The 72089-nt window shown below is 45.0% G+C and overlaps 2 protein-coding genes across 2 annotated transcripts; one reads left to right on the plus strand and one right to left on the minus strand.

Annotated features, from left to right (window-relative positions):
• Positions 1-987: 987 nt before the first annotated feature.
• FUOM (fucose mutarotase) lies at positions 988-13696 on the minus strand. The gene is made up of 6 exons (XM_053450691.1): positions 13464-13696; positions 7557-7625; positions 6550-6620; positions 4244-4342; positions 2343-2416; positions 988-1711 (listed from the first exon to the last, which is right to left on the minus strand). Exons 1-6 carry the CDS (start codon positions 13546-13548, stop codon positions 1660-1662), a joined length of 450 nt encoding a protein of 149 aa, XP_053306666.1. The 5' UTR covers positions 13549-13696; the 3' UTR covers positions 988-1659.
• Positions 13697-29992: 16296 nt separating this feature from the next.
• On the plus strand, positions 29993-33992 carry LOC128468213 (zinc finger protein 883-like). The gene is made up of 6 exons (XM_053449906.1): positions 29993-30137; positions 30504-30665; positions 30982-31143; positions 31225-31348; positions 31625-32221; positions 32306-33992. The coding sequence occupies exons 2-6, from the start codon at positions 30522-30524 to the stop codon at positions 33331-33333; spliced, it is 2055 nt and encodes a 684-aa protein (XP_053305881.1). The 5' UTR covers positions 29993-30137; positions 30504-30521; the 3' UTR covers positions 33334-33992.
• The last annotated feature ends 38097 nt before the right edge of the window (positions 33993-72089 follow it).

Genomic DNA, 72089 nt, shown 5'->3' on the forward strand with positions numbered 1-72089 from the left:
TGTGAACAGTCCTGCTTTTTTCCAGTCCTGTCCAGTAAAAGTTGGGTTGTTGCAAAGTATGCCAATATAAATAGGTAGCAAATGTTAGGCATGTATTAGAAGTGGTCCAAAATCAATTTAAAAATGTAAAATAATCCCTATTCTTTTATTAAACATCTATGGATGTGTGACTGTGTATGATAAAAAGGAGGCCAGGTTCCTTGGAGCATTTGTCTAGGTCATTTGTGTACAGTACACCTCGGTACGTGTGTGCAACTCTATTGGTCGTTTCGGCAGGGGGCTCACCTGCCATCAACGAATGAAGTGCGTTCTGCAGTTCTGCAATTCATTTGTTGATGCCAGACCAGCCCCCTTCTGGCGACCAATAGAGTCGCACACACGTACCTTCATGGCACGAACGCATCTGCTGCTGCTGCTGCTGCTCCGATGTGTTCTTAACCCCATATTAACCCCTGCTACACAGCCGGGAGAAAACGAAGATGAAACGAGCACGAAGAATGTCCACGAATATTCGCCCGAAAAGAAGACGGGAACAGGCGAATATTCGCGGAATACAAAGGTTTTTTTCCCCCCGAAGACGAGTATGAAGACAAACACGAAGAGCCCCCTGGTGCCCAAGTCTAGTTATTTGCATGTCAGTTGGTTCTGAGACATTAAAAGCACACTTAAAAAGGTAGTCCCAAACCCAGGGTGACACCTATTTTTTTTAAATGCCCCCAAACCCAAGAAAGGAGTGACAAAAAAAAAAAATGCCCCCAAAAGCAGGGAAGGAAAGACACTGGGCGGTCTTCCCTCAAGGGGTTTTTAGGAATTATATAGTTTTATGTAGGTGAAATATGAGACATGGGGCCAGTAAAGCGGTCTGTCAAAATTCCAAATTAAACTAAAACGCGCATTTTCAGGTTTGACCCCACAACGTAACAGAAACATGACTTACCCATGCATGTGGGGTATTGTTTAATACAAATAATAATTTAGTTTTGGTAATTTTGTATAACAGAAGAAGAAAAAAATGTACTGAAAAACTGTTTGTATCTAATGTGTTTGCAGTAAAATATAGCCCCCCCCACCACATTTTTAAGGGCACAGATTGGTGCTAAAATGATTACAAAGGTTAAAAGTGTTAAAATGCATTTAGTAAAATACTTCAGGTTGACAATTTTCAAAAAATATAATTTGTTCAGCAGTTTTGCCTTTTTATAGCTGCTATTAGGATCCAAATTCCAGGCAGTTTGGCAGATCATTCATATTGCTAAACAATTTGACATTTTTTTCCTTTTTTTTTTGTCCCCATATATTTTTTTAGATTTATATATAAACCGCCATTTAGTAAGAAAATAAAAGTATTATTTCAAAAGAAAGCCCTACTTGGGGGTCCCACCAAATGAATCACAGTCTAATAAAGACATAAAAATTGCTCCCAACAGGAATAGAGGTTGATACAGTGAGGGAATTTAAAGATGCAAAGGATAAGCAAACAAGGACTGATTTAAGGTTTAAGTCTTTAACTTAAGAAAAACCATCAAGACGACCAGAGGCAATGGACACCTTGTGCAGATTTAAGAATATTTACAGCCATTACCACCGCAATCTGGACCAAATCCCAGGGCAATAATGCTTAGACATTAGTCATTGGCAAACAGATCCCAACACAATGTTTTAACCTATCACTCCTTTCTTCAAAATGAGATTGCCATACAGAGCAGTTTCCCTAGAAATAAAAACACAAAATCTGATGTTATTTAGATGAACTTCAGGTTCGCCAAAACTTAGTTTGGGTTTATATACATTATTGGCATATAGCACCAGGGTTTGTGAATCATACGCTGGGACCGTGGAGTGCAGAAGTTGGAATATATCATAAGAATGATCTGCAAAAACATCGTTAGATGAAGATGTACTATGGAAAAAAACATTTTTCTACTTGAGAATTAGATGCAGTGCTATATAATGGAGGTTGGCATCCTTTATCTGCTGACTTTAAGGCTGTCATTGCAATATTTTGTGTCAACTGGATTCTTTATGGGCTATAATAACAAAAACTAGAAAACATACCAAAGTTTAATGTTGCAGATTGAAAACATATTATGTAAATGATTGCAATACTGGCAATAAACATTAGTGGACATTTCAGTTTGTGTGCGTCCATGGTGTTGGCAAAATTCCCATGACCCTAAATAAGATCCATAGGCTGGATCATGGGAACTATAGCCCAGTAGAAGGCTAACGGTTCGGTGATCTGGTCTAAATTTTACATATAACATGTATATAAACTATACATTATGAGTGCTAGAAGAAAAGCATACTTCCTTTGGGCTGGAGCAAGAAGGCCAAGAACTTACCCAGTTGCCACCACAGCAAAGGCTTTTTTGGCTCTTTCATAAAACTGGAACCTCTCTACCAACTGCAGTGGTGCCTGGAAGAAGGGTGGGATTTAATGCCTCAAAGTATTGTTAAATAAACAATAATGCTGCTCTCATTCTTAATATGAAGACTTCAACTCCACTCTAAAGGTTAAATACTAAAATGCAACACTAACTTAATTCTTAGACCTCAATCAATGAACGCTTGGTACAAGAATTAAAAAAAATACAGTAGTTCATTTTTCTCGCAGGCAGCAATAAAGTACAAAAGTCATTTGAAAATAACAGAAGAAATCCAAAATAATTTGAAGGAAGTAAGTTTAAGAAACTAGATTGAAAGAAAGAATAGAAGAATGAGGACAGACTGCAAGCAACACAGAGGGGGGCAGCAGCACCCAGAGATCTGCAGTTCAGGTAAGGGGGTAAGGGGAGGCTGTATGAACTAGTATGCGTGATTGAGGGAATGAGTGATTATCTGTGAATGAATGTTTGAGAATGAGTAAATCAATGGATATGTGTGTGATAACATGGATATGTAAGTAGAGGGGGATGCCATAGGCAGGCTGTCTGGGGGCTGGGATGCCAAGTCCGATGCTTCTAGTCTGGATGTTGGACAGGTCCTGTGGATGCAATCTGGGTGCCAGGGCTTGACATGATACTAAATTGGGAGGGCAATATGCAAGGGTGTGGGGGCATTCATTCACAAGAGGGTGCTGGGATAAATATACAATGTGGGGCTAGCTGGGGGCAATACACAAGGATGTGGGGGCATAAGCCATTGGCCATGATTTCCAGAACACATATAACTTTTACATATTGCTGACCAGCACTGCAGTATGGGGGGTGTATACACTCATGGGAGGGAACCAATTAGTCAGATATACATCCCCCATTCTGTAGAGCAGTGTTTCATCTGGGATGGCAACATCAATACATAAGGGGGGCAGCTATTACATACCTCAATACTAAAGTGAGGGGCAGGCTGGGGTGATACACAAGGGGGCAACAACAAAGCAGCGTAAAAATACTTTTTTTTTTTTTTTTTTATTGTTGTAGCTTAGCCCATCCGGATGTCAGTGTCAGTGTGGCAGAGCCTGTCCTGGTGTGTGTGGGTTTGGATGCTGGTGTGGCAGAGCCTGTCCTGGGATGTGTGTTTTTGGTCATCTATTTCCTGGCACTTTACTTACTGTAGGAATAAATTTAACGATTTAATTTTTACTTATCCAGAGATAAAACACCCTCCTGAAGGGGCCCACATTACATCAAGTGACCTCATGGTGAAACCAAGGCTGCTCGCACACAGAGGTAAGCAGGGGCAGGTGGGATGTATATGTGTAAACATGTTTGCGTGTCTATATATGTGTGTGTGTGTGTGAGCAAGGATGTGTACGTGTGTGTGTGAGAGCATGGATGTGTAATTGTTTGTGTGTGATGAGTGTGTGTTGGTGAGTATGAGTAAGTCTGTGTTTACATATGTTGTATGTTGGAAGGGGGGCAGGCGGCAAAGAAGGCATAGACGAGCTGTTGATGGGGCCCTGGGGCAATTTTTACACCAGGGTCCTGTGGTTTTTAGTTATGCGCTTGTCTGCTGGATGTCTGTTTCACTTCTCTACCATCCTCTCATGGCTGCTTCTAATATATCACCAAAATAAAGATATAACATTGATTTTGCTTATTTTTTGTGGAAACAGAGCAGAGCAGGGGTTTCAGGGGTAGGGGTTTCAAACACTTGATAAAAGGATGACCACCCACTGCATATTATCTCAGTGTAAAGTCTCCTTTACATAACAGTACTGTTTCCCGTTTTTTTTCTTCTAAGTTCCTAGCATGTTCTTATTTCATATGAACCCTTAGAAATATTGGGAGAAAAGCAAACTCACCATGGACCCCGCTTTGGCCAGCAGCATCCGATAATTTTCCCATATCGGTGTGTCCAAACTTTTTTCCTTATCACTCGCCACAAGGTCCATGACAGCCGCCTATCAAAGTAGGAACATGCAACGACTTAAAACATTTAAAATAAATATTAAATAATAGTAAAACTCAGTCACACAGAAGCTTATAGTTTGATATTAAGAGGAGGCTATTCAATGATAAACAGTCAAATCAGTATGATACCTATGAAGCAACTACAAAAGATGATTCTTCATCTTAAGAAACCTCTGAGGTTCCAACACTTTATATAACTACAACTTATTTTTCCTATCTTAGCCCATCAAAAATGTATCAGCTTGAACTTAAGACTAGGGCTGCAACTAACGATTATTTTAATAATCGATTAATCGGCCGATTATTTTTTCGATTAATCGATTAATCGGATAAAAAAAAACAATATGCAAATTTTTCGTTTATTTAAAAGAATTTAATGAACTGGATGTTAAAAAACAACTTAAAATTTACATTAACATTCTTATTTTGTTATGATGTAATAAAAAACAATATTTTCAAAGTACAAGAACCCAAACACAATATTTATGAAACAAAATAACCCCAAACATTCTGAAAAGAGGTGGACTATTACTGTTCAAGAAACTTTGCCCCAGCACTTTGCACTTTGCACCCAGCACTTTGCACCCAGCACTTTGCACCCAGCCCTGGCACTTTGCACCCAGCACTTTGCACCCAGCACTTTGCACCCAGCACTTTGCCCCAGCCCTGGCACTTTGCATCCAGCACTTTGCACCCAGTATTCAGCACTTTGCACCAGCACTTTGCACTTTGCACCCAGCCCTGGCACTTTGCACCCAGCCCTGGCACTTTGCACCCAGCACTGGCACTTTGCACCCAGCACTTTGCACTGTGCCCCTGCACCCAGTCTCTAACTCTGCCCTGCACCCAGCCCTGCCCCCACATTCTGCCCTGCCCCCACACTCACACTCTGCCCTGCACCCACTCTGCCCTGCACCCACACTCACACCCTGCCCTGCATCCCCACCCCCACTCTGCCCTGCACCCAGTCTCCCACTCTGCTCTGCACCCACACTCACACCCTGCATCCCCACCCCCACTCTGCCCTGCACCCAGTCTCCTGCCCTGCACCCCCCACCCCCACTCTGCCCTGCACCCCCACCCCCACTCTGCCCTGCACCCCCACCCCCACTCTGCCCTGCACCCACACTCACGAACCGCTCTGTGCGAATGGAGCCACTCGCACAGAGCGAACCGCTCTGTGCGAATGGAGCCACTCGCACAGAGCGAACCGCTCTGTGCGAATGGAGCCACTCGCACAGAGCGAACCGCTCTGTGCGAATGGAGCCACTCGCACAGAGCGAACCGCTCTGTGCGAATGGAGCCACTCGCACAGAGCGAACCGCTCTGTGCGAATGGAGCCACTCGCACAGAGCGAACCGCTCTGTGCGAATGGAGCCACTCGCACAGAGCGAACCGCTCTGTGCGAGTGGCTCCATTCGCACAGAGCGATTCGCTCTGTGCGAGTGGCTCTGTGCGATCCGTGCACATAGACAGAAGAATACTTACCTCCGGAACGCGTCACATCCGTCACGTAGCTTGAAGAAGGCGGAGACTGCAGAGCGTGTAGCAGAAGCGGGGAACGCTCGCGGAGGTAAGTAAAAGGAGCCGAGTGCTCCAACAACGAATTGATCACTCGATTAATCGATAACGGAAATCGTTATCGATGATTTCCGTTATCGATTATTATCGATTTTATCGATTCGTTGTTTCAGCTCTACTTAAGACTCCATTCTTCACTTGGACCATTGTGGCTACACCCATTTTATTAGAGAGAATATCATGCATTCAAACCTTTGTCGATCGCCTACTGACCAGATTAAGACTCTTGTATGTATGGGGAAACTGCGAACTAATAATTAAAACAACGCACAAGATCTTTGATATTGTCCACTAGGTTGCGAACTGATTTATGTGTAGACATACATAGTTTAGTTAACATATTTTTTTTTTATTTTTTTTTATATTGGACATTGTACCTGCCATGTTCTAACCACTTTCTACAACTTAATTAATTGGGATAGCTTTATTCACATCACAAACAAAATTAATTTACTGTGTTTGTCTAAATTACGTCTACTGGAAGTCTATTTCACATAACTACTGCCCTTATCTCTAAAGGAGAACTTTTCTCTTTAAGTTTGCCCTACCCCATACAATATATACTATACAGAGTAAATTGCTGGTTAAGTGTAATTGTAGCACATAAAAGACTTACAGGACTTGGAACATAAGCATCCAATGGAAATAGATGAAGAATGGCTTCCAACAGTGTAGGGATATTCAATCCTGATAATGACAAAAATAAAACATGTAGTGTATTATTAAATGAAGTGAAATGTTGCAGGAGAGCTGCCATTTCAACTAAACTTATTCACTAGGTCCAGGCTTAGAAAGTCTCTTCTGCAGGGGAAGGTTAGCTGTCAATATATAATATAAACACGGCTTCATGTACCCAAGATGGCCAACTCATTCCTTCATGCAAAAGCCCACCCTGGTCGGCTCTTTATAAACCCTTGTTTTCTTTAACCGGACCTAAAATGTAACACTTACTACAATAAGGATCTTGAAGGAAGAAGGAAGGAAAAATGAATGATGGAAGAAAAGAAACGGAATTACGGAAAGGAAGATGCAGTGAAAATGGTTTGTGTAAAGGAGGGAAATGGTGAGACTTATCACATTAATAATCAATTTTTAACCACCGTAGTTCTGGTGATATCAATGGCTTCCATATTTCTACTAAACTGAGCAATCAACAACTTTGCAACTCTTCACTCTAGAAGCAAACCATTCAATGCCCAATTTACCATAGGATAACATGTTATAATTATCTTTGCATTATTCCCTTAGTGTAAAACTATAAGCGCAGGGCATTAGGACCATTGGTGCCGAGTCCTGGTGGCAGGTTTATGTGCCAGCACCAGCATGAGAGAAGGGTTTAGCTAACCCTACAGAATGTTTCTTATGGTAAGGAGCAGGAAGGCTGAGTAGAATGTCAATGGTTTTAATAAAGCATTTCAAATATTTAAATTCTTTTGGAATTCACTATTACTTCAATTAAATGAAATGCACATTGTCCTAATTTAAAATGTAAATTATTGTGAGTTTTATGTCATGGTTAAACACTCATACTCACTAAAAACTAGCATCTAGAAATCAGGAACAGAAAAATTGGACTCTCCCTAATCAAGAAAGGAAGTATGCTGTTGGCCCAAGCCATCTTACCATCAGCACGGATAAGCTCAGGTCCAGCTTGGCTTATGGAAGCTGCAGGAAAGTTTGCGTCTGCGAGAACTGAAAAGGGCAAAAAGAAAAAAAATCAGATGCTGTATGTATAATTATATATATATTATATATATATATATTAGGGCTGCAACAACTAATCAATAAAATTGTTGTCAATGTCTTTCACTATCGATTAGTTGAATCGATTTTATCAAATATAAGATGACGTATTTATCAGAGGAAATTGCTCAAATATAGTCTGACTTCTAACGCTTAGATCCAGATCCCCCGCAGGGGACCCGGATCCTCCTCTTTGGCAGCCGGGAGGCATCTTTGCATTGTGCGCAGACAACCTCTGCTGCTGTGCTCCATTTCCGCCGGGGCTTCTATGACGGAGCGCTGGAGTCACATGACCTTCCAGTGCTCCCTCATAGAAGTTCCAGCAAAAGTGCTGGCCAGCAGCAGAGGTTTGTCTACATGCACTGTGTAGACGTTCACGGGCTGCCCCCACTAGACACCAGGGAGTCTGGAGCATGGTGAGCAGAGTGGCGTATCAGAGGGCAAAAGGCATTTCTGGGGGGCACAGTGACATATCAGGGGGGCAGATTGAGTGTGGATGGGGAAACCACACGAATAAGGTGCAGCTGGTGTTGGGGGAAGGCGCAGGAAAGTCACTTGTCAGGTTTTTTTTGTGACACTATTTCATTTATATCAGGGGCAGAGTGGCATATCAGGAGGTATAAGAGATATCTGGTGGCATATCAGGGGGGGTACAGTGGCATATAGGGGGTATGTGGCAAGCCTGGGGTCAGATGTGCATAACATGGGGGGCAGGTTGGCAAATAAAAACAAGAAACAGTTTACATGTGAATTATTATTTACTAGTAAAACATTTTTTAGGTTTTAAAACCTAGTTTTAGAAATAATGTTTGGGGTCTTGTTTCTTTTAAAACATAGCCTTTATTTCAGTAAAAAAAGAAGGCGATTAGAGAAATGCCATTGTGATAGATAAAAGCGTACAACACATGTTAATGTACATTTTACGGTTTTTATTCTGATGTTAGTTTTTAACACCCAGTTTGCTCATTAAACAAACATAAAATTTGCATATTGTTTTTTTTTTTTTTTTTATCAGATACAGCCTAATATATTATATATATATACACACACAAGCTTGGGAGCAGGCACCCTAACCCTTTATGTTATGTTTTATGTATACTTTGTTGGAGCTATAACATTTTCAGAGCAAATACCCCTCGTCTTATATTCAAGGTCGTTTCAAATAGAGGTCTGACTACAAGACTAAGATCCAGATCCTCCTCTAAGACTACAAGATTAAGACCCGAATCCTCCTCTCCGGCTGGTTGAGGTCTGTGAGATGCACGCAAACAACCGATGCTGCCGGCACTTCCTCTGGGGCTTCTATGACGGAGCGCCGGCATCATTCATAGAAACTCCGGCGGAAGTGCTGATAGCAGCAGCAGAGGTTGTCTGCGTGCATCGCGCAGATCTCCACCGGCTTCCCCACTAGACACCAAGAAATCTGAAGCATGGGGGACAAGTCAAGTCTAGGGAAGCACTGGTAAGTAGGGGGAGGGTAAGAGTGGCATATAGGGGGTATAAGACATATCTGGGGGGCAGAGTGGCATATAAGGGGGTATAAGGCATATCTGGGGGCAGATACGCATAACTGGGGCAGGTTGGCAAATAAAAGGAAATAAAGACAAAAAAATGCATTTTTCCCAATCATAGTTTTTATTAAATATGAAAAAAATTGTTATTAAAATAGTCTTATAGGGTAGTCTTATATTCAGGCTTTTTCTTTTTTTTCCCTAAATTAATATTCAAATATTGGGGGGTCGTCTTATAATCAGGGTCATCTTATAATCGAGCAAATATGGTATATAGCCTAGGTGAATGAGCACAAGTAAAAAGACTCTCTCAAGACCAATACAGTGCCATCAACGAACACTACATATTATACTACTTTATAAAAATTTCATTTAGCGTACGTACACAAATTATATATATGTTTTTAAAGACAAGTAGGACTTTTCTTATACGAATAGTTCATCATTTAATCTGAATATATAAATATATATAAATAAAAAAATTCACATTTTATTAGGGTTGCAACTATCGATTTGTTAGAATATAAGATGAGCCTCCCCCCGAACAAATGCTTTGAAAAATACCCATCGTCTTATATTCAAGGTCATTTTATAATCCAAACTCAAATAGAGGCATGACTATAAGACTAAGATCCAGATCCCTCGCAGCGCTGCAGGGGACCTGGATCCTCCTGTCTGGCAGCCTGTGGATGTCTGTGCGATGCGCATAGACAACCTCCGCTACTACTTGGCACTTCCACCAGGGCTTCTATGACAGAGCGCCCGCGTGACATGACCTTCCAGTGGTCCATTATAGAAGCCCCGGCTAAGGTGCCAGGCAGCAGAGGTTGTCTACACGCATCGCTCAGATGTCCACCGGCTGCCCCCACTAGACACCAGGGAGTCTGGAGAACAGGGGGACAAGTCTGGGGTCAGATGTATATAACTGGTGAGCAGGTTGGCAAATAGAAGGAAATAAAAACAAGAAATGCAATTTTCTCAATCATAGTTTTTATTTAAAATGAAAAAATATTTACAAGCAAAACTTTTTCAGGTATTAAAACCTAGTTTAAGAAATACTTATTGTTCATGTTCCTTTAAAAAATAGCGTATGTCATAGTAAAATAAAAAGGTGATTAGAGAAATTCCATTGTTATAGAGATAAAAGTGTTGTGCGCACAGAGTACAATGACATGTTCATGGCAATTTAAATGTTTTATTCTGTTTGTTTTTAGTACCCAGTTTGTTCATTCATTTTAAATAAATGAAAAATTAGCATATTGTTTTTTATCCGATTAATCGAAAAAAAATTTGGCCAACTCATTACATAGTTACATAGTTATATAGGCTGAAAAAAGAAATGCGTCCATCAAGTCCAGCCTTTCCTTTATCTGTTAATTTTTTGCTGTTAATTTTTTTTGTTAATTTATACCTGTCCTGAGTTTGGATGTACCTTATATACCTAGGATGTGCATTTATTTTGGTGGTTATAGAGTGAATGTTAAAAAGGTGCGCATATTTTTTTCTCCAGATTGTAACATTTTGAAATTTTGAGTCTCTAACCTCAATAGCACTCACTGATCTCCAAACCACTATATATGTGTACAAAAAACAAACCAGGGTATTGCACTTTGGTAATTTTGACATACCGTATTTGCTCATTTATAAGACGACCCTCCAATAGTGCAACCTGTATGCAACACAAATTAATGCAATAAAAGTAATGGGCTGGATCAGCTCTTCACCAACAGATGGGTGTGTGATCCCAAATCACATATAGCAATTTCGATTTGCTATATCAGTCACATTATAATCCGACCTCAGCGCTACAGGGGAGCTGGATCTTTCTCTCTGACAGCGGGTGGACGTCAATGCAATGCAGACATCCTAAGCTACTGTGCTCCACTTCCGCTGGGGCTTCTATGACGGACCACCAGCGTGACATGACCTTCCTGTGCTCCACCATAAAAGCCCCGGCGGAAGTACCGGCTAGCAGCGGCGACGTTTGTCTGCGCACATTGTGCAACGTTCGCCGGCTGCCAGAGAGGAGGATCTTCCGCAGCGCTACAGGGGACCTGGATCTTCCTCTCTGTGCGCAGACAACCTCCGCTACTGCCAGCACTTCCGCCGGGGCTTCTATAATAGAGCACCAGCGTCACATGACCTTCCGGTGCTCAGTCATAGAAGCTCCAGCGAAAGTGTCAGCAGCAGCAGAGGTTTGCCCCTACTAGACACCAAGGAGTCTGGAGCACGGGGTAAGTCGGGGGGGAGGAGTGGCATATCAGGGGGGCAGGGTGGCATATAAGGGGTATAAGGCATATCTGGGGCAGAGGGGCATATAGGGGGTTATAAATTGTATCAGGGGGGCAGAGTGGTATATCTGGAGTATAAGGCATATCAGAGGGCACTATGGCACATAGAGGGGTATAAGGCATATCTGGGGAGGGTGGACTGTGGCATATCTGGGGGTATAAGGCATATCTGGGAGGCAGTGTGGCAAGCCTGGGCTCAGATGTGCATAACTGGGGGGCAGGTTGGGAAGTAAAAACAAGAAATGCATTTTTCTCAAAGTTTTTTAATCTGCTGTTTGTTCATTAAATTTTTTTAATGAACAGTTTGCTCATGAAATTATTTTAAATAAACGAAAAATGTACATTTTTTATCAGATTAATAAAAAAAATAATCGGCCAACTAATTGATTATGAAAATAATCGTTAGTTGCAGCCCTATTGATAACTTCAATTAGTTTTTGTTGAAGGGATTAGCCTACATGTTTTCCAACCCGCACTGTGAATGTTTAACCCCTTAACGACAAAGCCCGTACATGTACGGGCTTGCAGTGCAACGTGATAACGGCAAAGCCCGTACATGTACGGGCTGCTGTTAAACAGCTGCATCGCCGCGATTGGCGGCTTTGCAGCATCCCCAGAAGCCTCACAAGTGAGGCTGACCGTGGATCCGGGGAGGAAAGCCCTCCCTGGAAGAAAAATGGCCACTGCACCAATCATCAAAGATTGCGGTGGTGCCCAGCTAAAACAGCTTAGGAAGCGATCGGAATCACACATACTGGGGTATTGTTTGGCAGTGACATATACCAGGAGCTGTAAATTTATACCTGGAGTACAACGTGTGTGAGAAATATATATTTTTTTTTACTACCATAAAGTTTGACAAAGGCTGATGGTAGAACTAGTGCATGGAAATGGTTAAAATACCAGCATTTGAAATACCTTGGGGTGTAAATTTTTAAAAATATATGGTTTGATGGGGTAAATTTCATTGGCCGGCATCAAAGACACCCGAAATAGCACACGGGGCAGAATGACCAGATTTGGAAAAAATGGTTTTGAAATAGCAAAACACTACTGGTACTTATTGCCCCATAACGTGCAGAAAAAAGCAAAAAAAAAAAACATAAAAACACTGGGTATTTCTAAACTCAGGACAAATAGTAGAATCTATTTAGCAGTTTTTTTCATTAGTTTTTGCAGATGAGTAAAAGTTTTTTGTTTAAAAAGTGAGAAAAAAAAATGTTAACAAAAAAAAAATCACCATATTTTATCACTTTTTTTAAATAGTAAATTAGATGATATGATAAAAGCAATGGTATCTAAAGAAAGCCGTTTGTCCTGAAAAAAAACAATATCTAATATGTGCGGGAGCACGAAATGAGAAAGAAGAAAATCACAGCTAAACAGCAACACTGAAAAATGTTAAAAGAGCCATTGTCCCGCAATATACTACGAGTACTAAACAGTATTGTCCTTAAGGGGTTAAATGGTATATTTAATATGGACAAGAACAATACATTAATTGGTGTGTTAATAGTTACAACAGATTGTGTTTCTTTAGCATTGTAACCCAGAGGGAGATATGATATTTTAAGACAAATTTATACATAAACGCTCGTAATGTGTCCTTGCCACTGTATATAAATGTATTAATGGCATCCAATGAAAATGTAAGGGAGGTGTGAGGCATGAATGTGGCATTCACTTTCAAACACTTAATTAAGGAATTTAGTTTAACAATAATGTATTTAGAAAAGTTAACAATAGAAAAGCTAAGTGCTGTTTTAGGGCTGTAGAAAACTCTTCTGAGCTTCTAAAAGAGATGGACATCAGGTTAAGCCCAGGGATTTGGTAGAGGGACTGGCCACTTAATCAGTGGGAATTGGCAAGTACATTTTTTACGTAAACACTTCCGGCTACACTGCTGCAGGAAATTGCAGCTGACTTTCTTCTTGTGGGATAAGCTCAATGGCAACACGGCTCGGTTTGCAGTTGAAACCACTCACCGATCTCATCTCCATGCCCCATGCGGGCCAAAGCATACAGGAGCTCCGGAGAAAGCACCGATGGAACCCCTTTCAGAACCACCATGCTGCACTTTGCAGTAATGACCACGACGACGCTGCACAGTCCCTATCACGCCCCTAAACCCGGAAGAGGACTACAAGCCCCATAATGCTCTGCAGCAGGCAACCTGTGTTAGCGGTTTACTTGTGGCAGTGAGTGGCAGATACAAATGGCCGCGCGTTTAGTGAGACGCCACACAAACGTTTTTCGCTTTAACCGCGTACACTGTCGGTGACTCATAAATGTCACAACATGCACTCTCACAGCATTCTTATGTGATATATTTCACATGCTATGTCTGTCTACGTATTGCACAGCGCTACTGAATATGATGGCGCTATACAAACCATTAATAATATTAATATAGCTACTAAAATGACTGTACGGCCCCCTTCGCAATGTTTGAACACTTAAGATCACAATATACACATCACCACAACTGACACAGCTCATAATGTCAATGGTTAAACTGTTTTATTTGCTAGTGTGAAACAATGGGTTATTGATATACATTTGTATTATGGGAAATAAGACTGAAACATAAGGGTGCCTTATAGAAAATGGGACATGTAGTGATATCACAGTGATGTCACAGTGGCAGGCACTGCTAACTGCTTCATCATTCCTTTTGCTTCCTTAGATATGTCTGAGGTTGTGACAGAGCTTCACCTGTACAAAGAGTCCTGATGCCTATTTCAATGGTAAAAGCGTCTCACTTGGAGGTGTCTGCATACTCCAATACCTGGAATCTCATTTTGAGTACCGGAGGTTTCTGCTAGGGAAGAAACTGAGTGCAGCTACTCGCTTACCCTTTCTTGGAGATCGGTTTCTTTTATACAAGAAAGCAGGTATTTTGTTCATTAAATTATTTTAAATAAACTAAAAATGTGCATATTGTTTTTCATCCGATTAATTGAAAAGAAAAAAATAATGAAAATAATCGCCAGTTGCAGCCCTAGTTACGTTAGATAGCACAATCCTTGTAGGTAGTTCTTACTGTAAAGAAGCCCTTTTGCTGCTTCAAGTGAAGTTTCTTTTTCTCAAGTCTGAACGGATGACCTCTTGTTAATTGTACAATACTATTATTATTATTACTATTATTATCCAGTATTTTTTTGTTTTATATATCAGATTCCGAATCGCTGTACATATGGTAGATATGACATAACAATTAGTATGTAACATAACAAGATGACATCGAGAAACAACTGGTGAGTAGTGTCCCGGTCAACCGAGTTTACAATCTATTAATGAGCAAGTAATCAGGGAGCAGTTTGTAATACAATTGGCATTGTACTGATTGCAAAATCCAGCAAAGGGTTAACCTGTTTTATTTGGTATTGGTATTGTGAAAATAAATTAGTATTTTGCCAATTTATAGACTGTGAATCATAACCTAAGACAAAATAGGACACAAGATAATGTCTTGATGTCTCAGTGACAAACACTGATAACTGCTGCAACATTCATTTTACTCCTTAGACACGTCTGAGGTTGTGATGGAGCTTCACCTGTACTAAGGGTTCTGACACCCATCTCAATGGCAGAAAGAGTCCCGCTTGGATGTGTCTGCAGACTTGGAGCTTGAATACCTGAAGTCTAGCTTTGGAGGTTTTCGCAGTTACTCCTGTACCCTTTCTTGGAGATCGGTGCTTCCACAAAAGGAAAGACTACCCGCCTCACGCATGCTGCTTTGGGAGGTAATAAGGTGAATGTTAAGGCTAAATATACTTACAAACTCTGAGAGATAATGAGGGAAAGGCAGACGACAGCAGACTGAGGGGCAGGGACAGGCAGGTGTCAGCAGACTAGAATCTGGCAGGTATAAGCAGACAAAGGAACAAACAGGGGGAAAGGCAGGCAGCAACTGACTGCAAGGAGTGGGGTCAAGCAGGTGGCAGTACGCTAAATAGACAGGCTGCCCACTACTAGAAGGTGAACAGGCAGGAATAAGCAGGCAGCAAAATAGGAGTGGACCAGGCACAAAGGGAGAGGCTGCCAACACAAGTCAGTAAACAGGCAGTCTGTTTCAGAGTGATGGGGTTAGACAGGCAGGCGACAGTAGAATGGGTAGGAGAACTGGGTGGAAAAAAGCGAGCAGCAGCAGACTGCTATGTAGGAGAGGCAGAAGGTAGCAGCAGAAGGTGGGTAGAAGGGGATCAGACTGCAATTGTGAAGGGGAACAAGCAGGCAGCATCAGACTAGAAAGGGTACAAGAAAGTGACACTTGACCGAGGGAGGTACAGCCAGGAGGCAACAGACTGGAGGGGGATTAGGCATGCTGTAGCAGGCTAGGAAGGGAACAGACAGTTGGCACCAGGCTGGGAGAGCTAGAGAAGAGTGGCATTAGACTGAGGAGGAACACAGCCAGACAGCAACATACAGGGGGGTGTAAGGCAGGCAGTAGCATACTGGGAAAGGGGAACAGACAGGTGGCATCAGACTGGGAAAGATAGAGGAAAGTGGCATTAGACTGAAGAAGGTAAAGCCAGACAGCAGATGACTGGAGAAGGTGAATAGGTAGATAACAGCCAATGGGTTAATTAGGCAGGTGGCAAAAGATTGTGGGAAGTAACAGGCAGGTGGCAGCAGAGTGTGTGTGTGGATAATTGGCAGCAGGCTGCGGTAACTGGCAGATAACAGACTAGGAGGGGAAAAAGTAAGGCAGGAACAGGTAGGCAACAAAAGGGGGAGGAAGGCGGCAGCAACAGAATAGGAGGAGAACAGGAAGGTGGAAACATGTATGCAACAAACAGGGAGGGCAGGAATCAACCGTTGGCAGCAGTCTTGGGGGGGCAGCAGCAGACAGCAGGGGAACAGGCTGGCAGGATCAGACTGATGTGACAGGCAAACTGAAAGGGGGATCAGTCAGTCAGCAGGGGAAAAGAAAGGAGGGAATATGTATGCAACAAACTGGAGGTGGCAGGCAGCAGTCTTGGGGAAAATGCATCAAAGATTAGGCAGGTAGGTGAAGAAGGGGAAGGCAGGCAGGAGCAGACTGGGAGAAGGAGGAAGAGGCAGCAGAGGGGTGCAGCCAAGTGGCGAAAGACTGGGGGAGTAGGGAGGAGCAATGGACCAAGGGAATGGTTGGCAGGAGGCACCATACTAGAGGGCAGAAGGCATGTAATAACTTACTAGGTGGGAACAGGCATGCAGCAGAAAACTGGGGTAATAGGCAGGCAAGAGACTGGGAAGTGGCAGGCATCCAGCAGATTGGGGGAATATGTAGGAAGGAATAGGCAAGCAGCAGAATAAGGGGAAACTAATAGGCAGATAGTAACTGGGGAGGCAAGAAGTCAGCAACAGACAAAAGGGGGCAAAAGCAGGCAGAAGCGGACTGGGAGGAATAGGCAGACAGCAAACTAGGGGTGGGGGAGAAAGCTCCATCAGGGGCAGGCAGGAAAGGATAGGCAAGTGGCATACTTGGAAGGGAACAAGAAGGCAGCATAATGAAACAGAGAGAAGAGGCAGGTAGCAACAGACTGGGAGGGGGAAGAGGCAGGCAGTATCGGACTGGGAAAGGTAGTGCACAGTGGTATTAGACTGAAGGAGGTAAAACCAGGCAGCAACATACTGGTGAAGTAACAGGCAGCAGACTAGGGGGGGTGAATAGATAGGTAACAGCCAACGGTTCATTTATCAAACAGGTGGCAAAAGATTGTGGCAAGTAACAGGCAGGTGGGGGGGAGGAGAATAGGCAGATGGCAAGAGGGAACAAGCAGGCAGCAGAGTGAGGGGGCAGAACAGGCAGGTGACAGGAGACTTGGAGAATGAAGAGGCAGGCAACAGATGGGGAAACGGTCAGGCGGCAACAGACTTGAGGGTAGGCCAGCAGCAACTGATAAAGGAGGTGATAGGTGGGGGCAGCATACAATGCAACAGCTATGTGGTAGCTTACTGGGGAGAGAATAGGGGGAATAGGCAGGCAGAAAACTGGGAAGGGGAAGGCAGCCAGTAGATTGGGGGCATACAGAAAGTAATAGACAGGCAGCAAACCGGGGGGGGACAGAAGAAGGCATGAGACCAATAGGCAGGAAACTAGGGGAGAAGGCCCCATCTGCGGAGGGAGGGCAGCAAAAGAATAGGCAGAAGAAAGCATGGCGTAGAAAGTTGGCGTTAGCAGAGAAGTGGGCAAGCGTCAGCAGATTGGGAAGGAGAACAGCTTTAGCAGCTCAAAGGTGGAAACAGGCAGGAGGCGGCACAGGGGGAGCCATGTGACATTAGAGAAGGATGGGCAGGCAAGGGGTAGCAGCAGGGCCGGCCCTATAATGGGGCAGACTGGGGCAATTGCCCCAGGCGGCACTTTAGAAGGGGCGGCACTTTGCCGCCCCAAGCGCTTTTTTTTTTTTTTTTTTTTTGAAGCGGAGGAGAGAGAGAAGGGCACCGAGTGGTTTTCGCTTACCGGCTCGGCGCCCCTCTCTCTCTCTCCTCTGCGGCGAGTCTCCCTGTTCGGTCCCGGTGCCGGCTTGTAATGCAGAGCGCCGGAAGTGACGTCAATTTCCGGCGCTCAGCATTACAAGCCGGCACTGTGGCAGAGCAGGGAGACTCGCCGCAGGACTGTTTAAAGGTAAGTACCGGGGGGGGGCAGGGGTAGATAATGGCGTCGGCGAAGTTTAAAATGAAGCCCCCCCCCCCGGCATCGGCGCGGGGGGGGCGTTTTAAACTTCGCCCCAGGCGGCGTTAAGTCTTCGGCCGGCCCTGGGTAGCAGCAAAAAGGCGGGAACCAGGCAGTAGACTTTGAGGGCAACGGATAGGTGTCAGCAGACTGGGAAGGAGAACCATCAGAAAGTAGTCGGGGGAGGCATAGGCATGCGGAAGCAGACTGGGGAAAACAGGTAGTTAGACGAGGAAGGAAGAGACAGGCGCAAACAGACTAGGAGGGGAAAAGGAAGGGGCAAATAGGTAGGCAGCATACTTGAAGAGGGGGTATGACATATACCCCTGCGCAGGATGACACTTACTAAACCATAGAAACACCTAATAGTGGTCCAATCTACATATTTTAAACGCAGCTCCATGTTACTTTTTATTTTTCAAGTTTCACACTGTGTGTTGATTTTTTTCTTACAATATTTCTTGGATACACTGAGGATACTTCCTTTGTTTCCAGATTTATATTTTTTGTAAGTGCGTATGTGTTAGCACTATTAGATGTTTTTATGGGTTCGTGTCATCCTGCAGGGTTACTTGTTTTTTTCATTTTTCTTCTTTATAGAGTGTATACTCTATTGTCACTCTTGCTGTAGGGTTTCATTTCTTTTTAGCAAACGAGGGGGGTGGGGCAGGCAGAAAGCAAATTAGCAGAGGAATTGGCAGGCAACAAAGTGAAGGGGAAAAACAGGCAGAGGACAGCAAACTGGTAGATATCGGAGACAGCAGCAGAAAACGGGGAACAGGGAGGTGGCAGTAGGGTAGTGGGGAAGACATATGCTGTAACAGACTGGGAGTAATAGGAAGGCGTCAGCAACAGAATTGGGCTGAACAGACCATTGTCAGCAGACTCCGGGTAATAAGAAAGGCAGCAGCAATAGGAGAACAGGCTGGTGTCATTAGACTGATGGGACAAGCAGACTTGGAGGGGAAGCAGTCAGACCGCAACAGAATAGCAGGGAAAAGGAAGGAGGGAATATGTATGCAATAAACTTGTGGGGGGGGCAGGCAGCAGACTGAGAGTAAGATGGAAGAAAGAATAAGCAGGTAGCCTAACGTCAGGCGGTAACAGACTGGGGAGTAGGCAAGCGGCAATAGACCAAGAGGGTGATTGGCAGGGGGCAGCATACTAGAGGGCAGAAGGCATGTGATAGCTAACTAGGAGGGAACAGGCATGCTGCAGAAAACTGGGGGACAGGCAGGAAGAAGGCAGACAGGAAGCCAGCAGATTGAGGGGAAACATGCAGGGATGAATATGTATATAGGAAATAGGGCAAGGCAGAAGCAGACTGGGGAGGAATAGACAGGCAGGGGTGATTGAGAAGGCTCCATCAGGGGGCAGGCCTGAAAGAATAGGCAAGCGGCATTGTGAAGGGGGAAAACAGGCAGGTAGCAGCAGACTCCGAGGGGAAGACACATTCAGTAGAATGGGTAGTAGAAAAAGCAGGCAGCATCAGCGTGCGAAGGGTAATGGCAAGTGAGATTAGACTGAGAAAGGTACAGCCAGACAGTAGCAGACTTGGTGATAAGGCAGGCACTAGCAGACTGGGAAGAGGAACAGGCAGGCTGCATCAGACTGAAAAAGGAAGAGCAAGTGGGCATTAGACTGAGGTAGGTAAAACCAGGTAGCAGACCTGAGCGGGTGAATAGGCAGGAAATAGCCAAGGGTTTATTAATCAAACAGGTGGCAAAAGATTGTGGCAACTGTCAAACAACAGACTAGGAGGGGAAATGTATGGCGGGAATAGGCAGACAGCAAACTGGAGGGGGCATCTGGGCAAAGGAAGGAATAGGCAGACCGGGAGAGGGACAACCAAGCAGCAGAGTGAAGAGGAGTGGGAAGAGGTAGACAGTAGCACTAAGTGCAAGAGTGCATTTAGACAGCAACAGACTCGGGGATAGGCAGGCAGCTGCAGACGGGGAGGGAAGTAGGCAAATAATAGTAAACTGTGGAAGGGAATAGGCAAGCGACATCAGACTGTAATAGGCAGCAGAGTGGAGTTTAAGTTGCAGCATGCTGAGGCAACTGGCATGCCGCAGATTAGGTGGGGAAAAGAAAGGCAGGAATAGGCAGGCAGGAGACTGGGAAGACCATGTAGTAATGATTAGCCATAAAGCAGACAGGGTGAAAAAGACAGGCAGAGGTAGGAGACTGGGAGGGGAACTGACAAGTGGCAGCACATGAGGAAATAGGTAGGGAAAAGGACGGTGACAACAGATAGGGGGAAAGGGCAAAAAGTAGCAGCTGAAATGTGGTGAGCAGGCAGGTGGCAGAAGTAAAGGAATGGCAAGCGACAGCAGATTTGGAAGGCGAACAGGCAGCATTAGCAGCACAAAGGTGGGAACAGGCAGCAAAGGGGAGGCATGTGGCATCAGAGTAGGAGGGACAGGCAAGGGGTAGCAGCAGAAAGGTTGACAGTAGACTTTGACGGCAACAGATAAGTGTCAGGCAGAATATGAGGGAGGAAACAAGCAGGCGGCAGAGTGAAGGGGATGGGAAAGAAACAGAAGAGACAGAATTGGAGGGGAAAAGGAAATATGTATTCTGTAAATGTGGATGATGGGGCCAGACTGGAGGGGAACATCCAGAAAAAACTAGGCAGGCAGTAGACTGCTGGGGACAGCCATGCATCAGCAAAATGAAGGGGGAGAACAGGCAGGCGACAGCAGATTTGAAGGAAGAGGAAGAAGCAGACGGCAGCTGATTGGGGGAACTGTCAGGCAGCAACAGGCTGGGGAGAATAAGTAGACAGCAATAGACCATGGGGATGATAGGTATGGGAAGCATAGTAGAGGGCAACAGGCATACAACTGGAAATGAGCAGACAGCCAGCAGATTGGATGTGGGGGTCATGCAGAAAGGAGTAGGCAGGCACCAAACAGGGTAGGTAGCATCAGACTGGATAGGGTCCATGAAAGTGCCATTAGACTGATGGAGGCACAGCCAGGCAGCTGCCGACTGGGGTATTAACAGGCAGACATGGTGCTGCAGGTGTTAATTAGGCAAGTGACAGCTGATAGGTTGATCAAGCAGATGGCAAAAGATTGTGAGAAGTAACAGGTAGGCAGCATCAAAGTGAGGAGGGTAAGTGGCAGCAGAAGAGGCGAAGAAGAAGGCGAGAATAGGCAAGCAGTAAACAGGAGGGGCAAGCGGCAGTAGACTGGGAGGGGCAACAGTCAGACAGTAACTGAATAGGAGTGGAAAATGAAGGCGGAAATATGTTTACAGCTAAATGGAGGGGGCAATCAAGCAATAGAATAGGGGGGACATTCAGCAAAGAATAAGCAGGCAGCAGATGAGATACAGACATGCAGTAACAGAATGAAGGGGGAGAACATGCAGGCGGCACCAGACTGGGAGGAGGTGAAAGAGGCAGCTGTCAGGAGACAGGGGGAAACAGACTAGGGGATATAAGCTGATGACAATAGACCAAAGGCATGATAGGCAGGAGGCAGCATACTAGAGGGTACCGGGCATGGAGTAGTTTACTAGGGGGAAAACAGGAAAAAAAGCATTAGACTTAGGTAAAGCCAGGCAGCTTCAGACTGGCGTAGTAACAGATTACTGGAGGGGTTGAATAAGCAGATGGCAGCTGAAAGGTTGATCAGACAGGTGGCTAAAGATTGCGAGAAGTAACAGGTAGGCGGTAGCTGAGTGGGGGTAAGTGGCATCAGGCTGGGGCAACTAGCAGGCAGCAGACTAGAATGGGAGAAGGAAGGCAGAAATAGGGAGAGAGCAAATTGAGGGGGGCATGAAGGCAGGAGATGTTGGGGACCATGCAAAAAGAAATAGGCAGGCAGTAGACGGGGGGGGAAACTGAAAGCCAGTGGTCTCAAACTCGGGAGGAACTGGCAGATGGAAGCAGCAAAAAGGTGGGGAACAGACAGGTGGCAGTACACTGTAGGGTAATGGGCAAGCAGCAGATTGGAAAGAAGAACAGGTAGCGTTAGAAGCACAAAGGTGAGAACGGGGAGGAAGCATGTAGTAGCAGGCTAGAGTGACAGACAGGGGGTAGCAGGTGAAAATAGGCTTAAGGGGCAAAAGGTGGGCAGCAGCAGTCTAGGAAGGAGAACAAGCAAGTGGCGGTAGATCGGGGAAGTATAGGCATGAGAAAGCAAACTGGGTGTAACACTCAGGTAGCGAATTGGGAGACAGATGACAGAAAACTAGAAGGGGAAAAGGCAGGCAATAAACTGGGGGGCATAGAGATCTGCGGTGTGTCGGCTCTCCGGCAAAGAGATTCGCAGAGTGTCGGGATCCCAGCAGAGGTCTGAAGATTTTAACCTGCAGATCGACGTTTGTGATCAGTTATTTCTATTTAATTTTTAATTATTTTTGCCCCATTCACAAGATAGAATTAACCTCTTAATGCCCAGAGGGAAGGGCAATTCTTCTAGCCATGGCTTCTCAAAAGGTTTCCTCCAAAGCAAGAGGAAAAGCTGGAGGTTTTTCCTTTCCTGTGTGCTGGAGAATGACTCTTTGTGAGTCCAGAGGTGGCCCCCTCCTCGACCTGCTTTATGGTCGATTTAAATTGAAAATAATGTGATTATATCATAAAGTTTTATTATTCTCATAATCGTTGTCTGTGAATTTTTTTTCCAAATAGTAAAACTGCTTATTTGCTTTCTACTGTCATTCTCCAATGGAGGAGAAACAAATTACCGTATTGGCTCGAATATAGGCCGCACTTTTTTCCCCCACTTTAAGTTTTTAAAGTGGGGGTGCGGCCTATATTCGGGGTCTAGCGCCCGACGCCCGGGACATGCAGTCCCGGGCGCCGGGCAGGCAGCGGGGTTAAGATACAGATCCCCCGCAGCGGTGCAGGGGACCTGCATCCTTCTCCCCGATACGCTCAGACAGCCTCCCCTGCCAGCACTTCCCACGGGGGGGGGTGCCGGCACGGGAGGTTATCTAAGCGTTTTACCTCTGCCCACCCCCGACTTACCGGAGCAGACTCCCGGGTGTCTTGCGGGGCCGGCGGGAGACATTTACGCAATACGCAAATGCAACTTCCGGTAACGGTACCGGAAGTTGCATACGCGTATTGCGTAGATGTCCCTCGCCGGCCCTGAAGACACCCGGGAGTCTGCTCCGGTAAGTCGAGGAGGGGGGGCAGAGGAGGACAGCGGCAGCGGATCTCGGGGAGGGAGGGCAGCGGATCTCGGGGAGGGAGGGCAGCGGATCTCGGGGAGGGAGGGCAGCGGATCTCGGGGAGGGAGGGCAGCGGATCGCGGGGAGGGAGCGCAGCGTATCGCGGGGAGGGAGGACAGCGGCGGCGTATCGCGGGGAGGGAGGACAGCGGCAGCGTATCGCGGGGAGGGAGGACAGCGGCAGCGTATCTCGGGGAGGGAGGACAGCGGCAGCGTATCTCGGGGGGGAGGACAGTGGTAGCATATCTCGGGGAGGGAGGACAGTGGCAGCATATCTCGGGGGGGGAGGACAGTGGCAGCATGTTTTTTTTGGTGCTTTTTTAAAGAAAAAAAACTTTTTCTTTAAAAAAGCACCAAACTTTTAGGGTGCGGCCTATATACGGGGGCGGCCTATATCCGAGCCAATACGGTAATTTAACCTTTGAAGGGCCTTCTGTAAGCAGCATTTTGCGGGGATCACATTATTCACACAATACCATCTGCACAGGGCAGAGATACTTCAGTGTTTAACGTCTGATAGTGATGTTATAGAGCAGCAAATAAAGGAGAGGATACGTTTTACATGGCAACAATTTCTGGTTTAAATACCCTCACCGTATAAGCCTCTACTACTTCTGATTGGAGGCAGTTCCATACATCTACAACTCTCAGTAAAGTAAAACTTCCTTCCGTTACATCTAAGCCTCTGACCCTCTAGTTTTTGACATTTCTCCTCCTTTCCATAGATATATCACAGACATCATTTTTATTAGGAAACAGCAGATTTATGAAGAAATACTAATTTAATATTTTTGTTTATTCATATCTCTTGTTTTGTATAAATTGATGTCAACAAATATTTTACAAATACATACATTAACGTTTAAGTGGCACTTTACTGTTTGATGTGGAACTGCCCTATCTGCGATAAGACTAGGTTTCATTCCAGCATTTAATAAAACCTCTTACATTATTATGACTCCAAGAACAGGCGATCAAAGCTGCATCCTTCACTGTTTATTAATAAACGGAAATAACGGTAACCCAACAGTTATAGGAAACAACAATGTCGTTTTTTTAATATCAGATTAAATTGCATTTTAAAAATCTTGCTCTGTCCCTTTTAAACAAAAATTTAAAGAAATATTTAGCTATTTTAGGGAGTTTATTGGAATACAGCTCTGGGAGGTTATTACTGTATACGGGGGGGAGTATCTTAATGTATATAGTGCAGGGGGTTATGTTACTGTATACAGCACTAGGGGGTGGAAATCTGCAGGTGTCCAAATCAGGGTCCCTTTGTTAGGGGTAAGGAGGGGCAGGATATGACCATGAAGTGGGCAGACTGGAAGATGTGAGTGTCATGGCTGTTGGGAGCTATGAATCTGACAACTGATCCTATGAGTGCTGGAACACAAACGGTCATGTGTTACTCCTGGACACGTAGCCGTTTCCGCCTTACAGTCTGGGCACTAATTCAGGGGGTATTACAAACTCAACATGTTCTAAAAATGTTTGGTCCCTTCCGTGCCAGTACTTACCCTCTTTCCCTGCTGGGGTGAAGGGGGCTTGTTGAGCAGAAAGATCTGCACCTTTGCTGCTCTCAGTGCTTCTTCACATCATTATCTCTGCTGGTTGGCGAGTTCCCATAGAAACCTCCTAGCTCTGGCTCTCTGCCCTCGGCATGGTCTCCCCTACAGTAATAACCCTGATTCGGGGCAGAAAAATAACTACATATACAATAGTCGCGAAGATGCTTCTGATGACCTGGAAGCCTGTCGGAGTTCAGGCCCCTGATTGCATCCCGTGGAGCAGCGTATGATGTAATCATGTAAATATTAACACATAATATATAAATAATAAAATAATAAATTATCAATGGATGCAAACGTCATCACCGAAACCATGTATTGTTGCTTAAAAAACGATATGTGTCATTATTTGCGTTAATACTTCCCGCGGCGCATCTGACGGAAGCTCAGGCCGGTCCCAGAACCTTAGTGACCGAAGTCCGGCAGGAAAACGCGACATCATCTTCAGCGAGGGGCGGATTTACTGCAGGGAAATCACACGGGGAACGGACTAAGAGACGCCCTGCAAAACTTTCCTGCTCCGAGTAACAAAATCCTACTCGCCGTATTAATGCCTCCCACGCCCGGAATGGATGTGGAAAGGCACCTCGTGCCGCGACCCGACAGATCAACAGGAGGATAAAATCGGGCCATTTTCAATAAAATAAAAAAGCTGTAATGTTTGGATTTAGTACAATAAATGAGGCTAATGAGGTTTATACCCAGCCAGGGCCGGTCTGGTGTTGATCGGACGGTGCTGGCTCTTTAAGGCCAGCGGCCGCTTGATGTTCACATAGCAGCAGCACCTGATCTGTCACTGGAGCAGCAGATTGGGAGTGTGAGGGGCCGATGGTCATTGAAACCCAGCGGACTCACACGGGTGAAAACCCATTTGCGTGTTCCAAGTACGGTAAATGTTGTAACAGTAAAAAGGAACTTATTAAACATCTCCAAATTCACACTGAGAAGAAGCCTTATTCCTGTCTGGAGTGCGGGAAATGTTTCAAGAGGAAAGCAGGCCTTCGCCGACACCTCAGAATTCACACCGGGGAGAAGCCTTTTCGGTGTTCTAAGTGTGGGAAATGCTTCAAACAAAAGTCTCATTATGTAGTCCACCAGCGGCGAAAAACCATTTCCGTATTCCGAGTGCGGGAAATGTTTAACCAGTAAGTGGCACCTTGTTCAACATCTCAGACTTCACACTGGGGAGAAACCTTTTCCATGTCCTGAGTGCGGGAAACGCTTCACACAAAAGTTACATCTTTTAGACCACCAGCGGACTCACACGGGTGATAAAACATTTGCGTGTTCTGAGTGCGGTAAATGTTGTAGCAATAAAGGGGCTCTTGATAGACATCTTCGAATTCACACCGGAGAGAAGCCTTATTCCTGCTCAGAGTACGGGAGACGTTTCACAAGGTCGTCAGATTTTACCCTCCACCAGCGGACTCACACAGGAGAGAAACCGTTTCTGTGTTCTGAGTGCGGGAAATGTTTTATTAGTAAATGCCGACTTAATGAACATCCGGGGAGAAGCCTTATACGTCTTCAGAGCATAGGTCAAGCATAGGTCAAGTTTAGTGGCCCACCAGCAGACGCACGCGGATGAAAAAACACTTCCGGGAGTTTGGAAATGTGTGGGGAACACATGGCGGTAGCAAGAGACTCGCTGACCTTGTCAGAATTCACACTGGGGAGAAGCCTTATTCCTGTTCCAAATGTGAGAAATGGTTCCCACGGTTCAAATACGTTATTATCTCGAATACAGGCTGCAGTTTACCTTCTAATTCAACTCTCTAAACAGATGCTAGATATTCTCCAAGTCTCCTTACCTGTGTCCCTTTCTCCTTTCCAGTAGCTCCCTGGGCCTCCAGAAGTGCTCCAGTTGGTCAGAATAATGCAGACAGATTCACAGAGAAAGAGAGATTAAAAAATACTTCTTTCCCTGGTTTTTGCTGGACTTGTCTTTTTCCCGGTTGGGTTGTGGTTGGGGAGCGCGTCTCCACCTCTATCGTCTGCCATCTCCCCAACTTGTGTGCCATGTGTTTATATTTTTTCCTGCCCTCTGCTGAATCATACCTGCTCCTGACTCACTGGCAAAGCCCTTTCTCTTATTGTTATTTTTCTTTGTCTGAATATTTGTTTTCTCTCACCTGAATATAGACACGCATACATTATTATTGAGATTACGTAATCACTAATGTTTCTGGTGGTCTTTTTTTGGAAATGGGATATATATAATTGTAGTTTTCAGGTGCTGATACACCTTCAGCTAGGGGCAAATTATTTCTTGTTACTCGGTTATATATGTATAAGGGCACCCCTTATACATAACCGAGTCACCAGAAAGAATTAAAAGCTCGACTGCGAGATAAATTATATGGGGACTGCTTTTCATTCCCAGTCCGGCCCTGGGTGCAAGATCTGCATTCACCTCAGGGGCGGGGGCGCGCACGGTCTCCCGATCAGCAGCTGCAGACTAGTTGGGAGATCACAATCTCCCTCTAGTTGGCTCAACATTAGGGAGCGCGAGGTCTGTCGCTTCAGACCTTGCTTTACTGCTCCCCCATCACTACGCACCGGCAAATAAGGCCGAGCGCGGGGATACTGAAGATGCTCTGATAAAATCCCTTACGAAGAGATTTACGTGGTATTGAAAGCTAACAATCTAGTAGATAATAAAGGCATTGTTTCTACCAAAAGTTTTTTTTTTTTTTTTTTTAAACCCCACCCCTTCTGGCACAGATAATAGGATATACATGAGACGAATGGGCATGACTGTCCCAGGAAATTCTGGTCTGCTGTCAGCTATGATGAAATGCCCTACATTGGTGGATCCCGGAGTCAGTGAGCAGCTTCCCGAATCCTGTGTTTGCCCCACTGCCCGTGGTAACTGGAATACCCGGGTGCGCTGATGCTGGGGTCTCTCGCAGACTTCCCGTTGAGCTGGATCTTCAGGATCTCCCTTATCCTTTGGAGATACTCGGATGTTGCTGCCTTCCTTGCCTCCTCATCGTGGATCCCATGTGACTGTGGGGTATCAGGGTACTGGTAGCTGGTCTGTATGTCTGCTGTGTGCCCTGCTGGTAGTTCCACCCCATCGGTCTTAAGCAGTGGCGTCGGCAGGGGGGGGCCAGAGGGGGCCATGCCCCCCCCCTACATCATGCTGTGCCCCCCGGTGTGCCCCCCAATTGAAACGCCGTCTTTTTTTTTAATAGATACGGAGGAGAGAGAGAGGCGCCGAGCGGTCGCTGAGGAATAAGTTCTCAGCGACCGCTCGGCGCCTCTCACTCTTCTCCGCGACCGCGAGGCCTCTGCCTTGGTCGCAGTGCCAGCGTTTCAAGCCGAGTGCCGGTATATGATGTCATATCCGGCGCTCAGCAATGAAGCCGCGCACACTGCGGCAGAACCAGGAAGACAGAGACCTCGCGATCCCGCCGCTGGACTTCTACAAGCCCAAGGTAAGTGAACTTCAAAGGGGGGGGGGAGAGGGTAGAAAGTTAGGAGGGGGTTAGAGAGTGAAAAGAGGTAGATAGGAAGTGAGAAGAGGTAGACAGGGATAGATTGGGAGGGAGAGAGGGGGTAGATAGGATAGATTGGGAGGGAGAGGGGGTAGATAGGATAGATTGGGAGGGAGAGGGGATAGATAGGATAGATAGGGAGGGAGATGGAGATATTAACATATATTGGCAGCAGGGGCTAATATTAATATTTATTGGTAGCAGGGTCTAGTATTTATATTCATATTGGCAGCAGGGTCTAGTATTTATATATATATCGGCAGCAGGGGCTAATATTAATATATATTGGCTGCAGGGGCTAATTTTATATATATTGGCTGCAGGGACTAATAATATATATTGGCAATAGGAGCTAATATTAATATATACTGGTAGCAGGGTCAAATATTAATATATATCGGCAGCAGGGTATAATTTTTATGTATATCGGCAGCAGGGTATAATATCAATATATATCCGCACCAGGGGTTAATATTAATATATATCAGAAGCAGGGTGTAATATTTCTATATATCGTCAGCAGGATCTAATATTTCTATATATTGTCAGCAGGGGCTAATATTAAAGAATGAGAAATAACTGCCTAACGTGTGTGTGTATATGTATATATATCTATATATCTATACATATATATATATGTATATATATATATATATAGTGTATATGTACCATTTTATAATCGGCCCCCCTACTTTGGTCCCTGGCCCCCCATGTGCCCCCCCTAAATATGAAAGCTGGAGACGCCACTGGTCTTAAGCATCTTCCCTCTTTTTACTGCTATCCGGCCGCACTTCTCCAGTCCGAAGGACATCCTAATGAGGGGCAAGAAGATACCCCCCCATGCCCATACAAAGTTAGAGTCTTTTTAAAGGGAAGGTACCTACTATTGTGTGTTTTACAATTAATCCCCTCATACGCAGCTCTAGAAAAGAGGGGCATCAGGGGAGGAAAGAGAAATATCAGGGGATGAAAGAAGGGAACAGGGGAGGGGGAAGGGGCATCAGGAGAGGAAGGAGCTACAGCAGGGAAGGAAAAAAACAGAGTGACCTCTTAGGAGGGATCTGCCTGGGAATATCATACCTAGACTGTCTTCTTTGTAAGCACCACCAAAGAAAAAAAGAATGCACCATTTCTTTAATATATTTTAATATAATAAACCAATAAAACATTTAATTTATTTTGTGATATAATCAAAATATACTTAAAAACGTATTATATATATTATGTGTTAAATAATGTTTTTTTTTATGATTACTATTGTCATCACACCCATATAGAGAAGCCCCTAGAAGCCCCCCTTCCCAGAGGAGCTTCTTGCGCAAGGGCTCATGGGAGATGTAGTTTTACCCATTCGTCGTCAGAAAAGCCTGTGCAGCAGATAGAGACAGGAAGTGTCTGGAGTATCTTTGTCAGGAAGTTACTGGCGCCCATGTTGGATTAGGGCAAGCTTCCTGGATAGCTGCTGGTGATGTGTAAATGCAGTCACGGATTTCTGTGTCCCACTGGGCAGCAGAGAAAGGGTTGTGGAGACAGGGAGCTGTCTTTAGGAAGGTGTCACATAGGGGAGGGTTCACAGGAGAGAGAGATGGGTGAGAGGTTCTGCAGTTAGAGGGTAATGTTCTGCAGCGGTAGCGGTTACTGGTCATACATGACTATAAATTCACGTGTGTTTGTTTTCCAGGTGGTCTTTCGGCAGCCCTTACCCTCCTACAAGCAATGTATGTGGTGACTGATGAAACGGGTGAGAGACCTACCAGCATCACTGGCACCTAAGGGTTTTTACCCCACTCCAGGGTCTCGGGATCAGTGAGCAGATTCTCAGGGTTTTTACCCCAGTCGTGGGGTGAAGGGGCAGATTCTCAGTGTTTTCACCCACGTTTCAGGGTAAATGGGGTAAATCCGCAGGTTCTCAGGGTTTCTAGCCTAGTTTCAGGGTGAAGGGGCAGATTCTCAGGGTCACCTCATTCTCATTTAGTGCACCTATTTTTAGCTATTAACGGGTTAATATTTGGTGCATGTCAGGCGCAGCAATTGTAGATTATGGTCCCCGGGAGTTACTCTCAGTCCTCTCTCTGTTTATCTGAGCAATTTTTGCTTCCCTTTCTAGATTCCTTTTCTGTGAAACATGAAAAATAGCCTCAGAGACCGGGATTACCGGACCCTATCCTCGAAGCGTCCCACTGACCCCACGATCATGAAGGACAGGAATCGGGTGGCTGAGAGGGTCCTGGACCTCACCCTGGAGATCATCTCCCTGCTGACCGGAGAGGTGAGGGCATTGGTGAGACGGCGCTTCACGGTATTAGTGTGAATTATCTATCATAATGAAGGTTAAATCGGATTTTCAGAAGATAATCTCCAGTCCACTGAGGTCTCTTAATTGGACTCCAGTCTAACATTTTCATACAGGAATGTCTCGATCCCTCCTATGCATGTCCATACATTTCTGTAGCGGCAGGGTCTCTATCCACACCACATCCACAACTACTTATCCAGTACCTCCCTTCACCTTCATGCATGAACAGGGCATACTATAGGACATGAGAAGGTGACACGTTGATGTCCTTAACTTTCTCTACATGTAGGATTACATGATTGTTAAGAAGGGTGGTGATATGTCAGACGGACCCCCCAGGACCCGGAGCCCCAGCCCGGTGCCTCCACCTCACTCGCTGACCCACGTGAGGAACCGCGAGCAGAAGATCCTGGAACTGACCAACAAGATGATGTCCCTGCTGACTGGAGAGGTGAGCGCTGCTGGGAACGGGACATTATACGGTAACACCGAGGTGTGTGTCTGGATGGTGACGGCTCATTGTGTGTCTCAGGTTCCTGTAAGGTGTGATGATGTCACCGTCTATTTCTCCATGGAGGAGTGGGAGTATTTAGAAGGACACAAGGAGCTTTACAGGGACGTGATGATGGGGATCCACCAGCCCCGTGTCTCTCCGGGTAAGAGGTTTAATCCGTGCAGTCTGTGTGTAGATTTTAAGACAGCTTCACTATAACAAATAACATGTAAAATGTGAGGTCCGTATAATAAATACTCGGCAATAAGGCAGCCGCGAGAGATCTCAGGAGCCGGGGCAACTGTTAAGGGGTTTACAGATTCTGCCAGACGGGGAGCGGCCTCTCTGCAGGTAGAAGACATTTATCTGTAAGAGATCTGAAATCTACTTGTTTGGGAAAGTGGCTGCTTCACTTAATTTGATAATTTCTCACCAACAGACGGATCCGAGGTCAGAGATCGAGTCCCTAATTCTCCGCTGGACTGTAAGACGTCTCATTTTATTAAGGAGGAATCCACCTCATGTGAAGAGACAGACATTTGTGACCCGGCGGAGTCTCCACAGACAGAGTTCACATCGACTCGTTATGAGGACGGATCCCCCTCAGATGAAGACGGAAATGTCTCAGCCCCCGATACACACACAGAGCACGACGAGGGGGATAATACGTCTGTCCACGTAAAGGAGGAATCCGCTTCCAGTGAAGCTTATTGGATCCCAACCGAACACAAGGAATCTACTTCTACTGATAAAACCCAAACCAGTAACACACATTTTCAGCGTGAAACACACACCGATGAGGGTACATATAGCTGCCCCGAGTGTCAGGAACGGTTTACCAGTGACTCTGATCTTCTTCTACATCAGACCATCCATAATAGATCAGTGGTCTCTTCTCTGGACAGCGAGAAAAGTTCTCACTCGAAATCTGAGCGTATTAACCATCAGCGAGGAGAGAAGCCTTATTTGTGTTCAGAATGCGGAAAGTTTTTTAAGTGGAAAGCAGACCTTCACCGACACATCAGAATTCACACAGGTGAGAAGCCTTTTCTGTGTTCTGAGTGCGGGAAAAGTTTTAAGTGGAAAGCAGACCTTCACCGACACATCAGAATTCACACAGGTGAGAAGCCTTTTCTGTGTTCTGAGTGCGGGAAATGTTTTAAGTGGAATGCAGACCTTCTTCGACATCGCAAAATTCATACCGGGGAGAAGCCTTTTCCATGTTCTGAGTGTGGGAAACGCTTCACACAAAAGTTAAATCTTTTAGTCCACCAGCGGACTCACACGGGTGAAAAACCATTTGCGTGTTCCGAGTGCGGTAAATGCTGTAACAGTAAACAGGAACTTATTAAACATCTCCAAATTCACACAGAGGAGAATCCTTATTCCTGTCCAGAGTGCGGGAAATGTTTCACAAGGTCATCAGATTTTTCCCTCCACCAGCGGACTCACACAGGAGAGAAACTGTTTCCATGTTCAGAGTGTGGAAAATGTTTCAAGTGGAACGCGGACCTTCTTCGACATCTCCGAATTCACACCGGGGAGAAGCCTTTCTCTTGCACCAAGTGCAGGAAATGTTTCAAACAAAAGTCTCATTATGTAGTCCACCAGCGTACTCACACGGGCGAAAAACCATTTCCGTGTTCCGAGTGCGGGAAATATTTTACCAGTAAGTGGCACCTTGTTCAACATCTCAGAATTCACACCGGGGAGAAACCTTTTCCATGTACTGAGTGCGGGAAACGCTTCACACAAAAGTTACATCTTTTAGTCCACCAGCGGACTCACACTGGTGAAAAAAAATTTGCGTGTTCCGAGTGCGGTAAATGTTGTAGCAATAAAGGGGATCTTGTTAGACATCTTCGAATTCACACCAAGGAGAAGCCTTATTCCTGCTCAGAGTGCGGGAAATGTTTCACAAGGTCATCAGATTTTACCCTCCACCAGCGGACTCACACAGGAGAGAAACCGTTTCTGTGTTCTGAGTGCGGGAAATGTTTTATTCGGAAATGCCGACTTATTCAACATGTTAGAATTCACACCGGGGAGAAGCCTTATACGTGTTCAGACTGCGGGAAATGTTTCAAGCAAAGGTCACATTTAGTGGCCCACCAGCGGACTCACGCGGGTGAAAAAACATTTCCATGAGTTTGGAAATGTGTGGGGAACGCTTAGCAGTAGCAAGAGACTCGCTGACCTTGTCAGAATTCACACCGGGGAGAATGTGAGAAATGGTTCCCACGGTTCAAATACGTTATTTTCTCGAATACAGGCTGCAGTTTTCCCTGAGGGGAGGTGAGGCCTATAACCAAGGTTTAGATATTCTCAAAGTCTCTTTACCTTTTCCACCAACCGCTTCTGTGTCCCCTTCTCCTTTCCGGTAGCTCCTTGGGCCCCAGGTAGTGCTCCAGTTGGCCAGAATAATGCAGACATATTGGTGGAGAAAGAGAGATGCAAAAATACTTCTTTCTCTTGGTCCCCTGGTTTGGTTTTCCGCCAGCCTTGTCTTTTTTTCCGGTTGGGTTGTGGTTGGGGAGCGCGTCTCCACCTCTGTCGTCCGCCATCTTCCCAACATTTATGACCTGTGTTTCTATTTTTCCTACCCTCCAATGCATCATTCCTGCTCCTGACTCAGAACACTTTCTCTTAAAAGATATTTATTTCTTCCTCTTTTTTTCCTCTTATTGTTATTTTTCACACACGTGTGTTTATCTTTAACCCCTTCTGTGTCTAAATATTTTTTTCTCTCACATATTTTTATTTTAGCCTGAATATAGACACATTTTCATTATTATTAAAATTACATAATCACTAATTTCTGATAGCCTGTTTGTCAGAAATTGGATATATATTGGGGTATCCAGCTGCTGATACACTTTCCTCTAGGGGCAAATTCTTTCTGGTCATGTTAGTGTAGATGGTGCAAATGGATCCCATTTCTTAATATGTGAAGATGTTTTTTTTCAGTAGAGGCCTATATGCCCTATTCGCAGGGTTACATGAATCAGGAGCCAATTTCAGGTAACTAACGGCAACAAGAATGATGAAGTATGGGGGGAGACAATGACATCTCGTTTACAGAGATCTGAGGCCTAAACAAATGCTTCAGGAGTCTTTTTACAGCTCCCATCACACCTAATTTACAAACAGGCTCTACCGCTTTCAGACACTGCAACACATTACCTTCTGATGTGGGCTTCAGGAGATTACCGTTGTAGTTAAATAAAACTCTCCGCCTGTCCTTTCTGTGAGCACGGAAATCAGCTGGCCAAATGTTGTTTAGTTAGGTCAGATCACGTTAACTTCTTTTCAGCGATTATTATCCTTTATTTATTATGCGCCAACAAATTAAGCAGCGCTGTACAAAAATGGGGCCGTGAGCTTACAATCTATACTTATGGTACTTTTACACAAAGTTCCTGGCAGGAGTGATGGGTTTATGAGGGCCCCATTTATGCTTGAAACAAAAGAAGGGGTGAGGAGGAGGAGTAGCTGTCTGGAGCAGTCATTAGGGGTAAGTGGTTTCGGGCTGCTAAAGAGGATAAAAAAAATTGGCGGTGGGTTAGGATGAGTTACCCAATTTTACCCCTCACGCCCTGCAAGGGGCAGAACTTTACTTGTGCCACTCAGCAACATGTGACAATTATATAAGGCCTGGAAAACATGGCCAACGCAGCCTTTTCCCCTCAGAGCAACGGGACAAACCACTTGATTCAGGGGGAGGTGGCAACTATTCTCATTATTATGGAAGAAACCATGTGAGGTGAGGGGAAGGTGGAATCTGTTTGCTTCATACCCATAGATACATCGGTTCATGTCACACAGGGAATGATAATCTGGTGAAGAAGATTTGTTTTTGAGACTACTGAAGATGCACTGATAAAATCCCTGAAGTAGAGACTTACGTGGTATTGAAAGCTAACAATCTAATGCAGTTTGGTTGGCTGATAAAGGTATTGTTTTTACCAAAAGTGCTTTTTTTTAGCTGTCAGCTATGATGAAGTCTCCTAAAGTGGTGGATCTCGGAGTCAGTGAGCAGCTTCCCAAGTCCTGTGTTTGCCCCACTGCCCGTGGTAACTGGAATACCTGGGTGTGCTGATGCTGGGGTCTCTCGCGGACTTCCCGATGAGCTAGCTCTTCAGGATCTCCCTTTTTCTTTAGAGATACTCAGATGTTGCTGCCTTCCTTGCCTCCTCATCGTGGATCCCATGTGACTGTGGGGTATCAGGGTACTGGTAGCTGGTCTGCTGTCTGCCCTGCTGGTAGTTCCACCCCCTCGGTCTTAAGCATCTTCCCTCTTTTTACTGCTATCCAGCTGCACTTCTCCAGTCCGAAGGACATCCTAATGAGGGGCAAAAAGACCCCCTCAACTCATCAACTTTGTATGGGCATGAGGGGGTTAGGGTTAAAGGAAAAATACCTTTGTGTGTTTTACACTTAATACCCTCATACCCAACAACCATTCTGAGCTCTAGGAAAGAGAGGCATCGGGGGAGGAAAGAGAAATGTCAGGGGTTGAAAGAGGGGGAAAAGAGGGCATCAGGAGAGTAAAGAGAGACAGCAAGGGAGGAAAAGGAGCAGCAGGGAAGAAAAGAGGGGCAGCAGGGTAGAAATAATGAGCATCAGGGGAGGAAAAAAACAAAGTGGCCCCTTACGAGGGAGCTGCCTGAGAAAATCATACCTAGACTGTCTTCTCTGTAAGCACCACCAAAGAAAAAAAAACAATGTACCGTTTCTTAAATATATAGTTAATATAATTAACCAATAAAACATTTTATTAATTGATTTTGTGATATAAATAATCAAAATAAATGTAAAAACGTATTATAGATATTATGCGTCCCCTATGGACGTACCGGTATGTCTAAAAAAACGCATCCCAAGTATCCCCTACGTCCTGCCCTTCTTGCAGCGGCAGGGATGTCAAGCGACAGCCTGGACTTCCCCCTGACAGCAGAAGCCAGCATCGCCGTAAAAAGCCGTAAAACTGTTAAATTTTTATACGGCGATCGCGCGATCGGCCATTCCTTTCCGGGTCGCGTCACTGCTGCAAAGAGATGACAGTGTGATCAGTGCAGGGGGATCCCGGGGACGAGAGTGAGAAATCATGTTTCTCACCCTCCTCACATACTGAAAAACGAAACCGAGGGGGAAAAAAAGGTTAGTGATTTTCTTTAAAAAAAAATAAAAATCACTAAAATAATACAATAAATAATAATAATAATAAAAAAAAATAAAGTGAGCTAAGTGATGTCATTGTGACATCAGTGGCATTAATAACATGTTCAAGAGGTCCCTACAAAAAATAAAATAAACTTTTTTTAAAATATATATATATAGAAAAGATAATAATAAAAAAATAAATAAAACTTACACCCCTCAACCCGTTAAGCCATAAGCATAAAAATTCTAAGAATAATGTACACCTTATAGTATGTTCCCTATAAGTGCTGGTAAAGTATGGAGAATCTATATAAATGAGGTATTTCTGAAATAAGGACACCTGAATTGATAAACTTGGAGGGGATTTTCCATCACATTACCTAATTTTGTGAGGATTCAGAGGAAAAATTTATAAAAAATTGGGTGTTTTTTTCTAATTTTCGCTAGTTTTTAGTAAATTTCTCATTCTAAATTTTCAGTTAATCATCTAACTATGGTATCAAAAGAAAGCTCTATCTCTCCTTGAAAAAAACAATATATAGTTTCCATGGGTACACTATTCACAGGAAAAGAGAACCGACATAGCGCAAAAATGGCAAAATTGCTCCGGGATTTGAGGTACCAAAAACCCCTGGGATTGAAGGGGTTAAATAATGAATGTATTATTATTATTATCATCATCACTCCCCAGATAGGGAAGCCCCCAGAGACCCCTTTTCGCAGGGTAGCGACTAGTTTCTACCCAGTAGAAGGACTCACATGGTACAAAGAACTACAGGAAGAAGAAGAAGCGGCAGTGCGGGACGTGCAAATGGGCTGTGCTGGGCAGTGTGGGATGTGAGGATGAAGTTTTAACAGACCAACTGAAAATACAGAATATTATGGAGGCAGAAGGAAACTTGAATCTGTGAAATAATTCACAGTGAGTCTCTCTCTCTTTCTCTGTCTCTGTGCCAGTGATTGTGTCTCTCTCTGTGCCAGTGAGTGTCTCTCTCTGTGCCAGTGAGTGTCTCTCTCTGTGCCAGTGAGTGTCTCTGTCTCTCTCTGTGCCAGTGAGTGTCTCTGTCTCTCTCTGTGCCAGTGAGTGTGTCTCTCTCTCCCTCTCGGTGCCAGTGAGTGTCTCTCTCTGTGCCAGTGAGTGTCTCTCTCTGTGCCAGTGAGTGTCTCTGTCTCTCTCTGTGCCAGTGAGTGTCTCTGTCTCTCTCTGTGCCAGTGAGTGTGTGTCTCTCTCTCTCCCTCTCGGTGCCAGTGAGTGTGTCTCTCTCTCTCTCTCTCTGTGCCAGTGAGTGTCTCTCTCTCTCTATGCCAGTGTCTCTCTCGGTGCCAGTGAGTGTGTCTTTCTCTCGGTGCCAGTGAGTGTGTCTTTCTCTCTGTGCCCGTGAGTGTGTGTCTCTCTGTGCCAGTGAGTGCGTGTCTGTCTCGCTCTGTGCCAGTGAGTGTGTCTCTCTGTCTCTCTCTGTGCCAGTGACTGTGTGTCTTTCTCTCGGTGCCAGTGAGTGTGTGTGTCTCTCTGTGCCAGAGAGAGAGACACACGGTCACTGGCACAGACAGAGAGACACACTCACTGGCACCGAGAGAGAGAGAGAGAGAGAGAGAGACACACTCACTGGCACCGAAAGAGAGAGAGACACACTCACTGGCACCGAGAGAGGGAGAGCGCGCGCCTCGAGAGGGAGATTTTTTACTGAATAGACTCATTTGTTATAGACTAAATGCCACGTCTGTAATTGAGACTAGGGCTGAAACAACTAATCGATAAAATCGATAATAATCGATAATGAAAATCGTTGTCAACGATTTTCATTATCGATTAATCGGATCGATTTTTATCGATTATAAAAAGAGGTTTTTTCAGAGCAAATGCTCTGAAAAACTCCTCTATTTATATAATCCGACCTCAAACAGAGATCGGATTATAACACCGGAATCCAGATCCCCCGCTATGCTGCAGGGGACCTGGATTCCCCTCACTGTCGGCCGGTCTCTCACTTCCGTCTCTCTCCCCCTCCAATCTGCCTCCTCCCCCCTCCCATACACTGCTGTGCCTCTCTACCCGGCACCGTTACTGACAGGCACTTTCCCTGCAGCTTCATAGAAGCCTCAGTGTAAGTGAAGGTGAGTAACGGAGTCTGTCTGTGCGATGCAGACCCCCACCGGCTGACAGAGAATCATCCTCTCTGACAGCCGGTGAGGGTCTGCATCGCACAGACAGACTCCGTTACTGCCCTTCACTTACACTGTGGCTTCTATGAAGCTGCAGTGAAAGTGCCTTCAGTAACAGGGCGGTGTATGGGAGGGGGAGGAGTCAGAGGGGTGTATGGGAGCCACCCTCCAATACACCACTCTGGCTCCTCCCCCTCTCATACGCCACTCTGCCTCTCTGGGGTATCAGGGTACTGGTAGCTGGTCTGCTGTCTGCCCTGCTGGTAGTTCCACCCCCTCGGTCTTAAGCATCTTCCCTCTTTTTACTGCTATCCAGCTGCACTTCTCCAGTCCGAAGGACATCCTAATGAGGGGCAAAAAGACCCCCTCAACTCATCAACTTTGTATGGGCATGAGGGGGTTAGGGTTAAAGGAAAAATACCTTTGTGTGTTTTACACTTAATACCCTCATACCCAACAACCATTCTGAGCTCTAGGAAAGAGAGGCATCGGGGGAGGAAAGAGAAATGTCAGGGGTTGAAAGAGGGGGAAAAGAGGGCATCAGGAGAGTAAAGAGAGACAGCAAGGGAGGAAAAGGAGCAGCAGGGAAGAAAAGAGGGGCAGCAGGGTAGAAATAATGAGCATCAGGGGAGGAAAAAAACAAAGTGGCCCCTTACGAGGGAGCTGCCTGAGAAAATCATACCTAGACTGTCTTCTCTGTAAGCACCACCAAAGAAAAAAAAACAATGTACCGTTTCTTAAATATATAGTTAATATAATTAACCAATAAAACATTTTATTAATTGATTTTGTGATATAAATAATCAAAATAAATGTAAAAACGTATTATAGATATTATGCGTCCCCTATGGACGTACCGGTATGTCTAAAAAAACGCATCCCAAGTATCCCCTACGTCCTGCCCTTCTTGCAGCGGCAGGGATGTCAAGCGACAGCCTGGACTTCCCCCTGACAGCAGAAGCCAGCATCGCCGTAAAAAGCCGTAAAACTGTTAAATTTTTATACGGCGATCGCGCGATCGGCCATTCCTTTCCGGGTCGCGTCACTGCTGCAAAGAGATGACAGTGTGATCAGTGCAGGGGGATCCCGGGGACGAGAGTGAGAAATCATGTTTCTCACCCTCCTCACATACTGAAAAACGAAACCGAGGGGGAAAAAAAGGTTAGTGATTTTCTTTAAAAAAAAATAAAAATCACTAAAATAATACAATAAATAATAATAATAATAAAAAAAAATAAAGTGAGCTAAGTGATGTCATTGTGACATCAGTGGCATTAATAACATGTTCAAGAGGTCCCTACAAAAAATAAAATAAACTTTTTTTAAAATATATATATATAGAAAAGATAATAATAAAAAAATAAATAAAACTTACACCCCTCAACCCGTTAAGCCATAAGCATAAAAATTCTAAGAATAATGTACACCTTATAGTATGTTCCCTATAAGTGCTGGTAAAGTATGGAGAATCTATATAAATGAGGTATTTCTGAAATAAGGACACCTGAATTGATAAACTTGGAGGGGATTTTCCATCACATTACCTAATTTTGTGAGGATTCAGAGGAAAAATTTATAAAAAATTGGGTGTTTTTTTCTAATTTTCGCTAGTTTTTAGTAAATTTCTCATTCTAAATTTTCAGTTAATCATCTAACTATGGTATCAAAAGAAAGCTCTATCTCTCCTTGAAAAAAACAATATATAGTTTCCATGGGTACACTATTCACAGGAAAAGAGAACCGACATAGCGCAAAAATGGCAAAATTGCTCCGGGATTTGAGGTACCAAAAACCCCTGGGATTGAAGGGGTTAAATAATGAATGTATTATTATTATTATCATCATCACTCCCCAGATAGGGAAGCCCCCAGAGACCCCTTTTCGCAGGGTAGCGACTAGTTTCTACCCAGTAGAAGGACTCACATGGTACAAAGAACTACAGGAAGAAGAAGAAGCGGCAGTGCGGGACGTGCAAATGGGCTGTGCTGGGCAGTGTGGGATGTGAGGATGAAGTTTTAACAGACCAACTGAAAATACAGAATATTATGGAGGCAGAAGGAAACTTGAATCTGTGAAATAATTCACAGTGAGTCTCTCTCTCTTTCTCTGTCTCTGTGCCAGTGATTGTGTCTCTCTCTGTGCCAGTGAGTGTCTCTCTCTGTGCCAGTGAGTGTCTCTCTCTGTGCCAGTGAGTGTCTCTGTCTCTCTCTGTGCCAGCGAGTGTCTCTGTCTCTCTCTGTGCCAGTGAGTGTGTCTCTCTCTCCCTCTCGGTGCCAGTGAGTGTCTCTCTCTGTGCCAGTGAGTGTCTCTCTCTGTGCCAGTGAGTGTCTCTGTCTCTCTCTGTGCCAGTGAGTGTCTCTGTCTCTCTCTGTGCCAGTGAGTGTGTGTCTCTCTCTCTCCCTCTCGGTGCCAGTGAGTGTGTCTCTCTCTCTCTCTCTCTGTGCCAGTGAGTGTCTCTCTCTCTCTATGCCAGTGTCTCTCTCGGTGCCAGTGAGTGTGTCTTTCTCTCGGTGCCAGTGAGTGTGTCTTTCTCTCTGTGCCCGTGAGTGTGTGTCTCTCTGTGCCAGTGAGTGCGTGTCTGTCTCGCTCTGTGCCAGTGAGTGTGTCTCTCTGTCTCTCTCTGTGCCAGTGACTGTGTGTCTTTCTCTCGGTGCCAGTGAGTGTGTGTGTCTCTCTGTGCCAGAGAGAGAGACACACGGTCACTGGCACAGACAGAGAGACACACTCACTGGCACCGAGAGAGAGAGAGAGAGAGAGACACACTCACTGGCACCGAAAGAGAGAGAGACACACTCACTGGCACCGAGAGAGGGAGAGCGCGCGCCTCGAGAGGGAGATTTTTTACTGAATAGACTCATTTGTTATAGACTAAATGCCACGTCTGTAATTGAGACTAGGGCTGAAACAACTAATCGATAAAATCGATAATAATCGATAATGAAAATCGTTGTCAACGATTTTCATTATCGATTAATCGGATCGATTTTTATCGATTATAAAAAGAGGTTTTTTCAGAGCAAATGCTCTGAAAAACTCCTCTATTTATATAATCCGACCTCAAACAGAGATCGGATTATAACACCGGAATCCAGATCCCCCGCTATGCTGCAGGGGACCTGGATTCCCCTCACTGTCGGCCGGTCTCTCACTTCCGTCTCTCTCCCCCTCCAATCTGCCTCCTCCCCCCTCCCATACACTGCTGTGCCTCTCTACCCGGCACCGTTACTGACAGGCACTTTCCCTGCAGCTTCATAGAAGCCTCAGTGTAAGTGAAGGTGAGTAACGGAGTCTGTCTGTGCGATGCAGACCCCCACCGGCTGACAGAGAATCATCCTCTCTGACAGCCGGTGAGGGTCTGCATCGCACAGACAGACTCCGTTACTGCCCTTCACTTACACTGTGGCTTCTATGAAGCTGCAGTGAAAGTGCCTTCAGTAACAGGGCGGTGTATGGGAGGGGGAGGAGTCAGAGGGGTGTATGGGAGCCACCCTCCAATACACCACTCTGGCTCCTCCCCCTCTCATACGCCACTCTGCCTCTCTACCCGGCTCCCTGGTGTCTTGTCAGAAACGGAGGTTCACAGGAGGCAGAGTGGAGTATGGGAGGGGGGAGGAGGCAAAGTGATGTATGGGAGGGGGGAGGAGGCAAAGTGATGTATGGGAGGGGGGAGGAGGCAAAGTGATGAATGGGAGGGGGAGGAGCCAAAGTGATGTATGGGAGGGGGAGGAGGCAGAGTGAAGTATGGGAGGAGCCAGAGTGGAGTATGGGAGGGGGAGGAGCCAGAGTGGTGTATGGGAGGGGGAGGAGCCAGAGTGGTGTATGGGAGGAGGCAGAGTGGAGTATGGGAGGGGGAGGAGCCAAAGTAATGTATGGGAGGGGAGGAGGCAGAGTGGGATATGGGAGGGGGAGGAGGCAAAGTGATGTATGGGAGGGGAGGAGCCAAAGTGATGTATGGGCGGGGGAGGAGACAGAGTGGTGTATGGGAGGGGGGAGGAGGCAGAGTGGAGTATGAGAGGGGGGAGGAGCCAGAGTGGTGTATGGGAGGGGGAGGAGCCAGAGTGGTGTATGGGAGGGGGAGGAGCCAGAGTGGTGTATGGGTGAGTTATAGTTGTGTATGGGGGGTATTATGAATTTTTAGGGCATATAGGGGGTATAAGGCATATGGATATTAGGCATATCAGGGGGGTAAAAGGTATATCAGGGGGCTCAGTGGCATATAGGGGGTATAAGACATATCGATATTAGGCATATCAGGGGGGCATAAAACAAATCTGGGGGTAAAAGGTATATCAGGGGGCTCAGTTGCATATCACTGGCATATAAGGAGTATAAGGCATATCAGGGGGTACAGTGGAATCTGGCGTATAAGAGGTATAAGGCATATATAGAGTGGCAAGCTGGGGGTCAGATGTGCATAACTGGGGGCAGTTTGAAAATAAAAAAATTTAAACAAGGCTTTTTTCTCCGTTTTTATTAAATATGAAAAATAGTTAACATATGAATTAATATTTACTAATAGCTTTGTATTAAAACCTAGTTTAACCCCTTAATGACAATTGCCGGTCCTGGCACGGCACGGAAAAGCATGTGCTTTACGACAATTGACGTGCCAGGACCGGCACGTCTTTAAACGGGTGCAGAAAGCGATCTACTATCGCTTTCTGCACCCAAAAAGCGTTGCTGAATGCCTCGACCTCGAGGCATTCAGCAACGCCGCGATCGGCACGAAGGGGCCATCTCTGGCCCCTCCACGGGGCGTCAACATCCGCCATACTTTGTATGGCGGCGGACGCCCGTTTTAAAAGCGTTTAGGAGGCGATCGACGATCGCCTCCTAAACTTAAATGGTGTCGCTGGAATGCCTCGATCAGGAGGCATCCAGCGACACCAAACACTAACCTTTTGATGGGCTGTGACCGCTCCGGAGAGCGGTCACAGCCGCAGCTGCCGGCAATCTTCGCCATCAAGGAAGATGGCCGCCGTCCTGTAACAGGAACCACAAATTTTAAAAATTCGCTAGATGGTCCAGACCATCTAGAGAACTTTGGCTCCACTTGCAGGTTGAATACAGGTACTGCATTCACCATGCAAGTCAATGGAGCCCAGCTTTCTAATCACAGTGTGATTAGTAAAAATAAATTAAAAAATAAAATAAAATTAATAATAATTAGAAAAAAATAGTAAAAAAACAGTAAAATGTAAAAATCATTTCCCACTGATGTCACTATCAGGGGAACCTCCAAGTTGAAAAAAAATGTTAAAAATTTTTTTAAAAAAAATTATAAAAAAAAAATATATATATATAAAAAATATATTTTTGTGAGCAAGTCCTAAAATTAGCATATTAGCTTAAAACAATTCTCGCATGGAAAGAGTTTAAATACTGGCATATTAAATGCCCGTGGGGTGTCTACTTTTAAAAAATGTATGATTTGATGGGGTAAATTGAATGGGCCAGGTTCAACAACGTCCCAATTAACACGGGGGGAAGGATGGCCACACATCTAATTTCCAATTAGAAAAATGCACACGTACCAAATGTGGCCTTTTAGTTCCCCAAAAAATGACAAACCCATGCATGTGGGGTATCACTGCACTCAGGAGATGTTGCTGAACACATTATGGGGTGTCGTGCGACAGCGGCATATACCAGGAGCTGTAAATTCATACATAAAGTAGGTGTGTGTGGGAAAAATACACACACAAAAATACTACTGCAAACTTTGAAAAAATGCTGGTGGTAAAATGTGTGCATGCAAAGAGTTAAAATACCAGCATTTAAAATACCCTGTGGTGTCTAGTTTTGAAAAATATATGGTTTTGTTGGGCACACTGAAATGGCCTGGCTCAAAGATGTACCAAATAGGGCATGGGCAGTGGATCCCAAATGCCAAAGTTCAACATTGAAAAATGTGCATGCCCCAAATGTGGCCCTTTTGCCCTAAAACAGCCAGGCAAAATCATTCATGTGAGGTATCGCTGTACTCAGGAGATGTTGCTGAACACATATTGGGGTGTTTTGTGATAGTGACATATACGAGAACATTTTAATTCATACCTGAATTAAAATGTGTGTGGAAAACCAAATGCAAACAAATGACTACCACAAAGTTTGACAAAGACTGGTGGTAGATATGGTGCATGGAAAGAGTTAAAATACTAGCATTTGAAATACCCTGGGGTGTCTAGTTTTCAAAAATATATGGGTTTATTGGGCACACTGAAATGGCCCGGCTCAAAGATGTACCAAATAGGGCATGGGCAGTGGATCCCCAAATGCCAAAGTTCAACATTGAAAAATGCGCATGCCCCAAATGTGGCCCTTTTGCCCCCAAACAGCCAGGCAAAATCATTCATGTGGGGTATCGCTGCGCTCAGGAGATGTTGCTGAACACATATTGGGGTGTTTTGTGATAGTGACATAAACGAGAACATTTTAATTCATACCTGAAGTAAAATGTGTATGACAAAACAAATGCAAAAAAATGACTACCATAAAGTTTGACAAAGACTGGTGGTAGATATGGTGCATGGAAAGAGTTAAAATACTAGCATTTGGAATACCCTGGGCTGTCTAGTTTTCAAAAATATATGACTTGATGGGGTAAATTGCATTGGCCGGCTTCAAAGATACCCGAAATGGCACATGGGGGAAAGAATTACCAGATTTGGAAAAAATGGCTTTGAAATAGCAAAACGCTACCTGTACTTATTGCCCCATAATGGGTAGAAAAAAGCAAAAAAACATAAAAACATTGGGTATTTCTAAACTCAGGACAAATAGTAGAATCTATTTAGCAGGTTTTTTCATTACCTTTTATAGATGAGTAAAAGATTTTTCAACTAAAAGTTAGAAACAGTCATTTTTTTCTAAATTTTTCACCATATTTTATAATTTTTTTAATGGTGAATAATATGATACAATCAAAACAATGTCATCTAAAGAAAGCCCTTCTTGTCCTGAAAAAAACAATATCTAATGTGTGTGGGTTCAGTAAACGAGAAAGAAGAAAATTACAGCTAAACACAAGCAGCGCAGAAATGTTAAAAAGGCCATTGTCACAAAGGGTACAAAAAGTAAAATCAGCCTTTGTCTCGAAGGGGTTAAGAAACACCGTGTTTGGGTTCTTGTAGCTTTTATTATTATGTCAGTAAAATAAGAAGGTGAATAGAGAGAGGCCATTGCAATAAAGAGATGAAAGTGTAAATTGTACGTTTTTTATTGCAATTTTTCTTCAATTTAAAATAATGTATTTTTTTATCCGATTAATTGATTAATCGACAAAATAATCGGCCAACTAATCGATTATTAAAATAATCGTTAGTTGCAGCCCTAATTGAGACCTTCACAATGTATATGAGAATGTGATAAAATAAAGCAACAGCTGTATATGTTTCAAAATAATAGTAATAATAATAATATATGTTCACGAATAATTAAATGAACATAACGCATGTAATATATCTGGAATTGCAATTAAAAATCAGTTTGTTTTTTTTTTTGTTTGTTTTTTTTTCTTTAACTAGATGTTTATACTGTTTTCTTCTTCTACAGTCTATCTCAACCACTCACAAAACATTAATTTTTTAGTGACATGGGTAGATAAATAGATTACGTCCTCATGGTGGCGGCTTTTTGGAATAGGAGTCAGGCATAAGCTGTTGCCCACAGAGTATTGTGCAGCGGACAAGTGCAAAGGTAGAAGGAACAGCTCAGCTGTGTGCATCAGACCGCCATACACAAGGGAGAATATCCAAGAAAGGCTCTGTTGGCTGTGTCTTTCTCCTGCTCAGATGATTAGGGACCACACAGGGTTAAGGTGTGAATCCAGGACAGATGGAAGACAATTGGAGTCATAAAAAGGACACATCGGTACCCATTAACACAACAATTATTAGGAATATCTATGGGCAAGACCATGGAAACAAGATCTCTCACTATGAACTGTCTAGTTTCTATTCCTGTAAGGGACCTGCGTGAGCTGGAGGTATGAAAGTCCTTTAGCTGGATAGAAACTACATTTCTCACCGTAAGATTGTTATCCTTGGTATAAAAGTCCTTTAACTGGATGGAAACTAGATTTCTCACTATGAACCGTCTAGTTCCTATCCCTGTAAGGGACCTGCGTGAGCTGGAGAGATGAGTCCCTTTGCAGTATAGGAACTAGGGATTGTTATCCTTGTAAAGGACCATTGTTAGCTGAAGGTATAAGAGTCCTTTAGTTGGATGGAAACTAGATTTCTTACTATGAAACGCCTAGTTCCTAGCCCTGTAAAAGACCTGTGTGAGCTGGAGATATGAGTCCCTTTGCAGTATAGGAACTAGGAATTGTTATCCTTGTAAAGGACCATTGTTAGCTGAAGGTATAAGAGTCCTTTAGCTGGATGGAAACTAGATTTCTCACTATGAAGCGTCTAGTTCCTATCCCTATAAGGGACCTGTGTGAGCTGGAGGTATAATTGTCTCTTGGTTGTATAAGTACCTGTGTGAGCTGAAGGTATAAAAGTTCTTTAGCTGGATGGAAACTAGATTTCTTACTATGAACCGTCTAGTTCCTATCCCTGTAAGGGACCTGTGTGTGCTGGAGAGATAAGGGTCCTTAAGCTGGATGGTAACTAGATTTCTCACCATGAACCATCTAGTTCCTATCCGTTAACAGGACCTGGCCACGATGGAGCAAACGGTCCTTTACAGGGATAGAAACTAGCTCTCTTTACATGAGTTGGATAGTTCCTATCCCTGTACAGGACCTGACCACTAGAGGGCAAAAGGTAATTTTGCTGGATAGAAAATAGCTCACACACATTGAGCAAGCTATTTCCTATCCCTGTAAAGGACATGGTCCTTCTACCGGATAGGAACTAGTCGCAACTGTGACGATATGGATACCTGGAGCAGCCTCTCCCCCAGGATGTATCGTCCAGAAAGGAGCGTTGCTGAGACCGGGGTCAAGTCGGTGACTATATCTCCCCCAGGATGCTGGTCTCAGTAGGGGAAACTTCTGGAGCGAGGCTGAAGGGTCAGTAGACGGTAGCAGGTTTGACCTGAGCTGGGGTAGGCATTGAGTCCTTTAGCCACTGGATAGGAAGGCATGTATTGATCCCTCTGCCTCCAAGTACAGCCTTTACAGAGGCTGCCAAGTGTTAAGCTCAATGCTGACAGATCCGAAGACTCTGCCGCAACCCTCCCAAGAAAGGGACGCACACCAAACTCTTGGGGAAGACTTCTCTGTTTATTGCAAGGCATACAAGGTTATATAGGAAAACAAGGGGTGGGTAAAACACTACAAACAACCAAGTACTTTGTATACAAAAGGAAAGTTAACATAAGGAAATTAACTCAGGCATTTAATTAATACAATACAATAGTTCATACCACAACAAAGGATCATTACCATCACCTCAAGATAATGGCAGTGCAGACAGGAAGCAGCACCAATAAAAATAACGGGATTATACAAGAAAGGAACTTTTAAACACATGAATTACATCCTGGGATACAATAGTTCACACCACACCACAACAAAGAGTTAATAACATCAGCTCAAGATAATGGCAGTACAGACCGGAAGCAGCACCAATAAACATAAAGGGATTATACAAAGAAGGAACATCAGTTTGAAAATACAAAATACACATTAGCCCTTGTATGCCCACAAGTCTCAGACAGCTACCATCACAGCAACCATTAAAGTAGCTCTAGCCGGGGGGCACCAGCAAGCAGCGGCCGTTTAGATTTACATTTCCAGCAATCTGATGGCCGCCTAGTGATGATGAGACTGAGAGCAGGGTGAGGAGTCACCTCTGTCCCCATTCAGGAGGCAGAGTGCCCCATGATATGCCTTTTAACTCCCTTTATGCCACTCTGTCTCCAGAAATGCCTTTTAACCCCCTATATGCCACTCTGTATCTATAAATGCCTTTTAACCCCCTATATGCCACTCTGCCTCCAGAAATGCCTTATACCCCCCTATATGCCACTCTGTCCCATGATATGCCTTTTAACCCCCTATATGACAGAGTATAGGGGTATAAGGTATTTCTGGAGGCAGAGGGGCATATGAGGGTTAAAAGGCATATCAGGGGGCAGAGTGGCAAGCATGGGGCAGATGTGCATAACTGGAGGGGAGGTAGGTTGGCAAATAAAAGGAAATAAAAACAAAAACCAAAAATGTAGCTAGTGAGAAGGGGGGTAGGCAGAGGGTAGATAGTCTGAGAAGGGGGGAGGGGGTAGATTGGGTTGGGGGGCCCTTAACAGATTCTCGCACCGGGGCCTGAGGCTTCTGGTTACGCCCCTGCGGTGTGGCAAGCTTCGGGAAGGTTGTCTCTAATTCCTTCATATTTCCATTGGTAAATGTGTAAGGGGAGTAGCCTGGTGCTGATGTTGTCTGCATAATCCCTGGAATTGTGTTATGTGTTAACTATGCTAATCATTTCTAGTTTCCTGTGTTTTGTGAGTATCCCCTATATAAACTCTGCCCAGTCCCAGCAAAGTGTCCTCTTGCATCCTGACTGGTGTGCCGTGACTGATGGTATGGTTCTTTATGAGATCCTTCTTCCCCGGTATAGCACATTTACTCTGAGAACCCAGAGTGACTACCAATCTTGTTGCCTGCTTTGGCAAAGGGTAGGTGGTAGCGATAGCCCTTGTTATACTGGTGGCAGTGGTGGGATCTCGTATTAATGAAATGTAACTAATATCAATCCCCCTCCTCCACACCTTTATATCATGTTATCTGTCCCCTATGTTTCCCATACACCTCTCACTGCATTCACTGGATATAAGACTGAAAGATCTAGCTTACAGCTGCACCATTCAGCAATGGCTGAGATTCTGGAGACTCCTGAGCTGAGCCATGAAAGAGCAGGTAACAGAGCATGAGGTCTCTATTGGCTGATTTTTGGACTTTAGGGGAACTGTCTGCATGCGTGGCGCTTTAACACTATAATTATGCTAATGGCTGCACCATTGCTTTCTGTTTCAGTTTGGGATATAAATGCGAAGACTCGCAACCACGAATAATCCATAATATAAGTAATTCTTCTAATATATATTATATAACATAATATAATAAATTCTAATTCATAATCTATAATATAAGTAATTCTAATTCATAATCTATATTCTATCTATAATCCATAATATAAGTAATTCTAATCTATTAATATTATATAACTTAATATTCATTAATAAATCATATACTGAATCTGATTTAACCTCACTTTAGCTTAGTGGGCTGTTAGGCCCGTGTAAATTCAAATTAAAAATAAAATACTGCTAGTTAATATAAATAGTTAATCTTGAGTTAATAATTTAAATAACTTGAGCACCTTGGTAGATTGCACACAACAGCACAGTGCAGTTGTGCATAGTTTTACTTTTTCAGCAGTAAACTTCATCTAATTTTTTTGTCTTTATTTTTTTTTCCTTTTTTTATAGTTTTAAATACTACACTACACACACACAACACAAAATTTGAAACAGATCCTCCTTTTGGGTCTAAGGAGGGACAAGCTCCATCTACCACCACCACCACCACCAGTTCTAAGATGCAGCCTTTGCGTCAGTCTAGTTGGCCAAGTAGGCCAAGTAGGCCAAGCTCGCGCTTATCGTTTGGGGAAGCATTGCTTGAAGGATCATCAAGTAAAGGAAAGACACCAAAAGCAGGCAGTAGTAGTGCTGCTAGGCCCACAAGCTCTATGGTTTTTTACGGAAAGCCTAAAGCACCAGAAGCACGTTCAAAGTTAAAGGGTAGCACAACTAGTACTTCTACTAGCCCAATGAGTAAAAAGAAGTGCCTTTTGCCCCAAGCAGCATCTTCCCCATCCACAAGCACCATGCAAGGTACCAAGCAGAGCCAAATTAGCAGCAAGACTCAGAGAGGTTTTCCCAAACCAAAGCGATCTCATTCCTTCGTAGGGAAAACCACCACCACCACTAGTGCTGCGCCTACTGTTCCCACCGGTACCGCCACGCCATGTCCTCCTAGCACCTCTAGCAAGCCACCAAGTCCTTACAATATTTTTGTATGATATCAGTCTTAGCTCCAGCCTAGCATTTGATACCCATTTGATCTGGCTAATGAAGAACTAGACAATGTTAGGGATATTAATGAGACAAAATAGGCAAAACCAATATTTTATCACATACGCAAAATAACGATGCTACCAAATATTGTAGTACCACATCCACAATATTAATTTAAGGAGATACCCTATATTTTATCTCCGATCCTAAATTTTTTCAGATCGACGAAAATTATAATTCAAATCAGATATATATCGCCACGATAGTCAATCACAAATATTATTTATTGTGAATACAATTTATAAAATATATATATGAGTCACACAGTGCATGATATAAAACACAAAATTCTTAAAACATGTCAAAAATTAATCAATTCAAATACAGTATATTATCGATAGTTATCAATATAAATTGGTATTTTATGAGTCTAACACACAATTAATTTCCAGTCCACTCAGCAACCAAAAATTGATAATAATCAGGGCAGTAATGAAGATATCACTATCTCTCTTATATTAGTTCAACTAATATGACAAATTAAAAATAATTTTATTGTGTCTAAGAGTATTAGTGAAGTTCCTAATAGATCTATAGGTAAAAATACCTTTTCATTATTGTTATTATCACGGGTTATAACTAGCTGCAGTCTCACAAGCCATCATATACAATAATTCCCAGAAACAGGGAATTCTATACGAAGAAGACAAAATTCATCTCTATTCAGAATAATAAAATAATTATAATTACCACCGCTTGTTGCTGTGGTCCATCTAGTCCTTGTAGAAATTAATCCAGGTTCAGTGGCAAGAAATTAAGTGGGACGAAATATAACTTCTAAAAGTTATAAAGGTTAGGACTCAAAGTAACTCTAAGAGTGAAATATGGTGCCAGGATCTTAAGATTCCAATTCTCTGGGGTAAATTTGGTGAATAACTCCGTCAGGGTCTGTCTATTTCAGGGTGCGATCTTTTTAAGGTCCGTTTCAGGATGAGGATAATTAGGACTTCTACTCATATTTACACCCTTGTAATTTCTTAATTTACCTGCGAGAGACGCTCTGGTCTAAGAAATAACTTAAGACCATTACATATGTGTTTGGAATTCATCCATGGTCACCCTTATCTTTAGATGTTACCTCCTAGATAGTAAATCAGGTCTTTGTAGTCACCCATATCTCCAGACGTTGCCTCCTAGGTAGTAAATTAGGTTTTGGTGGTCTTACAACGTATCCCCCATTCCAATTTACATTCCTAAGGATATGCAGTGTCTACTCCTTAACTTTCTCATGGAAGATAACGTTAATTGGATCATATATACTGAAACATCTATATACATGAATACTTCTTTGTTCTCAACTATAAAGGGAACAAAGACAGAAAGAAATAATCATTATATGATTAAGTAAAATAAAATGGCTCTGACTCCATTTTGTGTAAAATACAGAATATATAGAATACATGTTTTCCATCATAAAATATCTGACAACAATAAGCCAGAGGAAGTGGAGGAGATGAGTGGTCAGGAATCAGATTCCTCAGGGAGCAGTGTACAAATGACTAGTGCACAATTTTCCCAATTTGGGAGCACTTTGAAAATGTAGAAGAAGGGCGCTATGGAAAGTGCAAACATTGTGGGAAGCTAATAAGCAGAGGGAAAGTGTCTGGCCATTTTACCAGTGCTAGCATGAAGCATCACCTCAGCACTCAACACAACGCTGTGCTATTGGGGAAAGATGCAGAAGTAAAACGTAGTGCAGGCAGCAAAGCTGGTGGCCGTGGTACTACAACAACAACTAGTACCATCTCCAGAGAGAGTGGAAAAAACCCAACAGCTGCTTCTGAGCCAATAGCAGCAGCAGCTAGTGCTGGCAGCCAGAGACCAAGGCAGGTTGGAGCACTGCATGTCCAGCCCACCCTGGAACAATTTGTGGCATTCCACTCCAAGAGATCAATGCCCAAACAGCAGGCCAATAAAGTAACGCAACTTATTGGTCAGTTCATTGCTGTTGGAGGGGCATCCTTCTCCATGATTGAAGGGGAGCCTTTCAAACAATTGATGGCGGCTGTGGCTCCACAATATACAGTTCCCTCACGTTCCACTTTCAGCAGGAACATTGTCCGCTCGCTGTATCGCGTAGAGCTCCACACGCAGCCCGGACTAAGCACCGGGGACTCAGAAGCACAGGTAAGTTGGGGGGGGGTTAACACAGGAGGATCCAGGTCCCCTGCATCACTGCGGGGGATCTGGATCTTAGTCTCATAAGCAGACCTATTTGAGGTCTGATTATAAGACGACCCTGATTATAAGACGAGGGGTATTTTTCAGAGCATTTGCTCTGGAAAAAACCTCGTCTTATAATCGAGCAAATACGGTAAATAGGTAGCAAATGTTAGGCATGTATTACAAGTGGTCCAAAATCTATTTAAAAATGTGAAATAATCCCTATTCTTTTATTAAACATCTATGGATGTGTGACTGTGTATGATAAAAAGGAGGCCAAGTTCCTTGGAGCATTTGTCTAGGTCATTTGTGTACAGTACACCTCGGTACGTGTGTGCAACTCTATTGGTCCTTTCGGCATTGGTTGTTTCGCCTGCCATCAACGAATGAGGTGCATTCTGCAGTTCTGCAATTCATTTGTTGATGCCAGACCAGCCCCCTTCCGGCGACCAATAGAGTCGCACACACGTACCTTCACGGCGCGAATGCATCTGCTGCTGCTGCTCCGACGTGTTCTTAACCCCGTATTAACCCCTGCTAGGCAACCAGGAGAAAAGGAAGATGAGCCGAGCACGAACAATGTCCACAAATATTCGCCTGAAAAGAAGACAGGAACGTCGAATATTCGCGGAATACGAAGATTTTTTCCCCCGAAGACGAACACGAAGACAAACACGAAGAGCCCCCTGGTACCCAAGTCTAGTTAAAACCATTTGTGACGCTAATGGAATAAATGGATGAATTCTGAGATTCTCTTGGAACGTTCCCCACGTGCGGGATTCTGTCCCAGTACCTACAACTGCTAAGATCATTTAGTTAAACCGTTGTGTCTGTGCCATGTAGCTGGTACGTCTGTGCTTGTGTTGGGATAACAATTACGCTGACTGACTACAGAGCTGCTTCATCTTCCCTGGGGGTCTCTGAATAACTCGGGTTTTGTGTTGGTCCCAACTATGTCCGCGCAAATCTGCCACAGCTCCGGTATTATATTCCCCGGCTAAACCATGTCGATATCTGTGCTGTGATCGGTTACTGGGACTATTTTGCTGACATTCGCTTTGAATACATTGATCAAAGGCTTCCAGTGCACGAGGAGTTACACAATAAAAAGACGAGCTATTGGGGGGGGGTTATTTACATATATACATTACAGTGCATATGGCGGCAGAAGTTGAATACAGAAAAGCCGCCATCATTTCTGTGCTTTGAGAGGGTGGTAGGTGACTGGAACCGCCTCCCAGCAGCACACAGCAACAGAACTGAAATATGCCCAGGACTCCAAGATGAAAAGAAGGTAGCAGGAGCTGGCCAAGGTCACAAAGTCTGCCTAGAAAACACACAAAACCGAATTAATCCGTTCCTCTCTCGGAGTTCTCATCACTTCTGGATGCAGCAGCAGAATATTTGGAGGAATCTCCGCCGGATCGTCTTCCTCTCTGACTGCGCCTGTTTCGTTAGAACGTTCAGATGCGATTAGCGGATTTTACAAGGAAAACGCAGACTGTTTTCAGATGGGATTTCTCGGCTATGTGATAAGTACCGGGGCCGGGAATAGTAACGCTTTCGTGATCTCGTCATCGCAAACTCCGGACCTCCCAAAGATTTCCCATAACTTAGCAATTACGCCCCTTAATCCATCTCAGATACTTCTTAACCCCTTATATACCCTATGAGAATCAGCTCTAGGGCATTCTGTGTGTATACTGCTCTCATCCGATACACTGTATTGTATAAATATTCTGCACTGATTTCCGTTACTAGTCACACACACAGGGCCGGCCTTAGGGCCGCCATGGCAACAGGGGCGCTGTCCAGGACTTAAATTAAAACAGCTTTTTTTTTTGTAACTTTATTTAACAGCCTCCATGTTAAATAAAGTTTTTTTTTTAACTTGAACATGGAGGATGTTAAATAAAGTTAAAAAAAAAATGGTATTTTAATTTAAGTCCCGGGCAGGAGCGCCGAGCGGTCGCTCGTGAAGTTTTCAGCAACCGCTCAGCATCCCTCACTCTCCGTGACTCCGTCGCGGTGCCGACGTTTCATTCTGAGAGCCGGAATATTCTGGCGCTCAGCTGTGAAGCGTGCACCGCGGCAGAGCAGGAAGACGGACACCTCCCTCTCCCACCACAGGACTCAACAAGGTAAGTAAGGATAATGAGATGTAGGGAGAGGGGGTAGATAGTGAGAAGGGGCAGGGGGGGCACTGAGAAGGGGCAGAGGTGGTAGATAGTGAGAAGGGGCAGAGGGGGGAGATTTTTTTCCTTTCTTTTTTTGGGGATGGGGGGGGCGCCAGAGGAGTAGTCTGCACAGTGCGCCAGAACACTTAAGGCCGGCTCTGCACACACACACATATATATATATAATTCAGTAAGTGATAGACTAGCAAGCTCACCAGTTCATATTCCCTTAGTTTTTGCCGGGACGCCTCGAGTTCTCTCTTTTTTCGCAGGTAGTTGCTGTCCGCGCGTCTCGCTCGTCTCTCTGCTCTTTCCAGCCAGCTTTGCAGATTCCGCTCTCTTTACTGAAGCTGTTTCATGCGATTATGTTCCTTGTCTAAGGTCCAAGAAAGTTTCATCAAAGGGAGGAAAAATGGTTGATATATATGATGTATATGATATATATATATATATATATATATATATATACCGTATTTGCTCGATTATAAGACGACCCTGATTATAAGACGACCCCCCAAAATCTGAATATTAACTTAGGAAAAAAAGAAAAAGCCTGAATATAAGACGACCCTAAAGGAAAAAAGTTTTACCAGTAAATGTTAATTCATGTAAACTATTTTTTTAAATAAAAGCTATGATTGAGAAAAATATTTTTTTTTTGTTTTTATTTCTTGTATTTTCCAACCTGTCCCCCAGTTACGCACATCTGCCCCCAGGCTTGCCACACCAATATGGCACTGTGGCCCATGATATGCCTTTTAACCCTCTATATGCCACTGTGCCCCATGGTATGCCTTTTGACCCCCTATGTGCCACTCTGCCTCCAGAAATGCCTTATACCCCTATATCCCATTCTGGCATTTAGGGGGTTAAAATGCATATTATGGGGCAGAGTGGCATATAGGGAGGTATAAGGCATTCCAGGAGGCAGAGTGGCATTAAGGGAGTTAAAAGGCATTATATAGAGCACTCTGCCTCCAGAAATGCCTTATACCCCTATATGCCACTCTGGCATTTAGGGGGTTAAAAGGCATATTATGGGGCAGAGTGGCATATAGGGAGGTATAAGGCATTTCAGGAGGCAGAGTGCTCTATTAAATGCCCCCTTAACGCCACTCTGCCTCCTGAAATGCCTTATACCTCCCTATATGCCACTCTGCCCCATGATATGCCTTTTAACCCCCTAAGTGCCAGAGTGGCATATAGGGGTATAAGGCATTCCAGAAATGCCACACACACACACACACACACACACTTACTTACTTACTTACCGGTGCTTCCAATTTCCTGCTGTATTGCCGGGGCAGCGGGTTGACGTCTCATTCCGCGGCAGCCGGAAGGAGGTGGAGTTGGCAGCGGGGGTTTGTATGCGTCCGTCGCAAATACCTTCCCCGGCTGTCAGAGATGAGAGTTCCCCGCACCGGTGCGGGGAACTCTGATCTCTGACAGTCGGGGAAGGTATTTGCGACGGACGCATACAAACCCCCGCTGCCAACTTCACCTCCGGAAGCACCGGTAAGTGTGTGTGTGTGTGTGTGTGGGGGCGACGACACGAGGATCCAGGTCCCCTGCAGCGGTGCGGGGGATCTGGATCTTAGTCTCATAATCAGACCTCTATTTGAGGTCTGATTAGAAGACGACCCCGATTATAAGACGAGGGGTATTTTTCAGAGCATTTGCTCTGAAAAAAACCTCGTCTTATAATCGAGCAAATACGGTATAATACACAGTAATATACAATGATTACCGACTGGCATTAGCTATCCCCTTATTTAGAGTCTCTAGTGGCTCCTATAAGGGTCTAATCTCCCTGCTCTATTCCAAATGTTCACGTAAAGCCCACCTAATTCTTAGAAGTTTATTCTGTGCCCACCTAATACCCTCCACCCACATCTATTCTCTAGTTCTTCACACCGGTGACCTTTCCACGTAACCTTTGCTACAATCAAACTCTGCTTCTCCAAGTAGTAACCCCCTTATGTTTCATTCTCCCCGACGTCCTAATAGAATCAAAGCTCGTACACTCTCGCCCTCTATTCCCTCTTGTCCGATAATGAGTGTTAATGTTGTTGAAGTCTTTGAATATTGTTTTTAAACAAACATTGCTCGTTTTTATCGTTCCCCTATTGTAATTAGGCTACGAAACCTGCTGGTGGTGTATAAGTAGATGCAATGTAACAAAAACCTCAAAAACTGTATCCCCAAAAAACCTGAAATTTTAAAAATTTTTTGATATTTTCCCTATATATATTTTCCCTATTTCTATTCCATATAAAATTTTGGGCATATAATGTGGGCTAAAAATCAGGGCAAGTTTATTAATATATTAATATATAATATATAATATTAATATATTATTTTTCCCACATTAGCTATAATGGTGTTCATTTATGTCCCCGTGTTTCCTTCCATTTATACATTTATGAATTCGGTCTCAAATGTGAAAAGAAGAACAATCATTGGATTTTACCTTTTTGTAACTTCCGCATTTCTGCTTGAAAGAGGAATTCTTGGGCTTTCTGGATGTGGCGGTTTATATCTTCCTTCAGATTTTCAATTGAAGCGTCTCGTTCTTGCAAAATCTTAAAAAAAAGCCAATATGGTATAGAGGTCGTGATCAAGGTTAAAAGCCAGGCACTGCATTTACCTAACTGTGCTCATTTATAACCGGTATATTTGCCATTCACTAACTTTATTAGTGTCCTCGTGGAATGAAGAAATGTTAAATGTATAAATGTATAAAAAGCATATTGCTCTGTTAAAAGGGAGAGCTTCATTTTAAAGAGTGGATGTGTGTTTCTAAAACATCCGAACTACATAACACAATGTAGTAAGTATCAACACAGTGAAATACTACATACTATACACAATATTCTAAATTAAATTCAAATAATATGTTTATATACAAATAAAAATATTTATAAAAAAAAATTAAATTCAAAAAATTGAATTTAAAAAATATGTGTATATACGAATAAAAATATTTATAAAAAAAAGATTAAATTAAAAAAATTGAATTTAAAAAATATGTTTATATACGAATAAAAATATAAAAAAATAAATTAAATTCAAAAAATTGAATTTAAAAATATGTTTATATACGAATAAAAATATTTATAGAAGGAGGCGGAGCTAGCGCTCGATGAAGATGGCCGCTTAAGATCTGAGCTCTGCTCGCCGTTCGCCTTTTTAAACGCTTCGCTACGCTTTTTCCCGACGATGGGGAAGACTAACCGCGTTGGGGGCACCCCCAGATCGGTGGGGACCCGGGATAAGCCTCCGAATCCTTCTGTGCGGTCCTATTTTCATGGCACGCCCGATCAGGAGTTGCGGGACTCGGACGCCAAGATGGCGCCTTCGGCTGCTAGCCAGGCCAGTGAATGTTCGGAGACGGGCCTCTCGGATCCAGAACCTGGCTTACCTTCAATGCCCTTCTCTGATTCTTCGTGGATGGAGACCCTCAAGTCACTCCCGACGAAGGCGGACCTCGCGGCTGTTATCGATTCCTCGTTAGAACACGCTCTCCATGGTGTTAAGGCCGACCTCGTGGACATCAAGCAGGACCTGAAACAGATAGGAGACCGCGTGGTGACGCTGGAAGAGGCCCACTCGTCGGCATGTGAGAGAATCAACCTACTCTCCTCCACCATGCACACACACACAGACTCAATACAGCAGCTGAGACGGCAACTTGAAGACCTTGATAATCGGGGCAGAAGAAACAATCTCAGGGTGCGAGGCTTGGCCGAGTCGATTTCTCCAGAGAGTCTTCGTTCCACATTGCAGACCATTTTCAACTCGCTGCTTAATCTACCGGGCGACTCTCCCATTCACTTCGACCGTGCTCACCGTGCTCACCGCTCACGAGGCTCCCCGTCTTCCCCACCACGAGACGTGGTTTGCTGCCTGCACGAATACACGGTCAAGGAGTCGATTCTCAAGGCTTGCCGTGCGGCAGGGACCGTGGAATTTGAAGGGGAGAAGATCTCTGTCTTCCAAGATCTGTCTCCACTTACCCTCCAGAAGCGTAGGGTACTGCGACCCGTCACTTCAGCCCTCCGTGAAGCTGGGATCCCATACCAGTGGGGTTTCCCTTTTGTGCTCATCGCGAGACGGAACGGGGACACCCCGGAGAATTGAAGTCCTTCTTGGAGGACTTGGACTTGCCGCCCATTGATGTCCAGGATTGGGATGCTGCACCGGCGACTCTACAACCTCTCTCCGACCCGGCCGGTTCCTGGATCCCGCATACCAACCGTAGGAAGAGGTCACGCCGCGCTCCTTCTACTGTGACGACCACTGGCTGATTCAACCTTCTCCGATGTCCAGATGTTCCGTCTCCCGAGGTGGCTTCCAGGGCTTTTGGTCTGGCTTTGGCAGCCCATCTGCTGGACTTGACTGATCCTCCTTTTCGAGGGCTCGAGCCCACGCTTCTGCGTGTCCCTGGTCTGAGACTTGTGCACCTTGGCTCGGGTATTCTGTTTTGTTTGTTTTTATTTCGGATTTATGTTTAATGCGGTTTGCGCCTCTTTCGGTTTTCATTATGTTTCCCATGTTGGTCTCCTTACACCCGCTCACACACGCTCCACCATGCATACATTAACCACACACACGATCACTGCGGGCCCGGATCCCTAGGTCCTTTCCCCGTTTGGTCTATCCATGTATGTACATTGCCTTGACCTGGGTCCTTGTCTCGTGCTTGGGGCCTATGTGCTTAATAACATGCCTCCTCTAGGCAGTCAGTCTTGGCTTGGCATATGTTTCACACACACCCTACACACGACTGGAGCCATGAATCTGTATATATGTTTGGTTTTTTTTTATGCGCCGGGTGTATTTTTATTTATATTTTTGTTTAGAGTATGGCTATTGTTGTGTTTCCCATGACGACGGCTGGTGTGACGAGTTTTTTCCCTCCCCACCGGGAGCGGTTGTCTGCCTAAGCCCCTTTCGGGGTTATGTCCCCGGGGCCTCCTTCTGGCTACACACTTCCTCTTTGGTCTTCCTCCCCATCTTTCCGGGAATGTAGGCAGCCTCTGCTTTCACAGGCGGACGGCGATGTAGTTGCTTTCCTGTCCATTCCTTGCTTTCTCTTTTATTCTATTAGTTTCTTTACCTCTTTTCACTCTCTCCCCTTTACCTTCTTCAAGAGCCTACCCCCCCCGAGCTCTCCTGTCCTCTTGGGACAGTGATCTAGGGACTCTCTGCAGTCCCACAGCTCACACGGTCTTGACATTCTGTGTCATTGCACTGGACTGTTTTCAGTCTGCTTTAGACTTACGCACCACACTCTACACACTGATTTGTTTTGTTAGTTTATTTGTTTTTCAGTTTTTGGACTGATTGATCCGTTGCGACTCTGTCCCTAGCTCCATCTATTTACCAGACACCATTATGTCTTCCGATAATCTACGCTTTGTGACTCTAAACATGAGGGGCTTGAATAAACCTGAACAACGTTCCAAACTCTGCTCCTTTCTTCGCTCCTCTAAAGCCCATGTCGCTTTTATTCGGGAGACTCATTTCCGACAGGGCGCTGAGCGCAGACTCCTGGAGCGTAATTTCGTTCATTCCTATTTCTCAAGCTCACCCACCTCTAAAACGAAAGGAGTAGCCCTCCTAATCCATAAAATAGCCCGGTTTCAACCCATAGATGAGTGGTCTGATGACGAGGGGCGTTGCGTGTTTGTGAAGGGATACATAGGGTCTCAGAAAATAACTTTGGCGAATATTTACGCCCCTAACAGGTCCCAGGGTAGATTTATCATCTCTATACTTAACAAGCTGGCGGATTTCCAGGAGGGTATCATTGTCCTGGGTGGGGACAGTGATATGGTCTTTGACCCCCTGTCTGATACGTCCTCTGGCAGGTCTCACATCCCGTATTCTCTGATCCGCAAGGTCCTCAAACATTTTAAATTGAACCAACTTATTGATGCTTGGAGGGTGTTGCACCCGACGGACAAGGATTATACCCATTTTTCGTCACCTCATACCATCTACTCCAGGATTGATACCTTTTTTGTCTCCCACTTCCATCTCTCCTTCCTGCGCTCTGCTGAGATTGGCCCAACCACTATCAGTGACCACGCTCCGGTGTTTTTGTCTCTCTCTTTGTCCTCGCTCCCTAAGCCGCAATGGAGTTGGAGGCTCAATGAGACTCTCCTGGACGACCCTCATAATGTGTCCTCCCTGACCTCCTGTATTTCTACCTATTTTGCAGAGAATTCCGCTCCCGACATACCTGAGGCGACTGTTTGGGAGGCCCATAAGGCGGTTCTGCGGGGCTATTTCATCCGGATGGGGGCGGCAGCAAAGCATAAGCGTTTGGACTCCATCTTGTCTCTCACCAGGCAAATCGCGCAGCTAGAAACTAGACATAAATTGATGCTCCTTCCGTCCCTCCAACTCCAACTGACTTCCCTTCGGACTAGACTAGCGTCCTTGGTGGACGCGCGCATTAGGCGTAACTTTTTGCTGACGCGCCATAAATTCTACGAATTTGGGGACAGGCCCGTGAAATTGTTAGCTAGGGCGCTGAGGGCGAAGAGAGCCCAGAGTTATTTGCTCCGGATCCGGGATGGCCACAATCACTTACACTTCCACTCCCATAAAATCGCTGAGAGTTTCCGGCAGTATTACTCCTCTCTTTACAATCTCCCCCCTAGCCCAGGCCCCCCTTCGGAGGTTCAGCAGGCCTCCGCTGACTTCCCGGCTGCGCACCTTCAAAAGGTTCTGTCCGCGGACGACAGTAAGCTTCTTGAGGACCCGATCACGTTGTCTGAGGTCGAATCCGCTGTAAGGGGGTCTCCCTCGGGCAAGAGCCCGGGTCCGGACGGCTTCTCAGCCGCTTATTATAAGAAATTTCTACCTCTCCTAGGCCCCCGTCTAGTCACCCACTTTAATGCTATAGCATTAATGCTGCAGTAGCTACAGACCGATCTCGCTGATCAATGTGGATGTCAAACTGTTTGCAAAAGTCCTCGCTAACCGCCTTCGCCCCCTCTTGCCAGGCCTGATCCACCCGGATCAGGTTGGCTTTGTGCCGGGGAGGGAGGCGAGGGGCGGCACGATCAGGGTCATGGATATCGTTGCGCATGCACAACATTCCCGGACCCCGATGGTTCTTGCCTCAATGGATGCCGAAAAGGTATTTGACCGGGTTTCCTGGTCCTTTTTATTTAAGGTCCTGGAGGGTATCGGTCTGGGCACGCCGTTCCTGACCTGTATACGTGCGTTGTACGCCTCCCCCATGGCCCGAGTTACGGTCAATGGTATCCAGTCAGAGGGGTTGACCCTTTCTAACGGGACGCGGCAGGGTTGCCCTCTATCCCCCCTCTTGTTCCTTCTGGCGGTTGAGCCGCTTGCAACGGCTGTCCGTTCTGATCCGGCGATCAAAGGCCTTGAGATAGCGGGTCGCTCCCATGCGATCTCGCTGTTTGCTGACGATGTCCTCGTGACACTTTCGGACCCATGCCGTTCTCTACCTGCTTTGTTGTCCCTGCTGGAGCATTTCCATTATCTCTCCAATTATAAAATTAACCTGTCCAAGTCTGAGGTGATGGGGTTCCATCTTCCGTCGGACCTCTCCCATATATCCGTTCCACGATGCCATTTCGCTGGAAGGATGACTATATCAAATACCTGGGCGTCCTCATTCCCTCGGACTTGTCTCGGATTAGGGCCCTGAATTTCGACCCCCTTTTGACTACCCTTCACGCCGACCTGACTAAGTGGGCCTTCCCCCATGTGTCTTGGTTTGGCAGGGTTAGTGTCCTTAAAATGAATGTTTTACCCCGTTTTCTTTATCTTTTCCAGACATTACCCGTTTTCCTCCCCCGGTCCTACTTTCGTAAGTGTCACAGTGCCTTTCTTCGGTATATCTGGAAGGGCAGGCCCCCCAGGCTTTCCTTTTCTTACCTGACCAGGCCGAAGACGGCGGGAGGAATGGGTCTCCCTAATTTGGAACTGTACTGGCGGGCCGCCCACCTCCGACGCGTGGTGGAGTGGTCTGTCGGTTCCGCAAGGCCTTGGCATCAGGTTGAGGCCGCGGCCGTTTCATGTCCCCTCGGTGTCCTTCCCTGGATCTCTGACCCTCAGAGGTGTGTTTCTGCGCCTCATCCCCTGATTTCGTCCACACTACAGGCGTTCAGGGGGCGGTGCGTGCTGGAGGTGTCGTGCTAGAACCCTCTCCCCTATTCCCTATCTCGGGGCACCCTGACTTTGCTCCTGGGGGTGATGCGGCTCAGATGGCGTCTCTTACGCCTCCTAACGTTTCCGTTCTTCGGGTTTATCATGTTTCCCATGGCTCTACGTGTAAACCGTTGACGGAACTGACTGGGGACCCGACCAACCCCTTCTCGACTGTCTTCCTATATCACCAGGTTAGACACTTCCTCAAATCCTCCGGTGCCCTCGCGGGTGGGACTCGTGCCCCTACCGAATTTGAAAAGCTTTGTTTGGCTGACAAGGCACCTCCCCATCTCCTCTCTGCTTTGTACGCCATTCAGCTTGCCCCGGCGGTACTTACCAAACCGTATTACTTTAGCCTCTGGGAGGGAGACTTGGGGATTTCTTTTTCCCTGGAGGAGTGGGAGAGGATGCTCATGATCGTCCACAAGGGGACCGTCTCCAGCAGAGTGCAGGAAACGCTCTTTAAACTTGTCACCCGATGGTACAAGGTCCCGCTGGACCTGAATAGGTTTTTGCCCCAGATTTCTCCTACCTGCTGGCACTGTAATTCCCTTCCTGGCTCCCTCCTCCATATATAGTGGTCGTGTCCGGCGATTCAAGCATTCTGGGACGCGGTGTCTGAGGTTATCCGGGAGGTGGCTGACCAGTCTTTTATAGCTACCCCGGCATCCGTCCTTCTGCACCATACTGCTATTCCCTACAAGTCCTATAAAGGCTCCGTCACATTCCATTTAATCAATGCTGCCCTCACCACAATTCCCAGATCCTGGAAGTCCGCCAGTACTCCCTCTATGTCGGCCTGGTTCCGGCGCGCTGAATTTATTTATCAAATGGAGGTCCTCACGGGGGCCGCTAGGGGCCGAGAGCACTCTGTCGAACTCCAGTGGTTCCACTGGCGCTCCTACGTTGCCTCCCTTGCTGACCGCCTGCCCTCCTTAGTGCCTTGAGTACTTCACTGTTTCTTGACCCCGCTTCGGATCTCTGATCTCAGTCCATTTTTTCTTTTCTTTTTATGTTTTTGATTTTCTTTTGATTACCACTTATGTTGTGTATGTTTTTACACGAAGTGTTATGTACCTAACTTACCTGCGGGGCGGGATTGCCGGCATTCCGGCCGGGATTCCCTCCCCTACTTACGTTGTCTTTTTCCTCCAGGTACTTTGGTTGTTGTTGTTTTTCACAACGTTTTGCCTACAGTCACTGTTTGTCGCTTATGATTGATATGATGCACAGATCCCTTTGTATTTTCTAGACAATGTACCCATATGTCCGTGCTGATAATTCATTGGCCTGTACCATGTGGGGGGTGCACCCTCCTGTCTATGTACCATGTGTATCTTGTTTTTTTACGTTGTTACTCTCATGATTTGTGCTCTGACATGATTGTTTTGCAATAAACAGTGAATTGACAAAAAAAAAATATTTATAGAAAAAACAATTAAAAAAAAAATTGAATTAAAAAAATGTGTATATACGAATAAAAATATAAAAAAATTAAATTATATTCAAAAAATATGTTTATGTACGAATAAAAATATTTATAGAAAAAAAAATATATATATTGAATTTAAAAAATATGTTTAAATACGAATAAAAATATTAAAAAATGTAATTAAATTCAAAAAATGTAATTTTAAAAATAGGTTTATATACGAATAAAAATATTTATAGAAAAAAAATTAAATTCAAAATATTGAATTTAAAAAATATGTTTATATACGAATAAAAATATAAAAAAATTAAATTAAATTCAAATAATTTTATATCAGAATATCCTATTTCTGTGTAGAACACGGAGCAGAAAAGTGTAAATAGTGCATCGTCCTGATCAAATACTTCTAGCTTATTATATGAGAGGGGCTTGTAAACCATTTCCATATATATATATATATATATATACACGCTCGTACTAAATAACTCTGTGCCTGTGTGTTATTTACACATTTACGTTTTAACAACCAGAGACAACAGTCTCTAGTGAGAAAGTCTTCTGAAGTTACCTGCCGAAGATCGTCTTCTTCCTTTCCAGCGATTTTAAGCTCATCTTCCAAACTTCTCACCGTTATTCTGCCATATTCTTCCAGCGTCTTATCTATAGGTTCCAGTCTTGTCTGCCATTCCTCTACTTGGGCATCAAGAAACCTTCGGAAGTTCCGGTCTTCTTCGTCCAGCTTTTCACGGCGTCTTATTAGTTGCTGCACCTTGTGTTGAATCCATAAAAAAAATGTCAAAAAACGTAAAACATGCCATGTTATTTTTTGCTTTACATTTACTTGTTACCTGCATTAATAGTCTTTTTATATGCTTTTTTGGTTATTTGTGCTATAAATATTAAATATATTATATATATAAATAATTCTATTATATTAATATTATATTATAAATATAAATGTTTATTAAATAGGATGTTATGTTTGGAGTCACCTGAAGAATATTGCCGTTTGTTCGCTCGCACAGTTCCCCGATAACGCGATCCGAGCGCTGTATAGAAATCCTCGATTGCTCGTGGATTCCTGCCAAGCGATTCATCGTCTGGGCCGTTACTTCTGTGATTTGGGCCAGCAGCTGTGGGCCGTTAGGAGCTGAAATGTGAAAAAACACGAGCATTTTTGGCGTAACGTCGCGGAAACCCCATCCCTGAGGTTATTTGGGAATCTGAAGCTTTGAAATCTGGGTCTTTTAATAACATTATCGTACAAATGGCATTTTTACCATAAACATTTTGGATGAAAAGATAAGGAAATTATCAAAAACGTTCCCCGAAACGTTCTTTCTAGAATGGTTATTATTCTTACGTTAACGGCGCCCTGACATCGCTGAAGCTCCGAATCCTTTTCGGAGAGGACGGATTCGTACGATTCCGTCTGGGAGTTGATCTGTCTCTTGAGCTCGGCGACTTCATCCAGCCGTCGGTCTTTCTGTTTCAAAATATAAGCTCGGCTTGAATGTTTTCCTTTCTTATCATTACTATTGTTATTGTAGCAGCAGCCCAGGAATCTGGGGTATAGTATGGGGTAGATTGCGGGGGTACACTGGGTATAGTGTGGGGTAGGTTGCGGGGGGGTACACTGGGTATAGTGTGGGGTAGGTTGCGGGGCGGTACACTGGGTATAGTGGTGGGTAGGTTGCGGGGGGTACACTGGATATAGTGCGGGGTAGGTTGCGGGGGGTACACTGGATATAGTGCGGGGTAGGTTGCGGGGGGTACACTGGATATAGTGTGGGGTAGGTTGCGGGGGGTACACTGGATATAGTGTGGGGTAGGTTGCGGGGGGTACACTGGGTATAGTGTGGGGTTGGTTGCAGGGGGTACACTGGGTATAGTGTGGAGTAGGTTGCGGGGGGTACACTGGGTATGGTGCGGGGTAGGTTGCGGGGCGGTACACTGGGTATAGTGGTGGGTAGATTGCGGGGGGTACACTGGATATAGTGCGGGGTAGGTTGCGGGGGGGTACACTGGATATAGTGTGGGGTAGGTTGCGAGGGGGGTACACTGGGTATGGTGCGGGGTAGGTTGCGGGGGGGTACACTGAGTATAGTGTGGGGTAGGTTGCGGGGGGGTACACTGGGTATAGTGTGGGGTAGGTTGCGGGGGGTACACTGGGTATAGTGCGGGGTAGGTTGCGGGGCGGTACACTGAGTATAGTGTGGGGTAGGTTGCGGGGGGGTACACTGGGTATAGTGTGGGGTAGGTTGTGGGGGGTACACTGGGTATAGTGCGGGGTAGGTTGCGGGGGGGTACACTGGGTATAGTGCGGCTAGGTTGCGGGGGGGTACACTGGGTATAGTGCGGGGTAGGTTGCGGGGCAGTACACTGGGTATAGTGTGGGGTAGGTTGTGGGGGGTACACTGGGTATAGTGTGGGGTAGGTTGCAGGGTGGGGTACACTGGGTATAGTGTGGGGTAGGTTGCGGGGGGTACACTGGGTATAGTGCGGGGTAGGTTGCGGGGGGGTACACTGGGTATAGTGTGGGGTAGGTTGCGGGGGGGTACACTGGGTATAGTGTGGGGTAGGTTGCGGGGGGGTACACTGGGTATTATTATTATTTATTAATGTATTTTGAAACAAGGGGGGTCTTTAATGTGGATTCAATAAAATGTGAATGAGGTTTCTTCTTTAAATCACACCATTAAATATTTCCTGTTCATCCATGGCAGCACACAATGGGTTAACGTTTCCTCGTTCCCTTGGAATAGAAGATACACTCAAGCAATAGCACAGAGACAAGTAATAATTGATTAATTAATTAATTGGTGGTCCCTCCCACACATACCCTATAAAACCCGTTATCTAACAACAGACACCTGTATTTTTTCTCTTCTAGGAACAGAAGAAGAGACAGAGACAGGTAGCCTCTATACTGGGCGTTTGCTTAGTCCCTGGGGCAGGAGAGTGTTTATGCAGCTGTAAACCGGGAGTTTTCCTGGTCCCTCAGCCAGCTCACCACCCGGTTCCTATAACAGAGTGTTTATGCGGCCGTAAACCGGGAGTTTTTCTGGTCCCTCAGCCAGCTCACCACAGAGTGATTATCGGGTGTGCCAAGGATCCCTTCTCCTGTTCAGGAGGTAGGTCAGTCCCCTTATGTCTGAGCTTCCCAGCGGTTCGGCAGGGATAAGGACGCGGGCTGATATCGGTGAGCGCGGGGGCTGTTATTCGCAGGCGCAAAGCTCCATCTGCGGGCGGTAGGTTTTCTTTCCGCAGCCATTCTGAGCTCACACTCAGCCGGGGCTGCAGATCCGAGGGTGTTGGCAGGTACTGGGACTTGGAGTCCCTCTCTTTCCCTTATCACTTTGTGTTGTTTCACTCTAATTGTGATTTACTGTCTCCTCTTTCCTCTTAGGATGTTCAGTCCCGGGGGAAAAAGGAAGAGAAAGTCCAGGCATACTGCCTGTTTGAATTGCTCCCAGCCCTTGCCTGAATCCTGGGCTCAGGATAAATGTGCAGGATGCATGTCTACGGAACAACCAGCCCAGATGGAGCCTGGGATGTTCTTAGACTGGTTTAAAGAGCAACTGACTAGCACTTTCCAAGAAGTGGTATCCTCCATGACAGGGAAGAAGAAATACAAGCCTTCCGTTGGTCACAGATCTACGGAATCTAGTGCCACTGTGCGATCAGACTCTGAGGATTCAGATGACGAAGCCCCAGATGACCTTTACTTACTGCATAAGGACAAAGTGCCTAAGCTTATCTCGGCTATTAAGGGTGTACTGGAGTCGGATAGAGACGTGTCTAACAAGCCTGTTAGAGAACAGCTATTTTATTTTCTCCGTAACAAGGGTAAAGAGTTTCCTGCGCACCACTTAATCTCTGATTGGTGTGAAAAGGATTGGGAGAAACCCGAGAAAAGAACAGATCCGGGGGCGAAGTTCAAGTCCATCTATAAATTGAATTCAGAGGCATGTTCACACTGGGAGAACCCACCGAAAGTGGATATTCCAGCAGCTAAACTGGCTAAAAAGTCTTTTTTTCCCTCTGACAAGTCATGCATGCTTCCAGACCCAATGGAGAGGAAGGCAGACTCACTATGCAAAAACCTATGTGGCAGCAGCATCCTCTGCCAAGGTGGCTGAAGCCTCTATACCAGTGGCCAGGGCACTCCGTATATGGCTAACCCATCTTGCCCAGGATGTGGAAGAGGGGGTGCCAAGACAAGAAATCATGAGTAATATCTTTATTATGAAGACCGCTGCTGATTTTCTTTGTGATGCCCCCTTGGATGTCCTTAAATTTTCATCTAGGTCCATGGCCCTGGCCAACGCGACAAGGAGATCCCTTTGGATCAAACAGTGGGAAGGAGACATTCCATCAAAGAACAACTTTGTGTCTCTTCCTTTTCATCCCTCATATTTATTTGGATCACAGCTCAAAGACATATTAAAGTCTCTAAGTGAAGAGAAGGGTACATCTTTCCCGCAATCTCGGAGATCACCCAGAAGGCAGTATCCCTTTCGTCAGTCAGACAGGAAAAGGCAGACCAAAGGAAGACAAGTTCAAGGGGGTGCTTCCAGAAAGAAACAGTTCACTCCTAAAACCTCAGATCAATGACGCCAGGCCACCAGTGGGTGCCAGACTGCAGAGTTTTATTACGATTTGGTCTCAAACATCCTCAGATGCCTGGGTCACGACCACGATAAGAAGAGGATATTCTCTGGAATTAAGAGAAAAACCTCCAGACAGGTTTCCAATCAGCCGAACCACCAATCCTGTTATTCCGCATCTCATCAATCAGTTTGTGCTGAAAAACGCATTGGAGGAAGTACCATATCACGAGAGAGGCAAAGGTCACTATTCACCCGTATCTCCACTTGCAGCTTACTATTCAGGTTCTGCAGGATCACGGTTTTCTAATAAATTACAAGAAATCGCAACTTCTTCCCACAACAAAGATAATTTACCTAGGCTTTGTCATAAATTCTCAGTCTATGAGACTTCTTCTCTCCAGCGAAAGAAGCACGAATATCAGGCAGTCTGTGAACCACCTTATATCCCTCAACAAATGTACTATCAGAGAGGCAATGAGAGTCCTCGGCCTGCTCACATCAGCACTGGAAGCAGTACCATGGGGAAGAGCGCACATCAGGTTGCTACAAGATCATATCCTAGGATCATGGAACAGGGAGCAGGACACCCTGGATGGCATGATGGTAATCCCTGTCCATCTGAAGAAGGATCTCAGATGGTGGTTGACACCAGAAAGATTTCTAAGCGGCAGGTCTGTCGCTTCCTCCCAACCCATAGTCCTGACTACCGATGCCTCGGCGAAAGGCTGGGGAGCCCACACTATGGAAGCCTGGGTCCAACAGAAATGGAAACCGGCGGAAGCAAGACTCTCATCCAACTTGAGAGAGTTGAGAGCTATCAAGCTAGCACTGTTTCATTTCAAAGACCTTCTCTTTCACAGGGCAGTCCAAGTCCAGACGGACAATTTACCGGCAGCATACTACATAAACAAACAAGGCGGAACAAGGAGCAGGTTGCTGCAGAAAGAGTGTGCCCAGATCATGGAGTGGGCGGAAATCAATCTTCTCTCCCTCTCAGCTATCCACATCAAGGGGTCGTTGAACGTGGCAGCAGACTGGTTAAGCAGAAATACCATGCTCCCAGGCGAGTGGGAACTGAATTCCAGAGTTTTCTCCCTTATAACTTCCAGATGGGGCACGCCAGAGCTAGACGCGATGGCCACTCGCCAGAACTCGAAGCTGTCCCGCTTCTGCTCACTATCGAGGAAAGACAGTCCGACCTTCATAGACGGTCTATCAATCAACTGGAATCTAATGTTCATTTATGTATTCCCTCCTATCCCTCTCATTCCAAAGGTACTGAAGAAGATTCAAACCGAGAACGCCAGAGCAATCGCTATTCTCCTATACTGGCCCTGTCGGGCATGGTTTCAACTCGCATTGACGCTTTCGAGCGGGGTGTTGTGGAAGCTGCCGATCTCCAAGGATCTGCTTCTTCAATCAGGGATGTTCCACCCAGACTTGAACAGACTGCAATTGACGCATGGTACATGAGAGGTCAGCATTAATTGATCAAGGTCTTTCTAATGAAGTCGTTAACACTCTGCTAGAGTCCAGGAAACCAGCCACAAGGAGAGTGTATTCTAGAGTTTGGAAACTATACTCAGATTGGTGTACGAGAAAAGAATTGTCTCCTACAGCTATACCTACTCTGCTGCAGTTTCTTCAAGAGGGCTTTGACAAAGGATTAAAGCCGAGCACATTGAAGGTCCAGGTGACGGCTATTAATGCACAACTGAATGGAGCATTTGTTGGCTCCCCCCTGGTTTCTAGGTTCTTTAAGGCGGTTAACAAGTTGAGGCCATCATATCATGACCCCATCCCTACCTGGGATCTTCCTCTAGTGCTTAGAAAGCTCTGCGATCAACCTTTTGAACCGATGGACTCGGCCTCTCTAAAGTTCATTTCGTTTCAAACCATTTTCTTAGTTGCCATCACATCAGCTAGACGAGTCAGTGAACTCCAGGCGTTATCTAGCAGGGAACCTTATCTAAGGTTACTCCCAGAGGCAGTGATTCTAAGAACAATGCCGGGATTTCTGCCTAAAGTTCCGTCAGTCGAGAATCTAAATCAGGAGATCATACTTCCAGTACTACCCTCTCAAGAAGACAATTTACACCTCCTGGATGTGAAACGAACCATTGTAACCTACTTGGAGAAAACTGCTCCTTTTAGGCTATCAGAAGGTCTCTTCCTTCAATTTCAAGGCCAAAACAAGGGCAAAAGAGCAAGCAAAGCTACTCTAGCCAGATGGTTATGAGACACCATCAAGATGTGCTATACCATGGAAGGTATTCAGTCTCCTAACTCTAAAAGCTCATTCCACAAGATCAACAGCAGCATCGTGGGCAGAGAGGTACCACATACCGATGGATCAAATCTGTAAAGCGGCCACATGGGCCTCTCCATCTACCTTTATGAAACACTACAGGTTGGATGTTGCATCCTCTCAAGGATCAGCCTTTGGCAAGAGTGTAATTCATGGAGCGAGTATGATGTAACTGCTTGTGATTTCCCACCCTGTATTTTTTTGTCACTGCTGGGTTCGTCCCATTGTGTGCTGCCACGGATGAACAGGAAGTGGAAAATTTACCTTTTTTGAAATTTTTATTTCCTGGAATCCGTGGCAGCACAAGTATACCCACCCAATAATTTTTTTCACTGCTATATACCATACAGGTGTCTGTTGTTAGGTAACGGGTTTTATAGGGTATGTGTGGGAGGGACCACCAATTACCGTATTGGCTCGGATATAGGCCGCCCCCGTATATAGGCCGCACCCTAAAAGTTTGGTGCTTTTTTAAAGAAAGTTTTTTTCTTTAAAAAAGCACCAAAAAATATGCTGCCACTCTGTCCTCTCCCCCCCCCGAGATATGCTGCCACTCTGTCCTCTCCCCCCCCGAGATATGCTGCCACTCTGTCCTCTCCCCT

Source organism: Spea bombifrons, chromosome 11 (assembly GCF_027358695.1).
Source record: "Spea bombifrons isolate aSpeBom1 chromosome 11, aSpeBom1.2.pri, whole genome shotgun sequence".
In the NCBI taxonomy this organism is placed as follows: Eukaryota; Metazoa; Chordata; class Amphibia; order Anura; family Pelobatidae; genus Spea; species Spea bombifrons.

What these genes read in the sequence shown, in the direction of transcription:
- LOC128468213 (XM_053449906.1), top strand. Translation starts at nt 30,522, where the DNA reads ATGAAAAATAGCCTCAGAGACCGGGATTACCGGACCCTATCCTCGAAG. An exon ending in TGTCCCTGCTGACTGGAGAG is followed by an intron (nt 31,144 to 31,224) that starts GTGAGCGCTGCT and finishes TGTGTGTCTCAG; the next exon opens with GTTCCTGTAAGGTGTGATGA. An exon ending in ACACATCAGAATTCACACAG is followed by an intron (nt 32,222 to 32,305) that starts GTGAGAAGCCTT and finishes GAATTCACACAG; the next exon opens with GTGAGAAGCCTTTTCTGTGT.
- FUOM (XM_053450691.1), bottom strand. Translation starts at nt 13,548, where the DNA reads ATGGTGGTTCTGAAAGGGGTTCCATCGGTGCTTTCTCCGGAGCTCCTG. An exon ending in TGAGCTTATCCGTGCTGATG is followed by an intron (nt 6,621 to 7,556) that starts GTAAGATGGCTT and finishes TGTCATTATCAG; the next exon opens with GATTGAATATCCCTACACTG. An exon ending in TGGCCAAAGCGGGGTCCATG is followed by an intron (nt 2,417 to 4,243) that starts GTGAGTTTGCTT and finishes CCCTTCTTCCAG; the next exon opens with GCACCACTGCAGTTGGTAGA.